This window comes from Scleropages formosus, chromosome 2 (assembly GCF_900964775.1).
Source record: "Scleropages formosus chromosome 2, fSclFor1.1, whole genome shotgun sequence".
Taxonomy (NCBI): Eukaryota; Metazoa; Chordata; class Actinopteri; order Osteoglossiformes; family Osteoglossidae; genus Scleropages; species Scleropages formosus.
In genome coordinates, this window is record NC_041807.1 from 21446391 (window position 1) to 21518479 (window position 72089).

Sequence of the window (72089 nt, forward strand, 5' to 3'; positions counted from 1 at the left end):
ACCTGGAATGTTCGAGAATCCAGAGGCCATGCAATCGAGGCATGTACAACTGGCCCCAGAGAAAAAACAATGCCAGTTCTGGGAGGGTCTCTGCCTGTACTGTGGGAGATCACATCACTTCCGCGCTTGGTGTCTGGCTCGACCCGCACCTGAACCACCCCATCAGGACCAGAGCGTGCGTGACCTTCTCCAGCCCACATCCCAGCTGACTTTACCCATCTCTTTGTCATGGCAGGGTATCAGGTATCCGCACAGGCATTTGTGGATTCAGGGGCTGCAAGCAGTTTTATGGATATTACCTTTGTGAGGGCGCAGGGTATACCTCTACGAGGTTGCAACCCTGCTCTAAGAGTTAGCACACTAGACGTGCAGTCGTTAGGGACAAGTGTTGTGGAATCCAGAATGGAACCTTTTCAGTTCCAAGTAGGGGTCTGTCACACAGAAAACATCTCTTTTTACCTCATAAAATCCCCTGACAAACCCATTATCCTGGGGTACACCTGGCTGGTCATGCATAACCCAGTTTTTTCCTGGAGCACGTGTGAACTAGTGTCATGGGGCTTGCAATGTGCCATACACTGTTCAGCTCTCCCATGTCGTGCCACCTCCATTGAAAGCCCAGAGACAAACACAACCTTTAGAGATGCCAGATGTGTACCATGATCTTATGGAGGTGTTTAGCAAGACAAGAGCATCTGCCTTACCCCCACACTGATCCTGGGATTGTGCAATAGACTTTTCAGGAACCTCACCCCCTAGGGGCCAAGTGTACCCTTTGTCCTTGCCTGAACAGTAAGCCATGGAGGATTATATTTTAGAGGCCTTGGCCTCCAGAATCATCCGGCTGTCAACCTCCCCAGCCCCCGCCAGGTTATTTTTTTATTGGTAAGAAGGATGGTGTTTACTTTCCTGTGTAGATTGTCGGGGCTTCAATGACATCACGATCAAGTACTCTCACTCATTGCCCCTCATCACTGCTGCATTGGAGCAGGTGCATGGTGCCGCAATGTTTACTAAATTGGATCTGCGCAGGGCCTATAACTTGGTCTGGATTTGTGAGGGAGATGAGTGGAAAACAGCAGGGAGCTTTGGGAAAGGTTCACCACTGCTTCAATCCTGCGACATCCTAATCCTACGTTGCCCTTCGTGGCGAAGGTGGATGCCTCAGAGATAGGAGTAAGGGCTGTGCTCTCCCAGTGTCAGGGCACCCCACTGAAACTCTACCCTTGCACCTATTTTTCCCACAAAGTATAACTGGGAGAGTGCAACTGTGATATTGGGAACTGGGAATTGTTGGCTATCAAGTTAGCTATGGAGGAATGAAGACATTGGCTGGAGGAGGCCGCTCACCCATTCCTAGTCCTGACTGACCACCGCAACCTGGAATATCTGAAAAAAGCCCATTGGCTCAATCCCATGAATGCGCAGTGGGCATTGTTCTTCACTTGCTTTCGGTTCATGGTTTCATACCAACCTGGATCCAAGAACACTAAAGCAGATGCATAATCTAGGCTGCAGGACCAAGAACTGAGGCGGGCGCCACTGAACCCATTCTCCCCCACACCTGTTTTGTTGTGCCAGTGCAATAAAACTTTTTAAAGAACCTCCGGCAAGCACAGGAGGATGAACCAGGGCCTGCAGACTGGCCCGAAATGCAAGACTACGTCCCGACCCAGTTGCGAACTTCCTTGCACCATTGCCGTGGTCCCACGTGGCCCTAGACTTTCTCATAGATCTCCTCCCATCCGAAGGTTGTACCATTATTCTGGTTGTCATTGACCGCTTTTCCAAAGCTTGTCCACTGATTCCCATAGTCTAATTGCCTTCATCCCTGGAAACCGCTGAACTCTTATTCCAATGCATGTTCTGGCTCTACAGCCTGCTCGAGGACATTGTCTCTGATCGAGAGCCTCAGTTCACCTCTCGCGTATGGAGGACATTCTGGGAGATATTGGGGCGTCCGTAAGCCCTGACTTCCGGGTACCATCCACAGGCTAACGGACAGGTAGAGCGCCTGAGCCAAGACCTGGGATGCTTTTTGCGCAGTTATTATGGTCAAGCGCAGAACAAATGGTCACGATTTCTACCTTGGGTCAAGTACGCACATAACTCCTTCACCCCCTCCTCTACAGAGTTGTCCCTGTTTCAATGTCGTCTCGGTTACCATCCACCACTTTCTCTTTGGCACCCGGGCCCCAATGAAGTACCTGCAGTGGACGCCTGCTACCAGTAGAGCAGAGAGGTCTGGTGATCGGTACAAGACCATCTATGCCATGAAGGGTAACACAATGAACACCAGGCGGACAGACAACGCAGCACCGTGCTTTTTTAACCAGGACAGCGGGTTTGGTTGTCCACCAGTGACATCAAGATGAAATTGCTCTCCAGGAACCTCAGCCCCAGGTTCATCAAACCCTTCAAGATTGCACGATGGATCACCAAGGTAACTTCCTGTCTACATCTACCTCCCCAGTTATGCATTATGTTTCCCTGCTCAAGCCCTCTCTCTCCACACTCCGGCCAGGACTACACCTCGGCCTCTGCTGGATGTGGAGGGCACTCTGCCCTACTCAGTTCGATGTCTCCTGGACTCCAAGTTCTGGCTAGGTGGCATCTACTGCCTGGTGGACTGGGAGGAGTATGGGCCAGAAGAATGCAGCTGGGTCCCTGTGTGTGATGTTCCAGATCCTTCCCTTATCTCAGACTTCCACAGGGACCATCCAGACCAGCCGGCACCTTATCCCAGAAGGCGTCCCTCATCTCAGGCTTGCAGGGAGGGGGGGTACTGTCACGACCACACCAGAACACCACAAGAAGCACTGTAATTAGAGCAACCGGGTATAAGGAGCACCATTCCACCACTCCCCAGCTGCAGAGGCTGTATGAGAAAACTGTCCCCTCTGGGTTCTCAACCTGTTTCCGCAACCCTCATCTTGTTTTCCTGCCTCGCCTCCCAAGCCCTAAATCTTTGCTCCCAAGTCTCGACTCCCTTGTTTTTGACTACCACTTTGGACTATGACCACAATCTAGAACATACCTCAGAATGATGTATACCCCTTGGTCCATTGACCCACACCTGTCCCTGAACATGTCTTTCACCTTGCCCTTTGGACGAATGAATGAGCGATTCCGCACTTGGGTCCTGCCTCCTGTGTCCTGCCCTGAGGTTTGTGACAAAAATATTAGCATACAGTAATAACAGAGACTAAAACATAATGTACAGACAGGAAGAAATATTTGTGTAATATTTTTAAATAGCTTCATTTAATACTGTTTCCAAGCAATTACATTTGATAAACAATTATTGTGCTTCCTGCATGGGTAATTGTTGGCTTAAAGAAAAAAAAAACTGTTGTCTGCTTGAGTTACTTATTTAAGTGGCCATGAAATATAAATGCAAAGCCCAGGATTCCATTAGTATCATTTTGCATGAATGGAACTAAAGCAGAAAAACACAAAAATGTTGTCTGCAATGTACGTAATGAATAAAGTTTTTAATAAAAAAACATCCAGGTTATAATACATAACTGATGCAAACGATTTCGACTCATCATTAAAAGCAACTGGGAAATGAAAAAAATCTGCCGTTAGATTCTTAGAGCAATCAAATCAAGGTACAAGTAAAGAAAAAGAAAAGAAGAGTTTATACGGAACACTAAATACAACTAATCCATTGCTTGAACATAGTACCTGTGCTTTTTTTGTGTTTTTCAAAGAAACATGAAGGCCTTCGGAGCGTTAATTGCTGCTCCTGGCTAATGAAGCAGTTTGCTTGCTTTGGGCGTGACGCTCTACCCCCATTTGCACACTAATTACCCTGTTAGTGGTCTCATTAACTAAACTATACAGCTGTGTGTTATGAAGAACATTGAAATCATTTGAACATATATTATTTGTGGAACACTGCAGGCTGAACAAAACACAGCACGACAACTATAATTTTGCAGGTGTGTGAAAACAGCAAAGATGGTCATCAACAGGGCCTTGGGTTCGAACTAAGCTGTTATTTCTGTTGGACTTCTTGCAGGAACAATCTAAATCATATAAGTCTTTGAATAGCTTTGCAGCACTTGCATTCAGGTTCTCTTCTTCATGTATTGACAAACAGAAAAAATTATAGTTAACATTTATTTATGAACAATATTTCAGCACAAATCCCCAGCAAGACCCACGGAGAGGAATATGTTTCACCACTTTTATACTTTTGACACCATGCTTTTGTACCCTTTCAATGACATGTGAAGATCACTCAGACAGTGTAAAAACTGTAACAGCATTTGTCCACAGCCAGAATCATGCCTTAAACCTTTGTTTTTTACCCTTTTTACCCTTTACTATCCATTTCTTTGCTCTACAGGAGGGACCGTGCCAAAACTCTCTTAAGACAAACAAAAAGCCATTCTGCTATATTCAAAAAAATATTTTATATATAATAGATATGTAAATGTATTATATATATTTATTATATATATATATATATATGTACACATACATTTTTCTTTTTATTGAACTCTCCACAGCAACAGCAAGGTGTTACACCCATGACTACTCTACTACGGGTTCCAGAATTTATACCATAGTACCATCATACCAGTGTACCATTGTATCAGTGTACCTGTGTTGAATGTGCACAGTCACCTGTGAAGGCGGCCCCTTTCCCACAGTCATTAGCCCAGGAAGCAAGAGCCAAGGCAGGGCCATATTACAGAACCTTCCAGAATGCCTGAAATGTGGAAGTCAAATCCCTGCAGTGCAACTGTGTTCATGATAAAGTTACTGACAGAATGTGTGTGAGGACATATAACTGCTATACCTCTAAAAGTTTTTAAATTACTCTAGATTAGCATAAGTGTGAACAGTCCCAACACTTCCTCACTAAAAACAGTGCAGAGTTCAAGTATCACACACTTACATCTTTTCCGTGTATTTAAAGCACAACATCCAACATCGACCTGTCTGGGATATTATTGATAATGTTGGAAGCAGATTGTACATTGAAAATGAAAACTCCTTTGGCTTGTTCCTCTTTGGACAAGGTGACTTCTTCCATCTTTGTCCAAAGAGGAACGAGAAGGAGGATGCGAGTATTACCATGAAGAAAGGTATTGCTCTGGTGGCAGCGTGGTACTGTACATCCTGTGAACAACTTGAAATGCAATGGCTACAACCGATTGTCCTAAGCAGAGTTGTGGCAAGCTAGCACCTACCTGGCAACACAGGGCGCAAGGCCGAAAGAGACATGCCTTGGACAGGACTCCAGTCCACCACATGGCACCCCAAGCAGGGCTCAAAGCTTAGACCCTCCACACAGCAGGGACAGGCCAAACCCACTGTACCACCGCACCCCCACTTTGTGAAGAACTTGTTTTTATTTATTTTTTCATTTTAGAAGATTTCCTGGCTATGTGTGTGTGTGTGTGCGTGTGTGCGTGTGTGTGCGTGTATGTGTGTTTGTGTGTGTCCGTCCTCCAGGTTTGACTGATCATGTTCAACTGCCCAGAATCCTTCAAGCTTCAGTTGACCGAACTGTGTCAGTCATGAGGGGTCAAAGCAGAAGGCAATCATCTTTGAAACGGTTATTTAAGTGCATTTAAACGTGTTACTAAATGTTATAATATTATGCATAAACACAGACACAGATTTGACCCTGCCACCTTGTCACCAAGATGCTACCTGCTGCTCCCTAGTGGTGATGTGTAACATGTGCACTGTGCATCAGCACATGAGCTGACCTCCAACAGGCTTTTAATTGCCCTTCATTGAACACTTTTCTCTCTTCTAGCTGTGTAATGAAACGTGTATATTGTTCTGTGCACTGTGTTAAATTTGCTGTTTTCCGTTTCAATTGTTCTATTTTATTTTCTGAAAGGAAGTGAAAATAGGCTTCTCGTGCTGGAATCACACTATTTCTCTTTATGTTTTCTTATGCTGCTGTGTCTCTTCTTGCTCTGCTTGGATATAGCGCCCCTGGTGGTCACTGCTGACACAGCGGTGCGCCTTCCCTTTTAACACAATTTTGCATTTGTAAAATTAAAGGTGAATTTTTAGTCAGAGCTCCAGAAATTCACACTATTGAACTGTACAAAGACAACAGGGGGCACAGCAGCTACAGCAGCCGCTTTGACTGGAACAAAGAGCTTTGAATCCCACCCCTTGCTGTGGTTCCACAGAAACACAGCTGGATTCGAACCCCTCTCTAGACACAAAGCCCACCTGACTCACCAGTGCTACCTGATGCGCCACATGTTATCATTAGTTAAAACGTCACTTTGTGAAAGACAAACTGTCAATACTATCTGACAAGTCCCAAGGAAAAGTTTTCACCAGCAGACGGCAGTATAACCTACAGTTCATTCCATATGCGCGCAGAAACGTGACTCATTCCTCCACTGAACAGCAGATTTCAGCTGTGTGTTTATCTCTCTCAAGAGCCAAAATCATGTACTGCATGTTCATCCTTAATGAATGAATATGTGATAAATTACTCTTCTAGGTTATTAAGAATGCTCATTAGCTGATGTTGGGCCTAAACACATTAAGATGGAATTCAGATTATGGAGTTAGATTTTTATGCCTGTGTGCTACTGGAGCTCCACCAGGAGCTGAGCACATGCAGGGACCCTAACTGTGTCCCTTTCTCAGCACATTGAGACACAAAATACCTGAATGTCATCAAGTTCCCTGAAACATGTGTCTTTGGACTATGGGAGGAAACCAGAGCACCTAGCGGAAACCCATGCAAACTCCCCACAGACTGAGCCAGATTCGAACCAACATTCAAACGACAGCTGAATAACTTTGAGGCACCAGCGCTACCCGCTGTGCTGCTCTGAGGAGATTTTAACGAACTTTGTGAACAGTGCTCTACTGATCTCGCACCTTTTACTTGATAAGAATCACTCTGTCTCTTCAATCCAGAAATTACTCTGTAATGTAATTTCTCAGTACTTTTGAAGTAAAGTGAATTTTCACAGAGGTTTTAACTGAAATGCATCTCATTAGAACACATGAAACAGTGTGACTGAGAAACACACCATTCATTCTACAAGTGCACATTTTTTCAAGCTGTGATGTGTGCTCTTACCAGTCACCGCTTACCTAAAGGACCCAAAGGGATGGCATGGGTAATGTGCTGTACTATACTTTACTATACTGTATTGTTCTGTACTTTACTGTACTGTACTGTACTCTATATACCACAGAGCACTTTGAGGACAGCTTGCTGTGGATACCAGGATCTTTAGAGTAGGAATCTACTCCACACGGGGCTCCACACCATACCCTTTGAAGGCATCAGCACTCGAGCCCTTGGAGGATGTCCTGCTGTGGCCTTGCATGACTCTGATTAAGAGGGACCAGCGAACGTACGTGCTAGGGGCCAGAGCTGAAGCCCAGCCGGACTCTAGTGAAGCCCAGAGTGATGTCCGGCTGTCCTCCCAAGATAAGAGGCGTGACCGGCACCTCGACCGCCTCTAACCGGCCCCCAGGCTACAGGGTGGCCAGACTGGGGGGGGCGTGCTCGACGTCTCAGGCCAGAACCACAGGGCAAAAGGTGGAGTTCACATGAAAGAGGGCCGGTAACGCGAGCAGATCTTTTCAATAATGCAGCACGCTGCGCCAGGCGCCCTTGGAGGGAGGGAGGTTCAAGCCCCGCCCTGTGGCCTGTGGAGAAGGAGAAGACACCCTGCAGAGCCCTTTAATGGAGATCAGCTGGAGGCCAGTGTTCGGTGTGTCCTCTGTGGACAGTGGGGGGGGGGGGGGGCTGTTGACGGGGGTTCTGCTGGCTTCCAGTATGTGGTAAAAATGAAAATACCTCAAGGTTGACCCACAATACCAAATACCATGACTCGCAAAGGTGTGGAAGACACTGAAAGGAGCCAATGGGACATTTTCACCATTTCTCTCAGTCCTTCATGCTACCCTTATAAAAACAGACATGAGCTACAGGTTTAAAACAGAAATGGTTCAAACGTCAGTGTAATCCAACCATTTTAAATGGCTGATCACCGTGTCACCTGTACCTACTAAGGATACATTATAGCGTCACACACTGACAGTTTACTCTGTTTCACTGTGCAGTTTACAGTGCAAATCCAAAGTCCACACACACTGACAAAGTAACTCTCTGTTATATGTGGTGAACTTAGAAACAACTTCTCTTCTTCTCTTTCTAGTTCACTTCTCAGTCCAGGAAGAAGTGCTGCTCATGTGCGAGTGAGCTCTGCCCAAATGCGGTAAACTTACCCTAAATTGCTCCAGTAAAATTACCCAGCTGTATAAATGGATAAATGATTGTAACCTGAGGGGGCGCGGTGGTGCAGTGGGTTGGACCACAGTCCTGCTCTCTGGTGGGTCTGGGGTTCGAGTCCCGCTTGGGGTGCCTTGCGACGGACTGGCGTCCCGTCCTGGGTGTGTCCCCTCCCCCTCCGGCCTTCCGCCCTGTATTGCCGGGTAGGCTCCGGTTCCCCCGCGACCCTGTATGGGACAAGCGGTTCTGAAAATGTGTGTGTGTGTGTGTGTGTGTGTGTGTGTGTGTGTGTGTGTGTGTGTGATTGTAACCTCAACACTGTAAGTTGCCTTGGAGAAAAGTGTCTGCTAAATGAATTAATGTAAAAACTGAAACATTTGTCTCTGCTTTAGTAAGTCAGACATGAAGGTGACGTCAGCCATGCAGTCGACCCCATTCAAGTGGCTTTCAGATAGTAATGTTTTACGTTTTACCACAAGAGCCTTGGGGACGAGATGGGACGAGATGGTAGACTTTGACAGGTGACACACTGGTGGTCTCAAAATCAGGCCCAGGGACAGAATGTCTGAGGATCTCTGCCAGTCACTCAGTAGGTCTTTGACCGCACTCATGGTCCGAGCCACTGCCTGTGAGACACTCAGCCTGTGACGTAGCTACATGGCAGCACCCGAATTCTCCATTAGTCAGTGAATGAAGGAAGAAGCACAAGACTGAGATCAGAATCACCAGTCCCTGTTTTAGTTGTGTCGAGTGCAGCTCCTCGCTCTCCTGGAAGGCTTTGCCGACAGGTCCATCCCCGGAGGGGTGGGGCGGGGCACTATGTGAACCTTGTGACCCGTGAGCAGCACGTCTCATTCCCCAGGTGTGCACAACTCGCTTCCCTCCCTCAGAGGACACCATAGCACCCGCAGGGACTTGAGGGGGCCGTTAGGAGCCTGATGCCCAGGACCCCAGCTCAACACAGAGGAGGTTCTACAGGAATGGAAAGAGTGAACACAGTGTAAACGTGTTACAGTGAAACTCTCGCTTGCGTGTCTCCCGCATGCTGTAAAGGTTATAAATACAAACCAGGCAATAAACAAAGGAGAGAAATAAAAATAGAATAATATGAGAGAAGAAAAATAATATGAGGAGAATAAACACAATGAACAGAAGGGTCTCAAACCTCCTCTTTCACATCAGCTTCTCTCCTGATCTCTGAACTGCTCCAAAAACTGTATTATCAGCTGAAAAAGGAACAGCCTTGCCAGTTTTGTGTGTGTGTGTGTGTGTGCCCTCGTGCGCACTGGTTAAAGTGATTAGTTTGCCGGCGAGACACACTTCTGTTGACTTTGGAGAAACACGTCTGCTAAAGGAACACAAGTACATTCAATGTGGTGTCGTGTGACTTGTGCTGCAGGGGGTCTTGACTTCAGCGAGGATCTACCTGATCTACCTCTGTTTGATGCAGACCAGCGCCTTAATCCTGCTGGCTTTGAGCTAAAGCTGCAAGCCCCCTGCCCCCAATACAAGGGTGTCTATTAATGGTGTGGGTCAAATGGGCCCCGAGGTGAAATCTGTCCGACCCGCTGATTGACCTGGCATGTGGAGCCTGTGGAGGGAATGTCTGTCACACACTGGCTGGCACACGCACGCACACGCACGCACACTCACGCACGCACGTGATCTGTTTTGCTGCAATGGGGTGAGGCTGAAACCTGAGTCAGGGGAGAAAGGCAGTATGCAAATGCAAGCTTGTGGCCAATCAGATTGAGAGGTTTGTCCCAATGAAGCTCGGAAATGAGTCCCTTCCTAATGATCGTTTTGCAAGAACATAAGATTTCCAGTTAAAACCACCAAGTGTGTAGTTTAAATACAAGACGACAGGAACTAAAGATGAGAAAATAAAGTTGTCTATAAAACAGCCCGACGGACATAAAGATGATCTCAGGAACCTACAGTAAGGACACGGTAAAGGACGTCAGGTGGGCTTAACTCTTTGACTCTTTCTCAAGACGCATCGAGAACAAATACAATGAAACACAAGAAAAGCTGTTTTTCCAAGTCCAAATTTTATATATCTATAAAAACATCAAAAACATTGCGTATCTATAAAAACATCACATGAGTTTTCCCTCTGATTCTAAAAGGGCACATAAAAAGTCTTTCATTCCTATATGAGGTTCAGCTCCTGGAAAGAAGAGAGAAGCAGGACATCACACACGAAAGTGGTAAAGGTGCAGGCAGCTTCCGACTGAAAAAAACAGTGTTTTCAAAAAAGGTCTCACTGGAAGAGTACAAAAAAAAAATATAAGTGCACTTAAAATATGAGAAGAATTCTTCCTTCCCCAAACATTTAACCTCTTCAAACACCACTGCAAGTTGCATCACATGTTTGTGTATCACATGTCTGTTTGTGTGTGTTTATTATACAGGTAATGAACACGCCCTAATAATGATGACTGGCGAACACTGCTACCAGCGGGCGAAGAAACAGAGTAAAAACTCGTATAATGTTTTCAGCGCAGCTGCTGAGAAGCAGAGGGAGGCGTTTCGCAGTGCTCCACTCACTGGGCCTCAACGTCACTCTCCCTCATCTCAGCGGTAAAATATCTACCTTTCACCATTTACCCCAGTACTATGTTTCAGTCAATATATTCATTTAATCTATTTTTCCAAAATAACAAATAGAATTTGTGTGCTATTTCATACTCACATACACTTCATATTTACCTCAGTATACTGTACATCTGTTGGTCCACATGCCAGAGAACGGTCTTTGAGCTACACGCTCCAGGCATGCTGTTTACATTTACACCGTTTACTCCATGTCCATTTGTTCATTCAGCTCACTCTTACAGTCATGTACAAATAAGCTCTTTAATGGCAACGCCCCTTACAACTGGGTCCTTCTTTGTGTGTCCTGTGTTCACATGGTCCACGAGATGTTGGCTGTGTGCTCTTTGGCTTTCATGCGCAGCACTGCGATGCTGGAGGAGCGGCGCTCAAACTCGGGTTTGCTCTCAAAAGCGTGTCCGTTGGCTGTGGGGCTCAAAAGGGGCTCCGCGAAGAAATTGTTCAGGGAGACGTGGCTGAACTGGTTCTGCTGGTTGGGGAAAGCCACATAGCCATGCTCGCCGTGGGGGGAGTGCGGGTATGAGGTCAAGCAGGGAGGCGAACCCCGAGCGATCATGCAAGGGGGGACGACCGAGCCGCTGGCTGCCGGGCCCGCCCACAGGTTGTTGGGAATCTGTGTGACACAAACAGGGAGACGTTGTTCAGTGACCCACTCAAGAGGAACAACGTGAACACGGCGCCGTTTCTCCGGCTAGCATCAACGGCAATCTTTTCAGAGGAACATCATCGCCGTGGCGACCAAAGTCTCTTTAATCACTTTTATTTGTGAGAGCAGAACGGAGAACAAAGTCGAGAGATCACGTGTGGTGGATAAAACTTTGAATCTTGTATGAGAAAAACTGCATGCAGTAAGGTTTGGGGCTTTATTGATGTTGACACATATTAAAAATATGTTAATGAAAGTATATTCATTTTCATCGATATTCAAATTTTTGTCTGCAAAAACGACACTGTTGACAAGTAAACCCCTTTTTACACACAATAAGTCTTTCATTATTATGACAGTAGAGCAGTCTGCCACGGTGTACAATGTACAGCGACACACACTTTGTTTTGACACTGCCGTACCGTGTCTTTCACTCCAGAAAGCAGGCCTGGCTGCTGAAGCGATAAAATCAGCAAACCTTGCATGGCTTTTCTGCTTTTCAACAGGTTGGGATTTTGTTCTTGGAGAAGAACAAATTTTAAAAAGTTGGTAGTGTAGTGCTTAGAGATGCTAACTTTGGATCCAAAGGTTGTGGGTTTGAGTCTTGCCTCCAGCTGTAGTACCCTTGAGCAAGGTACTTAAAAGGTAACTATATTGCTCCAGTACAATTACCCAGCGGTATAAATGGGTAAATAACTGTAAGTAGCTGAACATTGTTAAGTTGCTTTGGAGAAAAGTGTTACATAAAAGGCAGAAATCTTTAAAAATGTAAAAACTGCTGTTTATGAACTGGACTTCAAACCAAAATGAAGATTTCAACAGTACAGAGGAGTACGGTGACGCGGTAATCCATCTCCCTGTTATGAGGTAAAGAAGGTGAAGGGCGCTTATCCTACGGTTTTCCCACACGAGAAAAATTTGAGACAGGACCAAAAATATAAACAAATTATAGTTGTAAGATTCAGACAATCAAAGCTCCGCTTTATTGATTATGTTACTGTGAGAAACGAAAATGAATTCTTGCAAAGCTATATATGAGGTTCAATAGGTGTGCACATACTGTCGGTGCCACTTTTAACAACAAACTCTTCATAAGCAATAACTCGTTTGCTGTCTGACACCTGTAAAATACAGACATGATTTTTTTTTAAAATAACCTTGCTATTCTACATCGTCTCAGTCCTGATCTTCTACAAATGTGTAAAACATTTAAAAAGTTAAAAAGGTAAATCCATAAGTATGAATGTCTCACTTCCTGTACAACAAATATTGCAGGACACAGTGAGACAAAGTTTATGTAAATATGTCAATATTGGTTGATAAATTAATTTATTAATATTAACCTTGAAACAACTGTGTTTTTTTCTCAAAGGTATCAATTTTTATGCAGCAAGGAATTAAGCTTTTTTATTCGAGTTTGTACAGCCTTTACCTGTAAATGGTTTGAATTCCTGAAAGACAGTTATTTTTTGTATTGTAATTTACCATAATTTATTTACTGGATGTATTAAACCTCTTTAACAAAATATTAAAATATGATAAATGTTTCACAAATAATTTTTTGCTTTTCAAAGAAAAGTACAAGGATAACATACAAAATTAATCCCTTAATATATTTTTATAAATTTTAAAATATAGTTGAGAAATACTATTTGCAAGAGTAACATAGTGCTGTTGTATTTTATAAAATAAAAATGTCTTTCCAGCAACACGGCTGATTAACAGTGATTAAAAAACATTTTTCTAATAGAACATCATATTCTGAGAATTTTTTTTATAAAAAGATCATTTGTTATACTGGTCCAACATCAAGCACTTTCATTAGTAAAAGCGACAGCAAATACGAACTGTGATCATATTTTGTGCGATAATGTTTTCTTCAGTGCCTTTATAATTAAACTTTATTCTCTTATGAAACAAAATTTGCTTCAGTTTAAATTTGCAGACCCAATTTACATGATTAATTTCAGAGTAATGTCAAGGAATCGTAACAGTAAATGAGACCTTTTCAGTATCTTTCTCAACTCTCAAGTTGTCAGTTTGCCAATGAAAAGAATTAAACAATGTTACACATGTGGCACACAACACACTACTGTACTGACCTGTGAGTAATTGTCTGCTCTGGGCAACATTGACACATCGTAGGCGGCTGTCAAGTGATTCTTTGTCTGCTGGATCTGAGCGTATCTCTCCCTCTTTCTCCATTTGGCCCGTCGGTTTTGAAACCACACCTAAGGAGAGAGGGAAACTCTTGGAGATGACAAATGGAGTGTCAGTAGGAGACACCGTTTGACAACAAAGGTGCATTGTGTGAAGGAAAATGTTCATCACGCACACATTTCTGAGGCTCGGTTCTGGAAGACACCTACACTGTACTTGGATTTACCCTTTAAGGTTTAAAGAAAAGTCCTCAGAGGTTTGATTTCTTTCACCTCACAACTTCAGGGTGCTGCACATCTTTCTTTCCCAATTTTCATAATTCAGCGCTTTTAATCTTTGGCTTTATCTTATTTTAAATGGAAGCAAATTAACAGGCAGACAGTCCTTCTACCTGAAATTGTATATCTGATGGACACAGTCTGTCTACCTGTACTCTCGCCTCTGTAAGTTCCGTCCTCATCGCCAGCTGTTCCCTCACATACACATCTGGATAGTGAGTTTTTTGGAACACTTTCTCCAGCTCCTCCAGCTGTATGCTTGTAAAGGTCGTCCGGTGACGTCTCTTTTTGCTGCTGGACACGTTGCTGTCACCCTTTTCACCCATGTTGTCCAGCTCTGTCTTCTCCAGGCCTGTGGTCACTGGAGAAACTCTCAGACTGCAGCAATTCTCCATGGATCCCCCAACATCTGTGTGCAGAGGGTTTCCTTCAGAGTCTGACGGAGTAAAAGTATCCCCTCCTGTAGAAACAGAAATGGGGAAAAAGTTAAAGATGAACACAGTTATTATGTGTATATGTATTCTATATTCTAATAACTATTCTAGTTTTTTTATTCTTAGGACTGCCTGTTAATGTTTCTATATGCACCATATACTTCTTATAAAACTATATAGTATTTTATTGGCACAGCATAACTGGGAGGTAACAAGTAGAGTCCTGTGTGGGACGTTGTGTTTCCAGTACAAATCCCATTCTTGCAAAAGTCACCTTGTTGAAGAAAGTGACACAGTAAGAATACCATGCTCTGTAAATGGGCAAATTGTAAGGTTGCCTAGATAAAAGTGTCATGAAAAACGAAAAACTGTAAATATTAATGAACCAATGTAATCAATTACCTTAAATATTTTTTACATTAACGAATATTACTGTTAGGAAAAAATACTGGTAGTGATGCATAATGGAACATGTTTCATATTGCTGTTCTCTCCCTACACATAATAAAAGTAAAAACAGTAAGACAGGTGCTTATTAGACCTGGCTGCAGTGAAACATGGTAAAAAGTACTAGTCACCATTGTGTTCCTGACATGGTGTTCCTGGTGGTGATGGATCAAGCCTTGCATGGTGCTCAGTGTTCTGAAGAGTGAACGCCTGCACACACTTGGCCGAGCCCTTGCTGAAGTACTGCACGCCGTCCAGGTTCTCCATGACTGGGTCCGGAGTGCCACTGGAGCCCATGTAGTACTGCACACCCTTCAGAGCCGGGCTCTTTGCGGAGAACTTGTCCATCATGTATTCCATCACGGTGTGCAAAGCCTCGGCCTTGAGCATAAAGCCAAGCGTAGAAAGCTGTTCTACGGTCTGTGTTGTTCTTGGATGTGCGGTCCTGAAGAAAGCCCAGGCCTCCTCTTATACCCCTAAAGCAGCCTCCCCACTTATGCATACCAAGTGGTTCGAACCCCTCCCAGTTCCACAGTCTGAACTAAATCAGAGGGCCTAGACAGAACAAACATACAGACGCCCTCCTAAACTTCCATTGTAAAAGATGCAAATGTATGTCAAAATAAGCAATTATTTACGAAAGCTTTTTTTAATGGAAAGGGGGGCCAGAGTGTATTAATAACAATTAATCTCCGTTCCAGAATCATATTAAAAGTTTTATTACATCTTTTTTTTCACCGTTAAAACCAAATAACTTCGTTATGAGAAGAAAATCTATGCTGAATTAATTTCTCACATGTATCCAGGAGAAGCTTTAATGTCATTGACATGAGTTATGTGTAATATGATTACATATATACATAAGTAATACACACAAGTGTCTCTCCCACTCATAATATAGTATATATATTATATACATACACACACACACACACAAATATATGTATATATAACATAATATAGTGTATAATATAGTATAACATAACATTATACATATATATGTATAATATATATATATATATATATATATATATATATATATATATATATATATATACACACATAGATATACTATATGTTAGTAAACCACGTTTAATCGCCTTGCCTTGAACAGGATGCAGTAATTTATGGATGGATGTATTCAATATTAGTTAATTCACATTTTCATGCACCATCTGTTTAACATATTCATAATTTATAATTCAGCTTGCCTTAGAACGATCACGTTAAGCAGTAAACTGAACATATTTTAAACTGTAAAGTAGAAAATATAGCGTTGCTCGACAAATGCACACGGAAAAGTAAATGCATCGTAATTAATCGCTGACAGATTATTACTGACAAAACATTGTTGTAATTATTTAAAAATTAGGGAACACGGTCGAACTGCATGTTTCATATTTCCGTGTTATGAATATCAGCTGTGAATTCTGCAGGGAAGCTGCAAAGAAACTTTCATACTTTGAATCACAGCTCATTTGATTTTGATTTGTAATTTTGACATGTTCATAAAGGTTTTTCTATATTTATTATTATGGAGGAATACTGAATATTTGAAAATCAGTGCCCACTTCTGCGTGTAAAATTTAGCCCGAGCCCACCGGAACTCATACATTTACTACATTTATATTAAATAAAATTGCATTAAACACGGGTTCACTTTCAACGAACGCGTTTCTGGAGTTTCTTTTTTAAAAACGCGGACACCGGGTTAGCGCTGCTGCTGCTTTCGGACCCAAAGGTCGCAGGTTCCATTCCCACCTTAAGCTGTAGTACCCAGGTACTCACCTTAAAAATGCTCCAGTAAAATTACCCAGCTGTATAAACGGGTAAATAATTGTAAGAAGATTAAAACTATAAGTCGCTTTGGAGAAAAGCGTCAGCTAAATAAATAAATGTAAAACAGATCTGTGTGTCTATACTTTCTTTAAAAAAACAGGTCTATGTATATCTATGTTGGAAAAAAAACAGCTCTACATATGTCTATATCTTTTTAAAAACAGATCCATGTGTCTGTTTTTTAAAATGCATTATATATTTTTCTATCTTAAAAAAAAAAATCAGTGTCTTTTAAAAACTCATCTACGTTATCTATATTTTTTTTAAAAAAAACAGATGTTTTTTTTTTTTTAAAATCTGTGTCTATATTCTTCTTCTTCTAATAATAATAATAATAATAATAATAATAATAATAACAACAAGTAATAATATTATTATTCGGCTAATGTCTTTGTTCAAGGTGGCTTACAATGTTATAACCACTCTAACCATTCTGTTATAACTAGTATTTTAATAATAAAACACTGGATAAAGCAGAACTATTTCACAAAGCGCTCAAAAAAAGCCATAAATTCACCTGAGTATTGGTGTTGCTTCATGTCACTTCACATGTGGTCTTTCATTTGAGTGGAACACAGTCGACTACGACACTCATCATCCCGAGGCAGTGTGTATGTCCGTGCTTGTGTTACGTTGCTCTGCTGGATAGATGTGTGAATGACTGTAGGTACTGTACCGTAATGTATATAACACTATTAATATTAAGTGTTATATACATTAAAGTAAAACATTAGTTAATAACCACTGACCGTCACTTTGGACAAAAGCAAGATGGACCCAAATCATTTTTAGCTGACAAACCAGCAGTTACATGGGGCCCAACTGACACACCTGTAAATGTGACTTTGAGACATAAGAGAAAAATCACCGTTGACAGAGTGCAACACAGACAGTGTTTTGGCTTAAGTCTCCACCATATTTTGAGCTCGACCCTTTTTTACACCCAACACCGTCACCTGCGACGCAAGAGTGACACATTTCGCGGTGGTTTGCTGTCAGGTCACTAATAAAACCTTGCTTGGATGGTGCCATGTGAGGAAAAAGATAAATAAATATGAGTACTTGTGAGCGGTGAGAAGAAGCCCCATGCTGAGGAGAAAATGTGAAGTTTTTACTCTGCTATCTCTCTGATATCTGGGCTTCAGCCTCAGACTCTTGACTAAATGTCAGGTAGATTTTTTACCCAAAACTGGGTTCCTGCACATAGTATTATTAAATGCTTGTAGAATCTGAAAAAATGTAAAATAATATCTGAAAAGGTTTAGGCCCCAGAACTACACTGTAAATACAAGTGTATTTCTTAATACATTGCACAGGTTTAAATACTTTTTTGAAAGCCTGCAGCTTTAATTCATATCTTTCAAAAGCTATTGTTGTTTATCATTATCATCAATAGTGAAAAGTCTTTGTCCTGTGAAGTTCCAAATCCAGGTCCTTGACTCAGTTTAGATCAGTAGAATCCAAAAATTCAGTCATAAATCTCTGGAGGAATTTATTATTTCAAATCCGATTAAAAAGGTTATCTGTTTATATGTGTCATTTGCAGGAAAGGAGAAGGGCTGCAGGAACAAGACTTTATCAAGACCTCAACAGCCACTAGGATTATCAGTGTAACGTACATTTAACTCCATTCATGTTATTTTTTTGGAAATATTTCATGTATGTGCAGCAGTGTTTCTTAGTTTTGAATTGCATGTTGGCCTATTACAATTCCTGGAAAAATCTATATATTGTCATTTTATGAAATCCAGTCAAATCCACAGAAGCAATGTTTCAAAAATACAGCAGTGTGTTGTTTTTGTGTAGAGGTTCTGCGTCACTATTTTTCCATAGAATGATGAGACAAGGAACTGAAAACACACATAACAGTGCGCAGCTTTTAAAGGCTTCTGGTTCGAAATCGTACAGTTCGCTCACTTTCCTCATTCACTTACGTTTAGTGTTCTTCTCCAAGTGCTCTTTCCAACCAATGCATTTAATAATGTTATTTTCTTACTCCTTGGAATTTCAACGGTCTCTCTCTTGCCTGTGCTAAAAGAATATTCTTAACACAGTTGCTGCTGAAACGAAAAGGGATTTTTGCATTTATAAAAATGTTCCCTTTCTCTTGGAGGTGTCAAGGCTGCACTGCCTGTAATTTTTTCATTGTGGGTGGATTACTCTAACATTTAACTCATCTACAGCTGTTCATAGCCTTTACCGTCACTTTGACAACTCTTTATGATCTACAATCCATTCGGAATCTGCCCCGTTTATTTACTCGCTTGAAAGAGAGTGTGTAAGTCAGACAAAGATTTACTCACCAACATAAATTTAAATAGCTAAATCAATGCCAGCAAATCTCAAAACAATGCAGAACAAGTTAGGAATGAGGTACAAATTATGTTGAGTCTAATTACTTAAGATGTTTTAACCAGTATTTCACATGTTTGAGGAGAGAAATGGACTTTGTATTCCACTCATGATCTCGTCTGAAAGCAGAAATCACAACTGGACAAATAAAATCATCAGTGAAGCTCTTTTTACCTTAAAAACATGATTATTTATTGTTTTGTCTGTGATTGTGAATTGCAATGGAGAAGACTGACTAGAACCTTGTGTCAAAATTCGACCTTATTGCAGTGGGATTAGAACACTTACAGCAGGACGGTTTCTTCCAGCATTGTGATAATTCCATAAAATAACAAATGTGTTGAAATAAAGGAGAAACTTCTTGAACAAAGTGTCCATGGGAATTATTTCTGGCTTTTTTCCTTCTAACACATAAACAAATTACCACATTTTGCTGGCTCTTTTTGATTAATTTAAGATTTTACTCTGTAAACTGTAAGTAGAGTTTTAAAACAATTTTTTGCTGTTACACATTTGTAATGTGTTTTTCCATTCTTTGTAAAAAGTAATGACAGTTTAAACCTAAAAACAGCAATCTCAGTTACGTACCTTTATTTGAATTATCTACAGTGCTGAAATAGGGACTGAGCTGGAGCATTCATGCTAATCAATACACATATGGCCAATTGATCATGACCATCAGTCACGTCTCCTTATTACAAATTTTTCCTGTAAGCAAAGTTGTTCAGAAAGACTTGCACTCCCACAATTACAGATGATTTTAACAAATATTACATTAATTGCTGACAAGTTGTGGTAATAGACATTACTTTTTATAAAACTATAAAGTGTATAATAACAGAGCGTAACTGGAAGTGTCTCAAATTATTAATGTGAGTTACAGGGGCAGGATATTAGTCGCAAATAAACATGGCAACCATGAACAATTCATACAACAGCAAGCTGTGCCACAGGCTGACAGAAAAATGACAAAAGCAAAACAGTGGACACTGCAGGCACTTCTTCAAAAAAGATTCAAACTTCAAATGATCCCTCAAAGTAACATTCGGTTAGAGGGTTAAGACAAATGAGAAAACCACTAGAGTCCTGAAAACAGAAAAGTTAATAAGGTCCCATTACCTTTAATAAGATATGACCTCTTGTGTTTTTTCTACACTAACTATGGTTATGGTTTTTAATGAAGTCCCTGTCACACATCAGAGGTATCCTGTCTTTCCAACACAGACGCGAGCAGCAGAAGCTACTTGCCCGGTCTGGACCTCTTCTTGCCACTTCCCCAGCCAGCACTAAGTCGAACTGGGTTGTCCCGGAATGAGATGCGCTCGTTTTTGGGTGGGCAGGAGTTGAGCCCTCCTGAAGCAGGTGCCTCTTTCCCTGCCAATCAACAAAAGCAATGAATCAGGACCCCAACACAAGTGGGTCACCGCGGCGACAGCCCCCTGCTTCGAACCCAGCGAACAGGAGCCTCCTGCACTGCTCTCGAGCTCAGCCCTCCTCCAGGGTCACTGTTTGAAAAGCAGCTCTGATGTAGCTCTGGGGGTTAAGCGCAAATCTTTACAAACCCAGGGAACAAAGCGACATTTTTTCAGAACTTGATTGGATCCACATGTAGGGCTCAGCTCTCGCCAGGGCTCGGGGCCGAGAGCCACACACCTAGTGAAGAAGCAAGAGCGAAGGGAGGAGAGATGCACATTTCAGGTGACAAATAGCTCACAGCATCAGCAGGATCTTGGTGAATTCGTACATTCTGACAGCAATCAAAATCTTTATCTTGTGTGTTCTTGCTGTTCCTTTTGTCACTGTTAACTGAGCACTATGTTGCCATCCATCGCTGTGGTGATGTAATGTGATATTGCAGTGCTTCTGCCATGTCTGCGATTACTGTGGGAAACTGCCACTAATCCGTACACTGATTATCAAAAAAGCCATTTTCTGTGTTATTGTGTTACAAATCAAGAGTGATTTTGTGACCCAGTATTTCCTGCCTGATCTGCACATGGAGCTCTGTCAAACCTTTCCATGTTTTGTTCCATTCTTTATATGGTTCTGTCGTTTATAACATGACTGGATGTTTTTTAACCACTGAGATCCAGGCAAATTAATTAATCCTTTTGTCTTACATTAGTTTTGGACAATTATGCAAAAGTTGAGTTCGCGATAAACTGACTTGTATCCTCAGCCAATGTGCTAAAAACAGTTGCAGGAAATAGAGCGCTGCCGGTTGACTACAGAGAGTACCGAGTACTTTCACAGCAAGGGCCACTGAACCTCCTCAATGCAAGAAGAGCATGGTAAAACGCTGCTAAAAATGTTTAATTTACAATGCTTCAGTAGAGTGCTTCATTCTCAAATAGTTTTCTCTCCTTTGCCAACGTAAATTTTAACTCTGAAACAAAAACAATAATCTAAAAGTACAAGCAGTAAAATGTAGTAAACTGATAACAAACCGATGTCAGTAATGCCCCATGGATTAGATTTTTTTTTAAAGCTTTTTTTATTTTTTAAAGTTTTATTTGCCAAATTGAATATTTGAATATTGAATAATAGCTTTTTTTTCCATTATTTCTTGCATTTATACACACACCCTAATGTAATTTAACCCTGCGCTATTACACTGCTCTTCTTATCGTTAAAAACACTAGAAACCATTTTCCCCATAAGGCCACCCAAAAAATTTCACACAGAATTAGTGTTTTTCCTCATATAGTTCATTTCAATTATGATCAAAATTTAATTTGTCCTCATTAAATCAAACAATGTTTTCCTTCATTTCGACATGCTTCTCTGTGAATTGATGCCTTCTGTAGACATCTTTGTGGCATCTTTGTGAGCCACAATCCCAGGGTGCAGACAGAGGGACAGCTATTGCCTTTTCCTGCCAGGCAGAACCTCCTTGCCGTGTCCTTCGCATGACCCTTTCCTTGCTGCTAGAGTAGCAAAAATATATGGAGTTTCTTATATAATATATATATATATAGGGAATTATTCCCTTCACTGCAAACACAGCAAATTATGAACTTTTATTTAATTAGTCATTTTCTTCCAGCATATGCTGAAGACTCTTTACATATGATTTGTTATTATAGCACGGAACTAATACTGAAAGACAACTTGGCCCATTTTGATTCATAAGAAGTTATTTTATGGCATGTTGCGGTGTAGGCCTTAAACGCCACATTTGATTATCTGCCTCATCTACGGCTGCATTTAGTTCGGACCTCGGCATTAATGATCCAGACAGACCACAACGTGCACAAAACAAAATATGAATTTATGAGTAACATACAGTATATAATGATGCAAACTGAAATGTTACCACAGATTAATGCCCAACTATAGCTACTAACAAACTTATTTTAACTGAATAACATATAGCTGCTTATGTACAGTAGGCTTATTTTTCCATGTACTGAAGTGTTTATTAAAGAATAATTTTGAAGGCTCTTTCTGTAGGAAAACACACAAAGAAATGTTCTACTCTTTGTACTGAAGCAAACGCAAAGCGGTAGACAAGCAGTAGTCAATACAACACACAAGAAGGGAACAGTATTTTATTTTATGACGTCATTATTTTAAGGCACTTTTCTGTGAGCACAGTGAAAAAAACAGCACCTCTCAACACCCGTTACCCAGAAAAGTGACTCACTTGCAGGTCCTGCTGAGTGTCTTCGTGCAGGGCAGTGGTCTCGCCGAGGCACAGACAAAGTTGCGGTGCTGGACCCGGAGCTGCCCTCTTGGTGCGGCCCGTCCTTGTATCCGGAAGCAGCCTTGGAGCAGCAGGAGAGAGTAGACACAATGCAAGCTAAACACACCAGTTCTGTGCCAGGTTCATGCTGCAGCTCTAAGGAAGCAAACACTGAGTTCTGGTCACAAGACCAGCTGTGACTCGAGTCCACAGAACACTTAGAGCTTTTCAATCCACAGGTTCCAGACCTGTGAAGTGCCTGTTTCTGCTTTGCATGTCTTCAACAAACAGGCAATAGAAACATCACCAAGATTTCAAACTAAATCGAAGAATATTACTAAATGGGAGGGTTCTTGTAGAGATTAAAAATTATTCAATATAGCATACTCTTGTCTTACCGTAATTAAATGCAGTAGCATAAACAGACTGTAAGCATCACATAAATGAGAGGAAACAAAGACGTTTTTCAGTAGCGTCAGAGAGGCTGAATGTATGTATACAGTACAAGACCAAGTGAGAATAGGAGCCCAAAGTAAAGCACTTACCACCAGCTGAACTCTCTTGCCGTTGAGGACATCAGGGTCAATCTCTGGGAGGAAATGGTTACTAAAAAATGCCATACACTGAGTTATTAGTGTTTATTAACAGCTCTCATACCTCTCTGAACATGAGTGCTGCTGTGCTCCAGCACTCATGCGCACAGTGGCAAAAAAAAAGTCCAGCCTCACCAACATCACTTTCAACTGCATGAAATCAAAAGCTTTTTTTCACAATATTGTATCAAGTCAAACAATAAACGTTTCAAAATTAATGAGGGGTTAACAGAGTACTCTGTGTGTTTTACATCATTTCATAATGAAATCAGTTTTGATGTGAGGATAAATTATGTAACAATGGCATGTCTGCCAAGAATTTTAACGTGCAAAGCACATAAACTTTCAGATGTTCTTAAGCATCGGGAGAATGTAAAAGAGAGATTGCCATCACCGACAGAGCCCATGGTGACCATACATCCAAAGCTAACCGAGACCGCTACGGGACACTCCTTCGCACAACTATGATTCATGCACTCATAAAGCAGAGCCCAACAAAAACAATAGTTTATTCAAAGCTCTGGAGAATTCCAAAGAAACACTTTAACACACCTGTCAGTACATATTGTTAATAAAATCTATTGCCCCATCTCCAAAAAATATTTAGCAAAGTGTACTATTATGCACTAACTTGCCTCGCAAAAATTGCATTAATCTACTGGCAGCTTAGTGGTTACAGTCTCAGAATTCAAGCTCGTGCTGGAGTTCCCTTGAGCAAGGTACTTTCCCTCAGTTAATACGGTAATACCCTGCTGTACAGGGTAAAAATCTTAAGCATATCACCCTAATTTCATATGTTTCCTGGGATGATGAAGATTTAGATAAATAATAGCTAAGAATAATAATCAGGCTTGGCCATGAGAGAGTGTCTCTTTGTGCGCAGGTGTGGATTGGTACACCCATCTATACGCGACCCGCCCCCGCCCTCAGATTTACTGAGCTCACCTTTGTGAGGAAGCATCGGCTGCTTGTTTGTGAAGCCACTCGTTGGTCCAAGCTCTGCTCGCCCACCTTGGGTCCTCTGTGGCAGCTTGTGGAGGCTCTCGCTCTAAGGGCAAAGCCGAAGTGCACTCAGGTCAACCTTGGGATGGGTCCTACAGCCATTAAAATGTTTTCTCAGCAGTCCCTGCTCGTAAAATGATGAATTTATATACATACAAACACACACACACACACACACAGTCTTTGATGGGTACGATGGGATGGGATGTGCATAGGATGGTTGAAGATGATGGTTAAATAGTGACAAAACTATGCTCAGGATTTTTTAAATACATGCTTTCTTTGTTAATTTCTCTAACCCAGCAATATCATGCAAAACAAAGACTGTGTACTTGTACACTGCATATTTCATTACAGAAAGAGGTCAAATTTATTTAACTCTGTAAAACAATAAAAGGGAGAAGGGGCTACTGCTTACTTAGTTCAGTGCACTTTGAGTTAGCAGACTAATCTCTGAATGTGATTTATGACTTGCCTGGCCTACAATGCAAGTTCTCCCTTCCCACCATGTAACAGACACAAAAGGCAAGTGGTTTATGGACACATTCATATTTATCAGTAATTATTACAAGGCATTACTCCTACAACTGTAAACAGCTCATCTTCCATACGTTTGCCGGCTATGGACATATGTAAATGTGAAGGACACACGAAAAACTCTTGTCACTTTGTTCACTATTTAGTCTCACTGAGTGACTGATGGCATACAAATTAAATGTGCGACAGTAAAGAGACCCTCCTTGGCCCGTCTGCCTGCGTCCCCATCCTGATGGCACACCAGGAGTCATGCCTGTTAAGTGGGGCCCTTAAAAGGATTATTCAATTTGGGGTCACTATCAAGGCGCCCAGAGCCGTGTCACGATCTCAGAGAATGAGCCCATTGAAGAGGACGGCCAGCGACAGTGGGGGAGCCAGCGCCTCCAGCAATTAGGTCCACTCCCGGCGAGAGACCCTCCTCGGAGAAAACTCACCAAGGTCATGCGCAGTTTCATGCAAAAAAGCTGAAATCGGCAACAGAAATGAATACATTTCCACATTCATCATGTAGCATTTGAAGTGAGAAACTGTGGAATTTTGACCCAAGTGTCATACAAATTCATAACAACTTTGAATATGCATTTCGCGTATATTTGTCGCAACAAATTTATGACGTTTTTTGTCAAGTGTTTATAATTTTTTTAGACGCTATAAAACTGAACAGAAGCAATGAAAACAGTTGGATCACAGTTAAACACTTTCTTCAGAAAACGGACCTCACTGGCTCATTAGTTCCTGCTTTAAATGCTCTTAGAGGCATTTCCCTTGGGAGATCATCCAGCAGACGTGAAGGAGGAGGTCGGCTTTTATCAGAGAAGCCTGCCGTCCGGTCGGAGCGCTGGGTCAAGACCTCACCTCTTGCAAGCAAACCCGAGTGTGGTCATCTAGCGGTCAACATGCATGTGAAGGGAGCAGGCTTGGGCTACCTGATGTGCTTAAAGTGAATCCTTCTTTGCTTATCAGGGATATTATATAGAGTGATACTATAACCAATAATAATAATAATAATAATAATAATAGTAATAATGTACCTCTGCTCATTCTAGAATAAGCTCTGAGATGCATTGACAATAAATTTATTATATATGAAGAATCACGTACACATCTTAAAATGTCACCATACCTGCACAAACATGGCCATGAACAATGATAAGTATTGAAAATAAAGAGCAAAAATCAAAATCAATGAACGCAGTTCCCACAGAATCAAAATTTCCTTCACAGCAGAGCAAAGACTCACATCTGACATCTTTTTCTACTGGAGATCTGTGTTTCCGTAACGCATTACAGAACTCAAATGACCGTAACTAACGTAAAAACGATCGCATGTCAGCGGGAGACGATCACGTTACCGATGGAAAACACAGCTAATCTGCATTCTTTTATTCCTTTTCGTAACAGACTCCACACACAGCTAAGGAAGCATTAAAACAAATATCTGAGTCAGCTATTTTGGCAGGATATGCAGGCATCCCCTTTCCAAATAGCCTCTTGTGCTGCAATGCTGGTTCCTCTATAAATGTAAGTATATAAGGAGAGGAAATACACATAACTGCAGATGTGGGGGGGGTCACACAACTGAGCAGAGTTTTCACTGTCTCTTCAGATCGGGCTTCTCATTCCATGTGGGGTCTTCAACATGCAAGCGACACGTCGGCGGTCCTGCATGCAAGAGGCGTCCTTCTCTGGATAGGCACAGGCACACAGCTCGACCCACAAGCGCTGACCGCTCTGCTCTGACCCGTGGAAGACACCCTTTCAGATCCCCAGCACCTCGGGCCACGGCGCCCTCTCAGCCAAGGCTTACATTTCAGGCACCAAGGCAAACGTCTTCTGGAGATGATTAGGCCCAAGCCATGACAGATTTTTTCCAAGATATCCAGCTCACCGTGTTTATTTTATCCGGGCCCTTCTGTGGATGTACTGGACATGAGTGAGTTGGAAATGGCTATCAGTTTACATGCGTGGGGACTGGTAAGGAAGCCATGAAAGATGTAGTAAAGAGAGAAAATAGTTCCTTCTGCTGACCTCTGTTGTTAAGGAGGGTCAGAAATATCTGCCTCCAGCAGCCCAGCCACACAGCCATATAAACTTCTTCCCTCAACCTTCATGTCTATGAACCAGCCAAACACCCACACACATTTTTCCTCTCCACCTTCACATCTATGAAACAGCCACACACCCATATACACTTCTCCCCTCCACCTTCACTTAAATCCCTACCTCCCACCAAAACCATTCAAGTTGAGGGCATCTGAAACCTTTCAGTGGTCCTACAGTTCCACTTCCACGTACCTTAATTTGATTTCACACTTGATGTAGTCCACATAACAAGTATTTTACAAGGCTTTAAACATTATCATCCTGTTTACCCTTTGTTACTATACACAAATACTCACGTGTTCCGCTTGAAGACTCCATCCGTTTCATTCTTTGCGAAAGAGAACGCAACCTTTTCTGAAAAGTATTTTTGACGGGCAAACGAATTCCACATTCAACATTATGTCTGCCAAGGTCTGTTATGGGTGCTATCAAACTTTCTGTAAATCTTTAAATATCTTAGATCCCCCCCAAAAAAACGACTGCATAAGTTTTACTGACATTTCTTCAAACATAAGGATCTCTATACAGCATCCTTAATGTCCAGGTAAAACAAAACACTGATGAGAACATGCTTTTTCCTAAAATACTGTTCCCTGCAGGGAACACATCACGAATTACATCTTAGAAAATGAGTAGCATGAGGCATGTGATGCAAAGCCCTACCTTTAAAGTAGTCTGTTTTTTCTGGAGAGGCTTTCTTCGGTGTCTTGTTGGGGGTCAGTTTATTTTTGTTTCTCTTGAACAGTGCCAGACGGGCAGCTGGACCTGAAAAAAGAGGAAAGTGTACCCTCAAAGCATCAGAGGTGTTCATGCAGTTCAATAAAGATACAACACAGACTTGTCAATGGCATCCAGCTCGCTTTTTTGGAGATTTTAACCAGTATCAGTTCAAGCATCAAGGCTTCCATCATATGGTCAATGTCATTCTTGTTGTTTAATTTTGAATGTTTAAAAATCTTAACCTGGAACTTGAAGGGAGCATATGCAACCAGGGTTAAAAAAACACCTAACTAAGGGGCAGAACCACATCCATAGACATTCAAAGGCATTCAAATTTGTACTCAACAGACACAGTATTTCTCCTACTCTTTTAGACATGTTTCTGAAGACATTAAGAGCACTTAAGACATGCATGCATTGAAATTTTCTGGTCCTCTAGTGGTTTATTGAAACTGAAAACTTAAAACTTCTAAACAGTGAATAAAAATAGCTGCTTCCTACCACTGGTCCCATAGCCAAAAAATGCATTGTGGCAACCCAAACTTATGTTACATATATAGCGCAGAGCACTGCTCACTGTTATCGTCCATTAGGGCTAATTGAGGAGGAAGGTTTCACTGTTAACATGGAATAAGAACTTAAAAATATCCCTTCTTCCCTTATAAAACAAACTGTACAGTGAAAGCAGACATTCAATTAAAGCAGTGGCTTTATAGAAACTACAGTTATAATATTAGAATACGGAGATGACCACTTCGACTGATGGTAAGGCAACAAAACTGTAATGTTGCACTGGAGAAAATGTTAGTGGCCTACCCAACAGTTTCCTATTCCTCTCAGACCTCATTTTCTGTGCCCTTTTCAGCATCAGATGAGCTGTATGGCTGTCTGTGAATCCCCTGGGAAAAATGAGAGGCAAAGCAACACTGGAAATAATGACACATTTGAGTCTCTCTCTCTCTTTCTCTCTCACACACACACACACACAGAGAAAACAATGCAAATGTAACGCCTGTTGTTTCTGTGAACAATGACTATACCCACCCAGGCATAATCAGTTACATAAAGTGAAGAAAGTGATGACTTATCAACAAACAGGGTAAGATACACAGCTCACAACTGGAGTACACAGACACACACACACACACAGTGGCTGAAACTGCCTGTCCTAAGCGGGGTCATGGTGAACCGGAGCCTAACCTGGCAACACAAGGCACAAGGCTGAAGGGAGAGGGGACACACCCCGGATGGGACAACTAAAGTATTTATGACTAATCGTTTTTTAAAGCTGTAGAGTCAAAAGTACCTTATTAAAATGGAAAACTTACCAATCTTGCAATATTTTTTCCGCTTTTTCAGATAAAGTAGAGACTCCAGAATTAGAAGTTCTGGGCATAACAAAAAGAGAAAGTTGCACATATTTTTGTAAATGTGTATATAGTGGGAAAATCTAAAGGAAATGCATTCATACAAGGTGTGGGGAAAATGTTAAGGAGCACAGTGGTTCAGAGAAACAAATATACAATATACTGGACGTACATTGTATACAAAGTATACAATACAATATATACATATACAATATACACAGCACAGAGGTTCTCGGTTCTGGCTCTGTTGTGGTGGAACAACCTCACCCCTCACTCAGAACTGCTGAATCTCTGTCCACATTTAAAAAGAGTTTCAAAAACTCACCTCTTCCAGACTCATTTCACCCATGATCTCTTAAATTCATGTAAGGAATAAATGTTCATGAACTATAACTTCAAGATCATGCCTGGATCAACCCTTTATGCAGCTACTCCTGTATTGTAATGTGAATGTTTATATGTACCTCAACAAACAAGCAAAACATTACAAGGAAGGTGATCAGGAGTTGTGGATATTCGGATAAAGTTTTATGCAGCTACGCGCGTGATGAACATTGGTTCATATGGTGGAAACAAACTTACCGTACTTAAGAATTATGCATCTGCACATTTGTCTCTCTTTCTGCTAATGTAATGCACACATTGTATTTTCTATGAGATGTACGTCGCTTTAGAGAAAAGCATCTGCTAAATTACTAAATGTAAATCTAAATATACTATCTCTTAGAGCACCTTCCTGTTGATTCAAGAACTCCAGAAACACAAACAAATTCCATTCATTGGCTTTTTCCATATCTACACAATGGTTGTTTTGTAAAAATACTCTCGCATAACAGGGTCCTGCACAATGAAAAACAGCTGGAACATCTTATGGAAATATATACCTTTTTTATGTAATGGGCTTATTATTCAATAAAACGGTTGTTTTGCCCATTATGTGGTCATTTTACTTCCAAAATGTGCATTTTATTCTTGATAATGGCTTTTATGAAATGTTTTGGGATAGAGAGAGGCACTAGGTGCCTCAAACCTAACTGGTTTTGTTGCCAGAGATGTCAGTGTGTCTTTTTTGCAAATACCGTCCGTATCTGTCATTCCTGCATTTAGGTAAACGTGTGACTTTTCTAGGGGTGATGGTTAGCAGAAATTTTATTTCCAATGTATGATGTCACATAGTCAATTAAAGAGATTAAACTTGTTCCTGCAGTCTTATAATGTATTAGCAATGAAGCTGCTTATTCCCTACAGAAAATCACAGCTGACATGGTTATGACGCACAAAACAAATTTTAAAAAAGTAAATATCCTTAAAGGGGGCTGTGGCGGCGCGGTGGGTTGGACCAGTTCCTGCTCTCTAGTGGGTCTGGGGTTCGAGTCCTGCTTGGGGTGCCTTGCGACAGACTGGCATCCCGTCCTGGGTGTGTCCCCTCCCCCTCCGGCCTTACGCCCTCAGTTGCCGGGTTGGGCTCCGGTTCCCCCTGACCCCATATGGGACAAGCGGTTCAGAAAGTGTGTGTGTCTGTGTGTGTGTGTAAATAGCCTTAAGATCTTCTCATTGCTGCTATGGGGGGGGGGGGGAACATGTGTGATCACTGGTAAAAGAATTTTGTCCCCATATACCTGACGCATCTAAAAAACACGTATGACTTAGCAGCACACATTTGTGATTAATTATCTGAAGTACATCAGTCTGATGGATGGCGACTTGATTACTTCTGTCAAGGCTGTTAAGAACAGAGCTGTCCAGCGCCACGTGTAAGACCCTTCTCCTTGGGTGTTTATGATTCAGACCCCACACTAACATATTTTAGGTAAATGTTTTATTATTCGATGGGGGGTGCAGTGGCGCAGTGGGTTGGACCGGGTCCTGCTCTCCAGTGGGTCTGGGGTTCGAGTCCCGCTTGGGGTGGCTTGCGACGGACTGGCGTCCCGTCCTGGGTGTGTCCCCTCCCCCTTCGGCCTTACGCCATGTGTTGCCGGGTTGGGCTCCGGTTCCCCGCGACCCCGTATGGGACAAGCGGTTCTGAAAGTGTGTGTGTGTTTTATTATTCGGTTTTATTATTGTCACATTTAATGTTTAGCTGTTTTCTGTGTTCACTGTAACCTCAAGTAGATTGAGAGTCTATGGGTGATATAGATAAAAAGATAAAAAAAATGATAGGATAAAGATAAAGAATGAATAAATGAAATAAATGAAATGGAAGCATTAAAAGAAAAACTAGGAATAATAAACTTTACATTTATTCATTTAGCTGACACTTTTCTCCAAAGTGACTTACAATGTTAAGGTTACAATTATTACGAGTTTACAGTTATTTACCCATTTATACAGCTGGGTAATTCTACTGGAGCAATTGAGGGTAAGTACTTTGTTCAAAGGTGTGGATCAAACCTGCTGCCTTTAGATCCAAAGTCAGTAGTCCTAACCAATACATTACCAGTTCCTATGATTTGACATCCTCACAATGGGGTGATTTCACAGAATGATTTACCCAATTATGTCCGGCTTCTGACCATACCCCAAACACAAGCACCTGGCAGCAATCAGCCAGGCAGAGTATAAAGGGTGCCATACCATCACTTCCAAGTAGTGGAATATCATTGAGACAACTGTCCCCACTGCGTTTCCATCCAGTCACTTCACCTTGTTTGTTCCTTGCTCCGTGTTCCTGCCTCGTTTCCCAGCCCTGGCTCCTCATCCCCACGTCTTGCCTCCCTCATCTATGCTTCACTTTGTACTTCGACTTGGGATCTTACCCCAGAACGATGTTCATGCCTCAGTTCTTCAACCTCCCCCCAGCCCCAGACCAAGACTCATGCCTTGCCCTTCAGACAACTACTAAAAGATCCCGCACTTGGGTACTACCTCCTGTGTCCTGCCCTTGTGGGTGTCATACATTATGGAATGACTGTAATTCAAACTAGTAAATGATGGAATCCACATATAAGTCCTGCTTTCACAATCTCTCTTTCATTGTACCTGCTTGATCCGCCGTAACTTCTGATTGAGGTGCTTGAAGACCAGCATGGCATCTTCTCAGCTTCTGAACTTGGCCAAGCTTGCCTGGGCATCTCAAGCGGCACAGAGGCTCCTCCCTTCACTGTTGTGTACTTATTCACCAGTGACTGCAATGTGCAACAACCAAACAACAAAAGCTTATCTCCATCAAGTACAAGTGGTCCTTGACTTACAGTGATTTTTCTTGGTGTAAGCTAATTTTATTGTAAGTCGCAAATGCCCTAGACTGAGCAATTAAAAGCAGTACATTGCGTGTAATGTGCATGGTATGGTACACTGAATCAACCAGGGAAAAAATAATTTTTCCCAACTCACAGGCTATGAATACAAACCAAAGCTCAGTGATTTAATAGTTCTAGGTAACAATTAGAAGACCTCCAAGTTACTTGATTAAAATTCAAAGGGAATCTACTACATTCCGGGGTGCTGTTTCACCACTCATGAACTCTGTGGAAAACACTGCTCTGAGAAGGATAAATTTTTGCAGTAACCATTACTTCATTTAAGGTCCTCTGTTCAATTACTTCCAGAGATCTCACTATTAGTGGATTTGTGTAGGTTAATCGTTTTTTTTGGCATTTTTCATGTTAAACAAAGTCTGTTTCCAGCTGTGCTGCATCAATTTTGTGGCTACTGTGATGTAAAGCTCTGAGCGGTGTCCAAGATTAAGAGGGATAACCGAAATAAAACAATAAAAAAACCTTGAAAAATGACATCAGGAGGTGCAGAGGAAGTTTGGAGTTTCTTAAAATTCTGTTTTCCAAGGTAATAAATTTAAGAATTAATCATGGCGGTCAGAGCCTTACATCCTCAAGGGACAAAAAGCAATAATTTGTCATGCCATTACCTTTGTCTGAAGCAGCTGGTGGGAGAAAGGCAGCGTTGTGCTCTCGAGATGTTTTGGATCCAGGTTTACCCAGCCCTCCTCTAAGGCAGCCTTCATGAAACCAATCCAAGCCAAAACAACAGGGTTGGGCCATAAGAAATTGTGACAAGAGCTTGTTGTCAAACCTCCTGTAATAGTGCTTTTTAATAAGTTCCTATTGTATCAGAAAACACGTATTTGCCTCACCTTCAAAGCTAAGTGAAGAGATTTGAGGATGAAAAATGAACCAAACTCTTTCCTGAGCATTGGAATTTACACTAAAGGACTTCTTGATATGCATTTCTTAGAAACACTTTGTTGTCAAGGTGAAAAATGTTATTATTCTTTATTGAGCTGGTGCCTTTGTTGAAGGTGTCTTACACTGTAAGATAATGAACTTTACAATGATTTACCTATTTATACAGCAGCATATTCTTACTGTACCAATTCATGGTAAGCACCTTTGCTCTAGGGTACTATAACAGGAATGGGATTCAAACAGCAAGAAAACAAGACAATCAACTGGACCACACTACTCTTACCACTACACTATCTGTTGCTGCCTTGACTTACATTTTCTCAAATTTTGTTTCTCCTCACACAGTGTAATAACCAATTGAAAAGTAAAAACAAAGTTAAAAGTGAATTAATAAGTCCTTCAGTTTAATACCTAAAAGATTAAAATAAATTTGTAACTTATCACTCTAGACCGACAGAATGTACTGCCTAAAAATAAATATCATATTACCTGAAAATTTAAAAGGAAAAAATATTTAATGGGAAATATGCAATAAATACAGACCAAAATAGTGAGTATAGTTTTAATGGATGAGTTTAAACACTTTCAGACAGTAAAACTAACAGAACTGGGGGTTTAAAGCTGCTGTAGGTAATCAGTTGAAGTAATTCCACATTTAAGGGCACAGGACATGGATGAACCCAGCCCACCTCATCAAGTGTAAATTCATCCACGTCCACCTCATCAAAGTCCTCCTCGGGCTCGTTGATTTGGGCCAAGGCCAGCGCCACCGAGAGCCTTTTCCTCAACACATAACCCTTCCAAACAGCCTAAAGGTGGAACAGGTGGAAGTAAAAAACAGTGACAGATCAAACGCAAAGTTGAGTCTTGCATAATATCCAAAAAACTCAAACTTCAGAGCTCCCCGTGTCATACATCTTTGTGGCCCAATGATTCAGATTTACATTTACATATTACATCTATTACACTGATTCATTCTACAGAGCCTTGAGATCTCATTAAACATTGAGCAAGGACAGAAAAGATTTTTCAGGAGAATTAATATGCCCAGCAGAATGCTTTGAAAAGGGAACACAAGTTGGTCACGTCTTCCAGTAGTAATATATGAGGTACACCAGCTGTGAATTAAATGCAATGAGCAAATCACAGAAATCAGTCAGACATATTACTTAATTAAAAATAAATAGTGCAATATCAAACATGTATTATTTACAATTGATTTTGTGTGCCTCCCAACGGCTGATAGTTGTGAAACATTTGTTTAAAGTAACATTTATATTTGCTATGTGTGTGTTTGTGTTTTTACAGCTTTGTCATAAGTAATTACAATATATTTTTATAGACATGTTTTTTATGTTTTATTTATTTTTGTTTAAGCACATGTTTATTGTAGCACATCCCATAAGGTTTATGTGATGACAGGGTTAGACATGGGTTTTGGCTTCATGTGGAGTGTCAACTACACAGCAATGTCTCTCACACACACACACACACACACACACACACACACACACACACACACACTATGGGCAATTTAAAGTCACCAATTCAGCTAAACCACATCTTTGGACTGTGGGGAAAATCTGCACTTTGTTAAGTGTACAGTAAGTAATGGCTATGAAAGAGGTGAACAAATGTAAGTACAGGGCCATACAGTATTAGAGTAATTAATGAAGAGAAACGGCATTGTTATGCTATGTTATGATAACTAATGTTTACTACAGTGGTAGGGGGGCGCGGTGGTGCAGTGGGTTGGACCACAGTCCTGCTCTCCGGTGGGTCTGGGGTTCGGGTCCCGCTTGGGGTGCCTTGCGACGGACTGGCGTCCCGTCCTGGGTGTGTCCCCTCCCCCTCCGGCCTTACGCCCTGTGTTACCGGGTAGGCTCCGGTTCCCCCGCGACCCCATATGGGACAAGCGGTTCTGAAAATGTGTGTGTGTGTGTGTGTGTGTTTACTACAGCTACAGTAACTGTGTCCATTTTGAGAGGTTTTTGGTGATGTTTCAGTATAAATGGGTATCAATTTTGGGGCTCAGGAACACCTAAAAATATTTGGAATTTAAACTAATGGTAATTATGCCTTCAAGTTTGTCACCTTACAAAGAGGTTTTCAGTAATTAATCACCTTCCTAATTCTACAAAAGTACTGTCGTCTTACCTGAATAACAGTGGCTGCCCATTCCTGATCCACAGTGGCTCTGGTTGCACACATGGCCTCAGTGCAAACACAGTCCCGTCTTGAGACATGTCCCTCTGGAGGAATAGTCTTACAACATCTGTACCTTCGCCAGTAACTCTGAATAATCACAGCAGCCATTCTGCAAAAAAAAAAGCACAATGGGAGGACATTGCATTAATTTCTTCTTTGACTCAACACTGCAATCTGTGAATTCCAGTGCAATTTGTGAAAACGAGTACTGTTTGAGGTTCAGCTTCAGATCTGGCTGGGGGACCTTCCCGGCTGGTTTGAGAGTTTTGCCTCTGCTCTCTGTGTGGTACTGGGAAGCACTGACATGAAAGCTGTCGACATTGTCTAGACTGTCACTTTCTCTCTTTTCCCCCATGGTATTGGCCGAATATTGCAGATCCTCCTGTGATGACTTGTCCTGACATTCATTTTTTGAAGTTTCTTGAACTTGGTTCAACTGGACCAGATTATTGTGTGTCAGGGAAAGAACTTCTGCGCCTTGGACATTTTCTTTGACCAGGCGGCTAGAAGGGATATCTTCCTGATGGCAGTGGTGATTTGATTCCATGACCAGGGTATCGTGCACTTCTCCTTCTGCCTTGTCTGTCAAGCTGAAGTCACCGTATTCGTGGGCATAGTGATGCTCAATTGCCAAGAGCAGAAGTTCGTTGCTGTGACGAATGATGGTTGACGGAACATCCGCAGGTGAGCAGGAACTGAAAAAAATGAAAATGTATCACTAGTACCTGCAAATATATACCTTAAGGAAGTACTTTTCAAAAGTTTTCGAAAGGATGCTATAGTGTAGAGGTTGATACAGTAGCTTATAAATGTGAATTGATGTGATTCAGAACAGCATCAAACAACATGTCAGCCAAACAGATTGAGAAAACCTGAACACGTCAGAATCCACAGTAATAACTTGCTGATTTATACTTCATATTTGTAGAAATTATCGTTATTTTTAATAGAAAAATACACTACTTCCAAGTGCATGTTTTTGGTGCTAACAATTTGGCTTTTTACTTTGGTTTTAGTAACCGTACTGACAATAATGACAGTATGCACTTACTGGAACAAAAGCAGTTTGTTTGCACAGAGTTCATTTAAGGTGAAGAAAATTACATCACAGCTCTACATCTCATAATAACCCTTTCACTGGGGGGTAAAAAACTGGCACAGAACCAGCTGAATTACACTTTATTTGATTAGTGACGGCTGGTTCCGCTTCCCTCTGCCGCCATGTCTGCTGTCACTCAGGTCACACCATATGCCCTAGGTAGCTCGGGCCTTGGGCAGCTGCCTGCTGCTCACAAAGACCCTGCTATGCAACTCAGCACAGAAGGAAACACGCGAGCGCGTGCGCGCGCACACACACACACACACACACACACACACACACACACACACACACAGTTAATATCTCTCCAACACCAGCTCTTCCCCATTTACCTGCTGGTCTGCTGGATTACCATTCTAAAACTGCCACGACACCATCCGGTAAGAACGGTGCTATTTATACTGCAATTAATTAAGTGATTTTGTGTGATTAAATTGACAGTTCAATTTTTTCAGGAATACGGGTGATCCTCGACTTCTCATGTTCTTTTCTGATGAGCCTGTCATAAGTCGACTTTGCTGTCAAAAATCCCCTTATACTCTTTACAGACACTGTAAAGACACAACAGCACAAATGTTGCTTTGTATACTAGGGCTTTGTTATATTTTTATATTTTTCCATTAACTTCACATATTTTCATACAAAAATGATATTAGTATCGAATAATACTATATATATACACACAATAATTATAAAATGAAATACAGTACAGGTAATTATTTATGAACACTGTAAGTTTTTACATTTACATTTATTAAGAGATGCTTTTTCCAAAATGACGATTTCCATTAACTTCACATATTTTCATACAAAAATGATATTAGTATCGAATAATACTATATATATACACACAATAATTATAAAATGAAATACACACACACACACACACACACATTTTCAGAGCCGCTTGTCCCATACGGGGTCACGGGGAACCGGAGCCTAACCCGGCAACTCAGGGCGTAAGGCCAGAGGGGGAGGGGACACACCCAGGACGGGACGCCAGTCCGTCGCAAGGCACCCCAAGCGGGACTCGAACCCCAGACCCACCGGAGAGCAGGACTGTGGTCCAACCCACTGCGCCACCGCACCCCCTGTAAAATGAAATACAGTACAGGTAATTATTTATGAACACTGTAAGTTTTTACATTTACATTTATTCATTTAAGAGATGCTTTTTCCAAAATGACGACTTTTAAATTATACAATATTCATAAAACAATCATAAAAACTCATTTTTCCACTTGCTGCCATTTTAAATAAAAAGAAACTAGAAGAGAATCACCAACCAAAACTTTAGTAAACAAAGCACAAGACACCCAAACACTGAGACCCAAACAATAAGCAATATGGTGCACCGTGGCGGCATGGTCAGCTGATGTTATCGCACAGCAGATGGAGCGGTCGTGATAGGGCGTTACGACCAAATGTCGGGACTCAAAAAAACACATAATAAGGTAAATTGGATGGCTGCTCTAAATCTGGATTGTTGCAAGTCACATGTCATAAACTGAGGACCACCTGTAGAGTAAACTTCTACTGAAAATATCTAGAAACATTAAACCTTTGGCCAACATACTTTTAGTACAAAAAATAAGAACTGCAAATCAGGCCAGTTCAAAATGAACATAATTGGACAAAGGAAACAATTAATTTCAAAATGTTGGCAAATATTTAAATATATGAAATGTATGAAAATGGGGTTTTTAATATTTTTAAAAATTTTCTGCCTCTTGAAAAGAAAGAGGTTTGAAAAGTGATAAGACAGAACACTGTGCCCAGAGTGACGCGATTCAGATTCTCCATGGTAGCCCCCTGGTCCAGGAACCTGGTTCCAGATCAGTTACATTTCAACAGTGTCGAGATAGATTAGGGCAGACGGTTCACCTGTGCAAACCATAGCTGACATGAAGTCAGGTCAAAGGTCAAATGGGACTGGTGCTCTCTGTTGGGTCCCAAAAGAACCTCTGTCTGCAATAGAAACTGAAATTTTAATCCTCCAGCCATAAAGAACTTCTGTATGAACTGCTCTGGAGAAACCACTGCTTGTCACATTCTGTCATATAATTTCAGCAGGCCCTTCAAAAACGTGAACATGTTGAAATGCTGACCAAAGTCCCGACCGACACTTAAAAGTCACTGGCATCCAACTGAAGGTGCTGCTGGTTGTAGATACTGCATCATGTTCGCAGAAGCTATAGTAATTTGTATACATCATTTCTGATAGTATTGAATTGAAAAGACCGTTAGCACAAGGAGAAGAAAATTACAATTAGTTTATTAATCAATGATTGATTTAATTTGTAAGGCTAAGTTAAAAACTAATTAAAACATTATATAAGTTTAGACATTATTGGAGGTACTAATTTACTTATTCTGGTATTATTAAATTTTCCTACAAATGTCATGGCTGTCAGTACTCAAGAAAATCTGATGAAAATTCATTCACCTGCCCCTTTGTTAACAACACTTTGTTCTCCTGTAGCTGTGTTAGCATGCCAGTCACCCTGTGCTAACTTCCACTGTGTCTGCTGGACTACAGAGCAGCTGGGCCCTGTGTGTTTGGAGCCCTGGGTTTCCTTCTCTGGTGCACCAGACCCAATACCTTAACCCTGGGGCTTGGCAGCAGGCGATACTAACCAGAGCTCACTCATGTGCTTCCTGTTGGTTCTCTCCACCTGCACAAACTGGGCTTGACAGAAGGCCAGGAAACTACTGGGCCATGGGTCGCCACCTCCATCTGTGCCACGAGCTGGGGGTGGGCCAATGCTCTCGCCATCAATCTTCCATAAGCCGGGTACCATCTCCAGCAAAGCAGACCTGCAAGAGTAGACGAGATTGAGTATGTCTGATGCCCCTCTACTTGTGGCCGCTTGGTCGTCTTTCACACAAGGGGTCAAAAATCAACAGCTTGAAGGTTTCCAGTATAAGCCCCATGTTGGTGGAATCATGTGCCCCTCAGAACTGCTGAATCCCTCTCAACATTTAAGAATGGTCTCAAAACACATCTCTTTGTGACACTTTTCTCCTGATCTCATATCTGCTGCTCCATAAACTTGCTCTACATAATCTTTTTAAAAAAGTACTCATTTTATACTTGACATGGAATATACTTGACCCATTTCTTTGTGCAGCTGTTTGTGTCATGTATTTTGGAAAGGACGGTGAATAATTTACTGCACTTCCAGAATCGCGTTGTCTACATCTGTATCTCTGTCTCTGAGTTGTACACCCCTTCGGAGAAAAGTGCCTTCCAAATGAATACATGTACATGTAAAATGTAAACACTTGCAGCTTTCCTTGCTTGTCCTCGTCAAGTTCCCAACGGCTGTTCCCCCACATCATTGGGTTCCTAACCCTGCAACACTTTCTGTGGCACTAAGATTTGATTAAAAACTACAATTTTTTTAAAAAAAAACTTTATTTTGGTGTTTATGTAAAATGCGCGGTAAATCAGCCTTTCTGGATTTCAGTATCTTCTTTGTAATGGAATCAGCCTTCAAGAACACGTTCCTGTGAATAGTGAAGCATCACATTCATTTGTGAAATGTACAAAATGTTAAGAAAGTGGTCCATTCTTAAGCTTGACCACAGACATCTTACATTAAATATTTTCTACTGGCAAAGCAAGCAGAAACGTGGTTGCTTAGTGGCCAGTTTTGCACATACTGCATTTTCCCCGAGCGTTAGCAAAGTCATTATGTACCAGCTGATCCTGAGACACAGATTTATCTGCAGTCAAAATGTATCAAGAAATACGATCAGCCTCTTCTCACTGGCAGCTCCAGCATGTTTGGTGGAACTGTTTACCGTAAGCACATGAAACCACTTACAACACGTAAACTGTGCACCAAGTTTGACATTTAGGGTCCCGGATTGTCAACAAAATCACTTTCAGGGCAGAAAAAAGTCTCGATTTGAATCTGATGTTCTCATGACACAAGTTTGTGACGACACAGCACTCACGCTATAGACTGAAGGGGCACCGGAGTCAAGAGCTAAATGTGAAATGCCAGTCAAGTGTTATTTAATATTAAACGACTGAACTTAAGCAGCCCTCAGCAACCTGTGTACAGGACTGGCCTTCGTAGCGAGGTACACCGAGGCTTCCCGTGTCCAAAAAACCTGCTGAGGACAAAAACCAGTTAATTAAGTTAATTTCTCACATCCCTCTTTGGACAAAAACATATTTATTTCACATGTGTTATTTATCTTGAGGGGGGTGTGATGGAGCAGCAGGTTTGGCCGGGTCCTGGGTCTGGGGTTCAAGTCCTGCTTGGGGTGCGCCTTGCAACGGGTTGGCGTCCCGTCCTGGGTGTGTCCCCACCCCCTCCGGCCTTGCACCCTGTGCTAGGCTCCGGTTCACCGCAGCCCTGCTCGGGACAAACGGTTGTGGACATTGTGTGTGTATTAACCTTGATCTCTGCCATCAAAAAGAACTGTTAATTTTTTTGCAATGTCTAAAACCACTTGTCATGGTGAACTGGAGCCTAACCCAGTAGCACAGGGTGCAAGCCTGAAGTGGAAGGGGACACACCCAGGACGGGACATCAATCCATCACAAGGCAAGATTTTTCTGCAAATAAATCAGATGTCTCAGATAAGCTGACAGGTATTAGTTCAAGATGTCTGAAAAAAGAGTGAGGGAAAAAGATAAATTTAACTCATATTAAATTCAATTTAAAGTTTTACATACTGTAACATGCAGTAAAATATATTGTAGAATTTACAGTAGTTCTGGAATAGTACTGTGTAGGTTATGAAAGAGTCATTCTCACCGATACAAAATGTTTAACCGAAGCTCACATACCATATTATCTGAAAATTAGCAAATGCCATTATAATAAAACACATTTAAGGTGATCTCCTCACTGTAAGTAGCTACAGGCAAGCGAGATCATGGTGCAATACACTGTATCAGACCTTTGCTCTAGAGCAAATATGAAGAAAGTTAAAAGATACAGTTAGACTATCTGACTAAGTCATAGTGGAAGTGTTATTAGCCGTACACCCTCCAGCTGTGTTCCAGCCTACTTCAGAAGAGCTGAGACCATATTTCATTTCGCGAACACCCCGTTGTAAGTTCGATAAAGAAGTCCAAGTGAAATGCACTGCATAGTAGATGTGTCCTGTAGAACAACTCTTCTCAGTGTTCTTTAGTGCCTCAGTAATTTAGCGCTTGTTATCGCTGGCTGCACATGAAAGTGAATGGAGGGATAATTCCACTGTTGGCACAAGGTGGGTTACCAAGAGTTCATTTGACACCCCCCCCCGTCTGAGTCACTGGTGCAACCACAGACGTTCACACGTGAAAGAAAAACTTAAACTTTTGTTTTGTGAGCAGCCTAAAAAATCTTACTGTACTACTAATTTAGCACAGAGCTGCAGCAACCAGTGCGAAATGTTCATTAAAGGGCCATACAATTACATAATGTCTTACATAGGAATCCCAGGTTCTGCTGTAATAATAAACTTGGAGTACGAGAAAATACCTCTAATTCCTTTAAAATGGCCCATGTGTCAGGAAGACTTGCACAGGGTGTGCGTGCAAGACACAGGAAAGCCTACACAAAATATAAACCACATTTTGCTTCTTGAATTAACTTTTTGCACTGTGTCACTTATTAAAAATGTGTTGTGCAGATGCCACATCATTATGTTTATACTATTACAAAAGTGGCAGTAGGTGGCATAGTGGTTGGAGTCACCACTTCTGTACTCAAAGGTCAAGGCTCAAGTCCCACCTACTGCGCAATACCCCAAAGTGTAGTAACCTAAGCTGCTCCAGTGAAAAACTTACGCAGCAGCATAAATGGGTAAATCACTGTAAGCCTCTTAATACTGTAAGTTACTTTTCAGTGTCAGACAAAACATATAGAATTCCTTTTAACTCATCATTCCTTTTAACTGGTAGAGGACTGCAGAATTTTACACTGATAACACTTCCTGTTTTGTTTTTCCAAAACAGGGAATCGAGGCTTCATTCAAAATTTGCCCACTAGATATCTACTATAAACTGGATGTCACAGAAAAAAAGATGAAAAAGTGAATTAGTGTGGAACATTACACACAAAATTTGGAAATGAAAGTTTTACAGTCTATTTGCTCAATGTGTGTGAGTTGTATCTAAATTTGTTTCAGATCCACCAGTGACGGGACCTTTATTTAGGTAAATCAATGTCGTGTGATTATCAATCATTAGAAATATGTTCAACAATGATCAATAATTTAAGGTAGTGAACAAGGAAATTAATCTACAAGTAGCATCCACTTGAAAATGTTTTTAGGGTTACTAACACTTAGTCCTGGGTTTTTACCAGTGATGGTATTTAGCAATCCTCCTATGGCAAGTAAGACACAGACACCCTCCTAATGCAGAGTGCTGAACGGGAAACTACATATTACAATGGAATGTTTATTCTGCCTTCCACACTTTTTCTACCTTCTCAGTCTTCTGCACCATATTGCTCTGATATTCTATGTCAAGTATGAAATTACATTCGTTGGTCATCTTCCTTGTCAACTTCTGATCAGTGATATTCCAACAGAATTTATGGAATATATGTTTTTTTTAATTTATTACAATTAAACATTAAAGGTGGGAAAAAAACTTTTTTTGTTTAATTATAACTGTGCCTGTGATCACTGTTCTCATTTTAAAATCAATTTTAGTGCTTCTATTGCTTAATATTAATGTTGTTATTTTATTACCTCCAGGTAGTTTCCTTCTGAAAAGGATTCCCAGTCAAATAAATCTCTTGGAGACACAGACATCCATTCAGGCTTTTCTGGACATTCAAAAGATCTGAAATAAAGCAACAACATGAGGAACCTGTGCTCATTGTCTGCCCCCAATGTAACTGCAATGCTTTCTGATGTAATATTTTCAAGTTAGCAAAAGTCAAAAATATAAATGTAATCGACGGACAAAATGTATTTAATACAGTAAATGTTTCAAAATGCATTTAACATGTAAAGGTGTTTCGTGTGATTAGTCTTATGCCCGTTTTGCCTTCACCATTGTGACTCTACCATACACTGATAATATTAATTACATCTGAAACATCGTTTCCAGTAGATGCTGGTTGTGATCATGTGGCCACTAACGAAGATAAGTAAATAAAGGTACCTGAAAGGCAGTTGTGACTGATGTCCAGGCTCTGCAAAGACACACAGTCGGAGAGTGAGGGCAGCTCGGTGAGGCTAAGGAGCGAAAGGAGCGAAAGCAGAGTTAGAGAGCAAGAAGCTGCTGCGCACTAAACTAGGCGAGCGGTCCGATGACATACCTGTTCTGAGACACAGAGATACGGCGAAGCATAGGAAGCCAACTGACAGACAAAGCGTCAAGGGACGTGATGCAGTTGTCATCTAAATAGAGCTCCTTCATCAGGACGTGGCTGTTTAAACACGGCGTCTGCATTGCACACAAGATCACACAGCATCGTAAAACTGCACGACTGCAGCTTTTTTCCTGTAAACAACCTATAACGTAACACCGTCATCTCAGTTTAGTCAGTTGTTCCTTTACGTTCTTAAAACAGTAGCCTGATTACTGTTGAAAAACCTTTCATCATCTAACTGACTGAGACCAATATATTACAGCAGGTAACTGAAGAATAAAATGTGCAGAAAAGCACAAGTGTACAATGAAAACTCAAACATAAGTGTGTTTTTGAATACAGTTTATATGTGCCTCTTTTTATATAAGTGCCAAAAGCACACACAGACAAATGTGAAATGCAGCTTGAAAAATACGAGTAATAATGCACAACATGACCTCCGTCAGATTGTTCCCGTGGAGCTTCAGGGTGCTGAGAAGAGCACAGCTGTCTATATCCTCCAGGCTTGTAAGGTGGTTGTTGGAGCAGTCCAGGTGCAACAGCGTGTAAACTTCTCCTAGTCCCCTGGTGCTGATTAATTGATTGTGATCAATCAGTAATTTCTGAAGTCGCTTGAAAGACTTTAAACCACCTGTGAAGCAATAACACACTGAAGTGGTAAGGTAAGAGAAAGACAGCAACACAAGCACAGAAGTACAAAAACAAACAAACTTTCTTTTTTAAGAAAGACTTAAGTTTAAATTACGTTCTAAAACTTCATTTTGTATATATATCCAGGTACAAAAGAGACAGACAAAACACACACAAAATCAGTCAACAGAGTGCAGAGTGATCAATCTCTTTATCCCCTTGCAACCACTCTGAGACTAAAGATGGGCTCCTATCGCCCTCCAGTGGACACTGTTACACTTCCTGGAGCACACACGCACGCAACACGCACGTGCGCTGCCTGAAACCGCTTGTCCCGAGCAGGGTTGCGGTGAACCGGAGCCTTGTCCAGCAAAAACAAGGCGCAAGGCTGGAGGGACACATCCAGAACGGGACGTTAGTCCATTGCAAGGCACCCCAAACTGGACTCGAACCTCAGACTAGCTAGAGAGCGGGCACAGGTAAAACCCGCTGCGCCACCACACCCCCCTTCCTAGAACAGTACTCACCAATTCGAGAGATTCTGTTATGGGACAGTTCAAGTACATCCAGGTTCACGGCACTCTCAAGACCATGAATGGATGTGAGCTGATTCCCACTCAAGAGCAGAACTCGAAGGTTCTCCAGATTCTCACAATTCACAAACTTGATGGCATTTTCCTTGATGAAAAGAGCCATTTTACAAATGATTTCCAGACAAGTGGACAAGGTAAAAAAACAATACTGCGTTACAGTATTAAAAAATGCCTTTACCTGTACGTCAATATACTTGAGGTCCTTGCACCTGCTAATACCTTCTAAAGCCTCAAGTCCACATCTTCTAAGTGTCAGTGCTTGGAGTTTAGTGCACTCAGACAAGGTAGACAGACTGCAGCCTGGCAAATCTTCAAGAGTTACAGTGGTGACCTGCAACAAAGGTCAAATAATTTAACTGTATCTTTGAAAATCTCTAACTTGGATGTGGGTGACAACACAGGGTACAGGCATGTACAGCTGGAGTGGGATATGAACAAGCGTAAGGCGATGGTCCTAAACGCTGCACTGCTGGGTCCTGCCAGTTTGCCACCCTGAACAGTGGCAGTAAAATATCCAGTTGCACTGGACACTCCTTCACATTGATATGCTGAAGTTTGTGTTGCCGAAGACAGCGGGGCGCCCTTTACTATGTACTGAGGCTCCATGTGACGTTTGTACTCGGTGACGTACCTGCGTCAGAGAAGTCTGGGCTCCGGGACCAAGAATGGTGTCCACACTGAGTGGAGGCAGACGGCTCACCGGGCCTCGTCTCACCACCTTCCTGTCTGCTGGAGCCTTCCTCTTGTTCCACGTGGCCAGTCGGGACCAGGGAGTGCAAGTCTTCATCCATCCCAGCCTCTTCTGCTCCGTGCCATCAGGCAGATGGGAGCGTTCCCAAGTAGATGAGTGCACGCTGCCAGCGGCCGTGGGCTCTCCAGAACCAGCCGGCTTGGCACACCAGCTGGTGACACCACACCTGCTCTCTGTGCCATCTGTTACCCCTCTGCTTTCTGGAGCTAAACACTCCATCGCAGGACTGATGCTGAACGATGCTCTGACACTATGCGGAGAACAACTCTGCTGAGACTCGCGTGGTCCTTCTTGATCTTTTAGACCCAACAACAAGGAATCGCTTTTACCTAAGTGCTTCACACCTGCTTGGTTCCTCTCATTCAAAAATGTATTGTGAAAATGTTTAATTTCTCTGTAACACTGTGGCCCACCTTCTTCCCAAGAATCGAGTGCCACTAGCTCCTCCACAGGGAACTGATCTCCTGCTTCCTGTGTCTCACCAGTGCTCCTCCGCAGCACTTGCTGAATTCTTCTGAGTGCGTCTTCTTTTATGTTATTTTGTTTCCTTCCACCCTCTGCTACACACCTGCTCTCCATTCTTGGATTGGCCTCTAGTTCATCCCGTTCTCGTTGTCCCTTCTCATCCATTCTCTGCACATCTTTGTTCAGCTGAACCTGCTCCTGTTTGAGCATCCAGATCTTTTCTACTTTCTCTGGTTCCTTCAGACCCCTGCTGAGCTTCTCCTGCTTGGTACTGTATTCCTTCTCCTGTATGGTTCTCCTCTCCTCACTGACCTGCTCTTCCACCAAATTTCTCCTTAGATTACCCACTCTCTCATAATGCTCCTTCTCCTGTCTGACTCTCCTCTCCTCCTCCTCTGCTCCGATTTTCTGTTCCTCCATCTTTCTTCTCATCTTTTCCCTCACCTCACTGATTTTGTTCTCCTCCTCCTTCACTTTAATATTGTGATCCTCCATCCCTCGCCAGAGCTTCCCATCATTCTCCTGTCTAATTCTCTCCTCTCTGATTTTATGATCATTCATCTTTATCCTCATCTTCCCACTCTCCTGTCTAATTCTCCTCTCCTCCTCCTCTCTGATGTTCTGTTCCTCGATCTTTCTTCTCATCTCCTCCCTCACCTGTCTGATTTTGTTCTCTTCCTCCACTTTGATATTATGATCCTCCATCCCTCTCCTGAGCTTCTCCTCATTCTCCTGTCTAACTGTCTCCTCCTCCTCTCTGATCTTATGATCCTCCACCTTTCTCTGTACCTTCTCATTCTCCTCTCTAATTTTTCTCTCCTCCTTTCCTCTGATGTTATGATCCTCCATCTCTCTGTTGAGCTCCTCATTCTCCTGTCTGATTCTCCTGTCCTCTACTTCCTTTCTGATCATCTCTTCCTCCATCGCTCTTCTGAGCTTCTCCTTATTGTCCTGTCTAATTCTTTCCTCCCCCTCTCTGATCTTCTGATCCGCCATCTTTCTTCTCATCTTCTCCTTCACCTGACTGATTTTGTTCTCCTCCTCCTCCACTGTTGTTTTCTTATCCACCATTACTCTTCTGAGCTTCTCCTCATTCACCTGTCTAATTCTCTTCTCCTCTTCTGTGATCTTATGATCCTCCATCTTTCTCCGTAACTTCTCAGTCTCCCATCCAATTCTACTCTCCACCTCCTCCTCTCTGATCTTCTGCTCCGCCTTTCTCTTTACCTTTTCATTCTCCTGTCTAATTCTCCTCTCCTCCTCCTCTACGATGTTCTGATCCTCCATGTCTCTGCTGAGCTCCTCCTCATTCCTCTGTCTGATTCTCCTATCCTCTACCTCCTTCCTGATCATCTCTTCGTCCATCTCTCTCCTGAGCTTTTCCTCATTCTCCTGTGTAATTCTCTCTTCCTCCTCTCTGACCTTCTGATCCTCCATCTTTCTTTTAATCTTCTCCTTCACCTGACTGATACTGTTCTCCTCCTCCTCCACTTTGGTTTTCTTATCCTCCATGTCTCTCCTGAGCTTCTCTTCATTCACCTGTCTAATTCTCTTCTCCTCTTCTGTGATCTCATGATCCTCCATCTTTCTTCGTACCTTCTCCTTCTCCTGTGTGATTCTACTCTCCATCTCCTCCTCTCTGACCTTCTGCTCCTCCATCTCTCTGCTGAGGTCCTCCTCATTCTTCTGTCTGATTCTCCTATCCTCCACCTCCTTCCTGATCATCTCTTTGTCCATCTCTCTCTTGAGCTTTTCCTCATTCTCCTGTGTAATTCTACTCTCCATCTCCTCCTCTCTGACCTTCTGCTCCTCCATCTCTCTGCTGAGGTCCTCCTCATTCTTCTGTCTGATTCTCCTATCCTCCACCTCCTTCCTGATCATCTCTTTGTCCATCTCTCTCTTGAGCTTTTCCTCATTCTCCTGTGTAATTCTACTCTCCATCTCCTCCTCTCTGACCTTCTGCTCCTCCATCTCTCTGCTGAGGTCCTCCTCATTCTTCTGTCTGATTCTCCTATCCTCCACCTCCTTCCTGATCATCTCTTTGTCCATCTCTCTCTTGAGCTTTTCCTCATTCTCCTGTGTAATTCTCTCTTCCCCCTCTCTGATCTTCTGATCCTCCATCTTTCTTCTCATCTTCTCCTTCACCTGACTGATATTGTTCTCCTCCTCTTCCACTGTGGTTTTCTTATCCTCCATATCTCTTCTGAGCTTCTCTTCATTCACCCGTCTAATTCTCTTCTCCTCTTCTGTGATCTCATGATCCTCCATCTTTCTTCGTACCTTCTCATTCTCCTGTGTGATTATACTCTCCACCTTCTCCTCTCTGACCTTCTGCTCCTCTGCCTTTCTCTTTATCATCTCATTCTCCTGTCTAATTCTCCTCTCCTCCTTCTCCTCTCTGATATTCTGATCCTCCATCTCTCTGCTGAGCTCCTCCCTATTTTCCTGTCTGATTCTCCCCTCCCCCTCTTCCTTTCTCATCATCTGTTCCTCCATGTCTCTACTGAGCTTCTCCTCCCTTTCAATCTTCTCTCTTCCTAGGCATAGCTGCTGTCTCTTCATTCTCTCTTCTCTCTTTTGGTTGAGTAGCACCTGGGTCCGTTTGCGCACCAGGAATGCCCGGATGCTTGCCTGGACCACAGTAGCTGCTCTGTACCACATCTGATCAATCCTCTGCTGCTCCCGGGCTTGGGCTACTTCAAATGCTTGTCTCTCCTCCTCCATGGATTTCTGGAGTTCTGCAATTAGTTTCTCGAATAGGAATAAATGGCACAGCAAATAACTATATGATCTTAAAATTTCAAATGTAATATTTCACTGTCTACAGAAAATTTTGACCATGTCATTCTTTACCTCCTGCTGGCATAATTCAAACTGTAATAAGTCTTCTCCATTCCTCTGTTGCATCTGCAACCCAAAGACAATGGAAGATGAATCCATGAAGTTAAACTCATTTTTACAATAACAGTAATTTCCTAGAGTATTTTTAAATGTCTCTTACTATGCTGTTCTCTTCTATACTCTTCAACTCTTTCTGAAAATTCCTATGTCTGCTTCTCCTCTTCTCCTCCTCTTCTCTTTCCGCTTTCTGAAATTGTTCTGTCAGTTTTCTGTACTCCTCGTGCCTCTTTTTGCCCTCTTCCTTTAGCTTCTTCTCTAGATTCTCCAGTTCAAGGTGGAACAACTTCTCAGTTTCCATATAAGTGCTGTCTAGCTGACGATAGCAAAAGTAGAGAGACAAAGTACATGCAAAGTGGGGTCACTCACAACGAAAATGTGAACTGGTGGGGTATGAACACAGGCACACTTTTGCTCACATAAAAGACTTCATTTCTGCAATAAGAAATGGTGATTTGACCAGTCTATAACAGCCCCGCATGGAATGGGATGTTTCACAGAACTAATTGAACTTTGTAAGCAGGGGGAATCCTGCATTACAACGTACAGACCAAGATTTTTAAGCTATGAAAGCATGGTGAACTTTGTAAGCAGGGGGAATCCTGCATTACAACGTACAGACCAAGATTTTTAAGCTATGAAAGCATACTTCAGTAACCATCAGTGCAAACCTTCATCTGTTAACTTTCCTTCAGAAACATCAACAGGACATGTCATACAGCGGTGGGGGTGTAACTCCTCTTCCTCTATTTGAGACATAATCTGAAGGGAAGTAAATAACACTCATAAACAACAGTATCAGCCACTGCATGTTTTTGCATGTGCTATTATATGAACTCAAGTGAAACTTTCAAATCACACAAAACTTACTCGTTCTTTGAGCTGGACGGGGTCTTCATGGAGTTCTGAAGCTATCCCCTGCAAAATGTCTTTATAATGTTCTGAACCCCTGGTGTTCACCGAGTCTGGGGTGGGGGGGGGATGTTACATTTTGAGTAATACATAACACTCCAGGGGGAAGAGTCAGCCAAGTGGCAGTTTACTCTACTAGTTAACCCACTTATCCATGTAACAGCATGTGTACTTACTATGTTTTTCTAGGTCTTCAAGAATCACTTCTTCAATAGCACTCAGTCTTTTCCTGTTCAGCTCCAGACATATGAGAAGTGACTCCGGAATGGTATCGGGAACCTGTGAAACAGGGCCTGCATCACTGTCCTCTACACGTGCCACCAAACTGGGGAAAAGACCAGTGCTCATGTGCCTGTTTACCGGGTCTCTGCTGTCATCCACGCCATCAGAGACGTCTTCATCTCCAGAAGACACAAACTCCAGGTCTAAGGGGTCCAATTGGCTCAGTTCTTCAGCTATCATCCTTTCAATCATCTCACTGTCTGCCATGCTTTGAGACAAAAAAAGAGTAGCAAAGTGCAGCTGAGAACAGAAACACGCAGCCAAAAAATTTAAGTAGCTCAGCCAAGAAGTGGGGGTCTCCAAACACCAACACGGCACGGTAAAACACAGTGACACAGAGTACTGCTCTCCACAACTCTTGTTTCTAACCTACCTGGACAATTGTTGTTCTTCTGGAACAGAGAAAGCTTGGCAGAGCTGAGACTCCGCCGCCGGTTCCTGCAGCAGAGTAGTATTATTTCCTGTACTACTAACTTAGACTACAGCGCTGTAAACGGGTAAATCATCGTAAGAAACTCATTGCACAAACGTTACAGCGTAAGGCGCTCCACGGTTTACACCTTCATTACCAATACGGTTATTCACTTGTGTAATCGTGCAGCCGAAGGTACGGTGGGGTGGGGGGAAATCAGGCGTCGCGCGCTATCACCATGGAAACAACGGTGAGAGTTGCGGACGGAAAGTCTCAGCGGACAAACGTAGCGCGCAGCGAACACCCGCCCGATGGTCGCGCACGGTGTTTCCGGCGCTTTTTTTGCCGTTCGGAAAAGATCCATCGAGATTGAAATGTCGGGTGAAGGGAAAAGACTCGTAATTCGCTGCCCCCCCGGTTCTGTGACAACAGCTCGGTAGTCAGTTCCGTTGCGGTAATGCAAAACACATTTCGGCACAGCACCTTACCGCTTTTTCGAGCTTCTAGTTTGCTGGAGGGATTTACACCGTTAGGGAATAAACTTTTTCAGGCATTTTTGGATAGCAGGGGTGGGTATTCATACAGTATCAATATGTACCTTAATCAAGGGTGGTACTGCAGCAGGAATGGATTCAAACCCAAAACCTGATGAACGAAGGAACAGTCCTAACAGCCACATTTCGTACTGGATAAAGCAGAAGTACAAGCGAACAACTCACCACCAATCGTCATCATCATCATCATCATCATCATCACCATGAGCTGATCCCTTTGTCCAACGTGACTTACAGTGCTAAGATAACTTTACCATTATTCAGCCATTGATGAAACAGAGTATTCCTATTATATCGGGAATGGAACTGACACCGGCAATGTTCATGTTAAAGCCTATGACCCCAACCACTGCGCCACCTGCTGCCCTTACAGGCCACTGTAATCATTCTGAAAGCAGGTGGTCAATGAGAAAGAGTCAGTCTTAGTGTATGTGGTCACCTGGCAGTTGTGTTTTCTACACCAGGCTTTGGTATTCAAGGGAAGAACCCTAACGTCTCCAATGCCTATTGCCCCGAACCCAGGCTGCACTGATCTGTCTATTGAGACTCAAACAGAGGACTGTAGGCTCACAGTTGTCAGGCAGCATCTGATTTGTTTTCATTTGTTACCAAGATACGGTAATGAAAACCATTATTTCACTCAGCTCTTGTGTAAGACTTAAAGAGCAGAAAGATGAAGATGAAGCTGGGGGAAATCGGACACATCTTGAAGTTCTTTATAATGATTTTCAACTCAGTTTATGTGGTAAGACTTTGGTGTCTTGAACTGTGTCAGATGGGGCATTTTCAGGGGATTATGGGTGGTAAAATGGAGGGAGCACAACAGTTTGGGAGCAGCCGGTAGTATACTGTTTAGAGATGTTGCCTTCAGATCCAAAAGCCACAGGTTCCATTTTCACCTACTGCTGTAGTGCCCATGAGCAAAGTACTTACCCTGAATTCCTCCAGTAAAATTACCCTGCTGTATAAATACATAAATAATTGTGGGTAGGTTGCTGTGGAGAAGTGTTGCTGAATAAGTAAACGTAGTTTTTCCTCATTTGTTGCCAACAAGAGAGCAATACAAACATACACACACACACACACATTTTCAGAACTGCTTGTCCCATACGGGGTTACAGGGAACCGGAGCCAACCCGGTAACACAGGGCGTAAGGCTGGAGGGGGAGGGGACACACCCAGGACGGGACGCCAGTCCGTCGCAAGGCACCCCAAGCAGGACTTGAACCCCAGACCCACCGGAGAGCAGGACTGTGGTCCAACCCACTGCGCCACCGCACCCCTATACAATACAAACATTGAATTGTCTTTTCTATTTACTATTTATTGCTTAAGTGCTGAAGAAAATACTTAATGGAGTCATGAAAATTGTCCCCAGATTCAATAACATAAAGAGTTTACATGTTTTTCAGTTTCATGCAAAGAAATTGTTTTCAATTCCCTGATTTAGATACTTGGATTTGCTATTTTGGGATGTGGAATCTGGATTTTATTTGACAAAAGCAGCTTCATTATAACCATCAGCAGCAGTAAGTAGCTTCATTTACATGTCCTTTGTTTCTGGAGACAGGAAAAGCTTTGTCATTTTGACATCCTGATCAATTGTCTTAATACTAATCCTAAACACGCATACTACTTGTATAGGGGTTCTTTTTTGTTTTCATTGTCATAGTTATAAACATAGTATCATATCTGATTATTCTTTATTACTTGAGCCATCATCATATTAAACCAAGATACATTTGTAACCTATTACTGTTGCATATGTGTACGAAATATATTTTTACCTCTGTAGAGGAGACCATTCGAATCGTTGCCAGTGGCCTCTGTGTGATCGGCCTGCTGGTTATTGCTATCTGTGTCCTCGGATATGTTGGAGTGGCTAAAGAAATCAGGTGCTTCATCATCATGGTAAGTACAGCAGTACAGAGCAAGGGACATGTATAAGAATCTAATGTACAAGTAGAGGCTACAGTGAAGAAAACGCATCAATTTAAAGAAAAAGGTGTCAAAGAAAGTAAACTGGAAACCAAAATGTACACAAAAGGTTTATGTGCACTTTACTGTGACGATTCAATGCAGTGTCCATATTTATTTTATTTTCTCCAGCTACTACTGATTTTGCATGTGTAAATTCATAGTAAAGTATTCTATTAGAATGACATTATTACTGGATTTTTGATTACATGTCATTACGCTGTATGCTGTTCCATTTCTTTGTAATCAAATGTGTTATTCCATATTTCTTAGCATGTAATCTTTCTGTTGCCCATATTCTTTGGCGTGATTTTTGTGACATCTGTACTCATGATGAGCACAGATATGGTAAGTCATTTTTATTTGTTTACTGTATTTTAAACAACTTGCTGTTGCAGATAAAATAGTCCATTTCTACAACATAGTAGGCATTTATATTTTGTGTTTTTCATTTGTTTGTATTTAAAAGCTATTGCCCATATATTGCCCATACTTCAGTTTGTAGTTTTTGTGGAATTATCTTCATAATATACATAAATGTGTATTCAAGAAATCACATTTAACTTTTTCATTGTATGTTAATGAAAGATTATTGTACTGTATTATCTGTTTATTTATTTACGGTATTATATGTTTAAATTGTTTACTTTTCTGTTCTTATACTTAAGTGTTCATGTTTTATATTGTTGTTTAAAAAACTGAGGGAATACTACTATAATGTAGTTATATTGCACAGCAGTACAATGACAATTAAGTCTTCAATTAAATTAATTCAGTTCAATTCAAGATAGAGAATGAAATGTTAGAGTAGGTTTTAAAGGTGTTACAAGAACTGATTTTAACATTTTAACAATTTTTCATTCAAAAAACACGTACAGATTACTGAAGCACTGATAGATGAAGTTGACAAAATAATCAGTGTTTACGGGAACAAAACAGCGAATGGAATAATGGCGATGAAATGGATGCTTCTCGATGCTGTGCAGCACTATGTACGTGAGAAATGCTCCTCACTAGTGGTTTCTCTGTGGCCTACAATGATCATGCTCAAGAGCAGGCTGCACATCTCTGACCAAGTGACCGTCTCTGACTTTGCTGCTCCTCAGAGATCATGCTGCGGACGGCTGAACTACACGCAGTGGGAGACAAATGTCTTCGTATTGTCGCTCGCTGAGAGCAATGTGTATCCCTGCTCCTGTTTTAACACAACGGTTTGTCCATTCCTCAAGAGCAGCAGGACGAACAGGTTTGGAGTGGGGCGTGCCATCCATCCCATGGTACGAAAACACTTCTTCCCAAGTGCCTCTATTGCAATTCCTGTTGAAAATCTTTGTTGCTATTTCATTATCTTTGACAAAAACTTCATGAACCTGCGAACTGAACAATTCTTTGAACAGGGCTGTCAGAAAAGTATAGAAGACTGGCTGTGGGAAACCGAGCTCACTATATTATGCATGGATATTGGACTGGCTTCAGTTGAGGTATTGGACAAAATGCATTGGGCAAAACTGTTATTACTTCCTCACTTGTTGTGATATTTGGTCTTTTTATTGGTTCACGTGTGCTGAGATATATACTGGAAGAGGCATTAAATAATAAAAGACAGCAGTCATGATCACATTAAACTTTGATATTTAATTTTCACTCACGAGTGCTGTCTTTTATTTTCCCTCATTTATTTTACATCCCATGGCTTTCTTTTTATAAAAACATGTATGAAATTATGTAAAAATTTTAAAAATATACAATTATATATACAGTACCATATTTACACTTACAAGTACATATGTATACTACTGTAGTTTATACATATAGTCTAGTGTATACTGATATACTGATACTATGCCTATCAGACTACATATTTATTTAATGTGATTTGTCCTTTTGCAGGTTATCCAGTTAATTCTTGTTGCTCTTTTCTGTCTAAATATTGGGAGGAAAGGAAAACAAGTGCATACTGAACAAGCACTCATTTTTCTGGAGGCCTCAGCTGAAAGGAACACTGTTTAAGGCACACTGCCTTTGGCATCACCTGAGGGCCACATGCTAAACGTCCACAAATGACCTATTGTTGTAGTGACATTTTTGCACAAAATCCTGCATTGTCATTTTTTTGTTAGCTTTCTTTGTTTGTACTTCTATCAGCATTTTTAGCCAGAAAAATTGATGACTCTTTTGACTAGTTTACAACTGGGCCATTTGAACCTCTACAACTAAAGCCAAGATTCAGTGCTGAAGAAATAGCTGAATTTGAGAAGAGCCGAAAGACTTGACTTGTTCAGGTGCTTACTGGCTCATTCAGAAAAGAAGTTAGTTTATCATGTGAATTTAGAAAGAAGCATTAATATTTTCATACCTGTTCAGTCTCAGGTTGGAAAGTCAGCAAGTGCTTCTTTGCAAGTGTTTAGACCAACAAAAACAATGCAACACCCTGCTGAGCAAGAGGAGCAGGACAAAGACCTCCTGCACTACTCTCTTATGTGTGTGCATGTGTGCGTGCATGCGTGTGTGTGTGCAATGTTGTCATGGACAAAAAGCTCATCCTCCCTGATGAATCCAGGATACTCATGAAGCAAATTAAAAGCAGCAGCAGAAAGAAGGTCATTCACAGATTGTTTGCTTCGAGTTACTGTACTTTTTCACTCTTAGAACAGGGGCACTTGTGTGGAGCTGCCTTTTCAAGGAAGGGAGGAAGCCCAGTTCTCCCAAGTCCAGAAGCAGTTATTGAGGTGCTCCATAGCTGCAAATGGACCCCATCAGCACACCTTGTCTGCTCTTATTAGCAGGCCAGGCACTCTGCTCCTTTGTCAGGGGGAAAAAGGTCTTCAGCCCCTTTGTCCCGTTTGCCTAAAGCCAGACGGGGACCAGATAGACAGTGAGGACCTGCAGATTAGCACAGAGGTTACAGCTCAATAGCAGCTCCGGCCCAAATTGCGCTCAAGTTTGAATAGTGTCTTTTCAGTACAGTCAAGGGTTTTCTGTTACCACTCTGTAGCAACTGTCTGACAAAACAGCCTTGGGGGAGCGGGGCGATGGGCCCCATGGGAGCCCCGCTGGGTGTCGCACTGTCCCACACTGCGGGCCTTCTGCTCCTCAGACAGCGCGTGACGACATCAGTGGCCCGAACATATGGGTGCAAAAGTGAAAATATAAGTCTCCGTGCTGGTCGTTCTGCTCTCCACCCGCGACTTTTTACAAAAAGCCATGCTGTCGATTTCCATGACATTTCATCAACATCGTCAGGGGGAATTCGGAAAGGATTCCGGTGTTTCCATGTGGAAACCCAAAACATGTTTTTCCCCAGGCTGCCTATGAACAGAGTCATGTTAGGAGTGAGGCCAGCGACTGGACCCAGGAGGATGCTGTGGTCGTATCCTTCACTGAAACACTTGTGTCTTTGTCCATGAGTGTAGAAAAAACCATTAAAGCAGTACAAATGTACAAACTGAAGAATTTTTTTACTTAATTTTGTAATCTTTCAGGTAATTGCAATGTTTTGGACTGGATATGTTAGAAAAAGACATTAAGCCTAAGTGGCTGTAAACTGGAAGAACTGAAGGGTTAGTGCCATTTACATGATATTTCTTAATATTTGCAAGATCTGCTCAGACAAGCTAAAATGATAAGGTCTCACCCAAGGCTCTGGGAAATCTGGTTTCTGTTATGAATTTATATCCATTCAGAAAAAAAAAATCTCCATGTGGGAAACTGCTTGTAACATCTGAGCTGCTCTTTTAGAACGAGAGTGTCTGCTCCTAAGCCGTTTACACTTACAAGTACAAAAATTTTTTCATTACTTCTTGACTTCATTATAACGTTTTCTCAAATCAAGAAAAACTCGCAGTTGCTGTTCTTTCTTTCAGTTGTGATTGGCTTCAAAAGTCTTGTAGATTTAAGATCATTCTTTGTAAACAACTTGTGCATGAGGAAGTACTTTGTGGTATCTCCCATACGCACTTTGTTCACTGCGATGAACGAAAACTTCATTAAAACAAATCACATAACAGTGATCCAGTGTTTTATAGCTTTTTTGTAACTCAGACAGCTTTGAAGGATGCAACGGTTCTTCCAAAATTGTTTTTTCTACGTCACTGGAAAGTAACATTATTACAACGTATCATTATTATTATTGTTACTGTTGTTGTTGTTAAGCCAACGGTGAAATTAATCCCCTTTGTGAAGAGCCAATAAGCCTAAAAAGGATTCAAGGCTGATGATCACAGTTGTAAAACATGTTCTGCTGAAATCAAGTGCCTCCAGAAGATGAACCTGAGAGAAGAATGACCTGAAACTAGTGACAGCGTAGCAAAGTAGACCAAACACACTAGAACAGAAAAACAGAGAAAAATGAGCTTCTCCTGGAGACTTTATCTGTAGATTGCATTCGCTGGTGATTCAGCTGAGTGAGAGCACCGTGGACACGCCACCGGGGACACATGCTACAAGGACGTCACATTGGTGCTTTGCTGTCTATTGAAATCACAGACAGATTTTAGAGAAAAAAAAAAAAAAATTGCCTTTACTTTGCTGCCCACCCCATTCTCATCACACTGGAAATCACAAGATGATCACCTGACAAAGTGGCATCTTTATCCGCCTTTTAATATCACGGGGGAAGAGCCCTCAAGTATAATTTGCTACACTCAGACCTTGACGTGGTTTTCACAGTAAGGGAGGGTGCAGAAGTGATTTACCATAGCCTCCTTTCACACATTTTTGGATTGCAAATACACAACTACACACACTATGAGCTAGGTTCAAACCTGCAGCCCAACGTGCAGTGAAGCACCACTGGGCCATTTATTTTCATTATTTTAAAATCTCACTGTCACACACACATTATCTGAAACCGCTTGTCCCATGCGGGGTCGCAGGGAGCCGGAGCCTAACCCGGCAACACAGGGCATAAGGCTGGAGAGGAAAGGGGACATAACCAAGATGGAACACCAGTCCATCACAAGGCACCCCAAGTGGGACTTGAACCCCAGACCCACTAGAGAGCCAAACCTGGTCAAACCCACTGTGCTACCACATCCCCCTATTTTAAAGTATGACTGATTTATTATTATTAATGGATTTTTCTCTCCCTATCAAATATTTATAAGTGACTGTGTTCCTGTTTTGAACAATGACTTGAGATTATCGTCATGTCATTGTTTTCTAGTGGAACTTGTGAGTATCCTGTGGCATCAAGTTACCTGCAGCAGCCCCATCCCTTTAAGTATTTAGCAGGATCACCTGGGTGTGAACCACTTGGGACTAGACAGTTCACAACTTCAGTGTAGTGTGTGCCAAAAGAAAGAGAAATTTGACTATGTACTGTACCGGGGTTTTTTATATATTATATGTAAAATGCTTATGCTTTACCGAAACCAACAGTACAGCACCAGATGTAAAAATTGTAATTAAATTTTAATTTCAGTCTTTAAATCCCCAGTAGTTATAGAGTTACACAGTGACACAATTGTGCTACTTTCAGCTCCTGGTTGGGAGCCTCAGTAGCAGTGTGTTGGACGACGTGACAGCCTTACACAATTGCCCAAGACACCCGAGGCGGTAGACGAGAGACGATCAATAATTTTGTCTCGTCACATTCTTCTGTTTGGCTGAAGCAGCAACGACAAAGCTCTGCAGTTTGGTGACATACAGATATACCTGTAGTTCCTGTTTAGCAAACTTAAGTGTTAGTTTTATCAGCAGGATCTCTTTACATTTATTTATTTAGCAGATGCTTTCCTACGAAGCAACTTTCACTAGATACTATGTAGTGTTATCAGCCCACACACCATATTCACCAAGGTGACTTACACTGCAAGATACACCACTTACAATAGGTCACTCATCCATACATCAGTGGAACACACTCTCTGTCACTCACACACTATGGGGGAACCTGAACAGCATGTCTTTGGACTGTGGGAGGAAACCAGATCACCCAGAAAAAACCCCACGCAGACACAGGGGGAACATGCAAACTCCACACAGGCTGAGGGGGGATCGAATCTATGTCCTCACACACCACCCAGGTGCTGTGAGACAGCAGCGGTACTTGCTGTGCCACTGTGCTGCCCAGCTTTAGGGTATGTCTGTATGTCAGGGCAATTACCACAAAGACACCCATGTTCAAAACCTGTACAACATGTAAGGGAAACCTGTGATCATCCAAATGCACAGTCCATGTAAGTAGCTGCAACACAGAATTGATGTTGATGCATTCTAGCATGCTGACTGTAAAATTTAAGTAATACCATATTCTGAATACAGCTATACCCTGGGATACTGCCACTGGGGTATGAGAATTGTATTAACAAGGAGTTACTTCAATTCATGAGACATTTCTTAGCATTTATGAACATCAAATTTGGATTTTATGTCTCTTGACAGCTGAGCGGAAACCAGAGCAAATATGAGATCTTCTTCTCAGTGATAGCTTGCGTCGTGCTGCACTCAGCTCTCACCCCCCATCAGCCCTTGTTTGCTACTTTCACCTGTTATAATCTCAGTGATCATGTCCCTGTTTCGACTGTCCAAACCAATTCTACTTGTCCACTGAGTTTCTTTTTTCAGAATTTTTCAGGAACAGATTTCCTTCATAATGTGGACAACAAGCTATATTATATCTGAAAGAGTCTCATTCTTTATTGAAATGCTGCTGCGAGAATTGTCATTAGAACTAGGAAATATGACCATATAACACCGGCACTTAAATCATTGCATTGGCTCCGCATTTAGAGTTGATTATAAAATCTTACTTTTGACCTGTAATGCAGTACATGGTGTTGCTTCAGCTTACCTTTGTGAGATTAATGATTTTTATAGCCCAGGACGATATCTTCGTTCATTGGATGCAGGTTACCTTAAAGTACCTGTGATCAGTAAGACCTCAGTAGTAGGTATCGTCTTTACGTATATAGAACACCTAAACTGTGGAATAGTCTACCAGTTACTGTCAGAAATGCCCTGTCTGTCTCTGTCTTCAAATCCAGACTAAAGACTTACATGTTTACTCAGACATTCCACCTTGAAATGTAATTTCACTTGCCTGTGTTTGTTTTTACCACCCTTATACCAATGCACATTAAATTGACTTGTTTAAGTTACAAATTACTAACTATTTCTTCTTATTGAGCATTGTCTCTCTACATAAGACTTGAGGAGGCCGGCCGGTGGTCACAGACACATCCCATGATTGCTGAAGATGATGACCAACTGCCATGATGGATGAGACGTACCATGCTGAGCTGGGGATTCAAGATATTATACAGCAACAATATCAGTATTACTTGTAAACTGGCTTAGGATTGTTACTAAATCTAGAATGCCCAGGAGGGGTGGACAGCCACTGGTCCTTGCACCCCCATGTCATGGTTGTTTCCGGAAGGAAGCGGGGGACCCAAGTGCAGAGCGGGATTCGTGGTTATTCAGGGAAATCCGAGAGCGGAGGTCAAAGGACAGGCAATCGGTCTTTGAGGCGCGGACATTGTTACAAGGAGAATCCAAAAGGCAAGGTCGGTACACAGGCAAGAGATTGAGGATCATAGGAAGGTACGGAAACGTAGGAGCAAGGGACGGGATTGGGGAAGGCGTCAGGGAACAGGAGGGAGTGGAGCAAGAGGCTAGGAGATCGCTAACAACAAGGCTAAACAAGGTTCTGCATCAGCTGGTGGTCTGATGCAGCCTTTTATGCCCCAGTCTGCGCCGCACCCCACGTATTCCGCATCGGCTCGAGGGTGTGGGCGTGACACCCCAGAGGTTTTTTTTCTCCCTCGATTTTCAGTTGGGAGTTTTTGTTCCTTTCCTCCGTGGTCAGTAGGCATACTTATAGCTCTATAAAAGCATTATATTATGATAGACAGTAGTCAGCTATCTTCTTTGTTTCTTTGTCTGATGTATTTGTTTTTCTTGCCTTATGCCTGGGTTAAAGTGCTCTGTGTCACTACGTAAGAAGAGCACTCTATAAAAATAAATTGAATTAACGTATTCAGTGAAATAGTATGACTGTGATTCGTGTGCAGAGGAGCATGGGAATGCCCAAATTCAGCCCATAGAGCATGCTGTCTGGCTTCACATGATGATGTGAATATACTCAGTGCCCTGGGGCCCTGATGCTGAACCCATACCACAAAGCCATTACATGACGCACTGCAGGGACAGGCTGCTCAAGGACAGGAACAGTGCAGCCCACTGGCATAGGCCCCGTCCACACGTTAGACAACCTCCTCTTGCTGCTACTCCCATGAGCATGGTACTTACCCTCAATTACTCCGGTAAAAATTACCCAAGAGTGTCAAACAGTAAAAACTTGTAAATCACTTTGGAGACAGCAGAAGGTGAGCCCAGTTTGAAATGTTGAACCATTCATCATGGAGTGTTGCTTTCTCCCAGGAGACTAAGAGAGGCCAAAATTAAACATTAATGACTTAGGACATCTGCCACATTATGTCAGTCAAGGAGGTTCTGAAGCATCCGGACTCCTATTGTGCACAGGTACACGATGTGAGCCCCAGCAGGTGCCAGGTGCACCGAGCATAGTGGGCAATGGCCCCCGAAGGCTCTTTCACACTCATTCAGTGTAGCCTCAACATGGATCACTCCTACTTAGCGCAGCTATTCTGCTTTACATGCCATTTTTAACACTGTCAAACATGACCCAGCCAGCACTTCCATCCAACCTTCTTCATATCTGTGCCTTTTGTAGAGCTGGATTTCTCACTGGAACATCTGAAAGGTGCAACAGCAGGGACTCTGTAAGTTCTTGGACAGTCAGCATTTGGGTTATAAGCCCATGTCCTTAATCGCTCCTCAGCCATCTGCTCCAGCGATTCGCTTGATTCAGTAGCTTTCATCACACAGTGTCTCTGTTGCGTTGGGGGGACAAAGAAGTGAGCAGCGTTGAGCTGTGTGTTTCCCTCGATCTGCAGCAGCATGTGGTATCAGAGCTGGAGACACAGGTTTATGTATAAACAACCATCACACAGCCGTGAGTGACATGGGAGGTGGGAGCAGTGGTAGTCTCAGGTCCCTCCAGTGAGCTGCGCAGGTGGGAGTGGCCCATCCAGTAACTCAGCCACACTCTTGTAGGGAAAGAGGTGTCCATCACATCTCTTTCTGGACCTGTTTCTTCTCTTCCTCAAGCAGGGTTTTTTTTTTTACTTCATCAAAGTTCATTAGCCCCTTTTTGTTCTCAGTTCCAGGCAAAACAACTTAAAATGAGAGGACTACAAAAGTGGTACAAATCACTCATTAAGGGAGGAATGTACTTGCAAAAGGTACAAATATCCATATGATGTACACACAAACACCTGAGCTAATAAATGCAGACAGTAGTAAAGGGAAATTGTGAAAATGCAACGAAAGTATAAAAGAAGGCTGGAAGAGTAGTAAACATATCACATGCTGCATCACACAGTCTCTACTGCTTTGGGGGGGTGTACCCCACTCAGCGGAGGGTGCCTTTAGCTTTTAAATAATGAATGGGAAAAATAATGAATGGGAGCTCAGATGTTCTGTCATACTGTGCAATATACACTAACTGTACACTGTACACGTAGGAAAACCTGCGGTACACTAACTATTTGTCATGCTGGGTTCAGGTGCAGTACCCTTTTATTTACAAGGGAAATTCCGCGAGTGTTGTCAAGACAGGCGGAGGTCAGGCGATTGGCATACATCGTGCCGAAAGGAAAATCCAAAGATCAAAAGCTGGGGACGGTGTGTAGGTCAGGAAGCCAAGGGAGTCGATCACTGGGGAATAGGAACAGGAACAAGGGTTAGAAGGGCAACAAGTAGCTCGAATCACAAGGCGCGAGGCTCTCATTGCGATTTCTCAGGACGAGGTTCCGTGTTCAGCTTTGGTCGAGTTGCCTCCTTTATACTTGCGGTTTAATTGCCCGCAGGTGCGGAGATGGGTCGTACAGCTGCAGGCGTGACACTATTACAGAAATATACATGTTCTATTAGTTAAAGTAACTATGAGTTATTAAGTGCATGGAGAGTATGTACAGGTATTGGTGCTTAATGAAGTAAACTACCATAAGCTTCCAGGTTAACCTCACAGATTATGTAACTGTGGGACTGTCTCCACACACACACACACACACACACTTTCTGAACCACTTGTCCCATAAGGGGTCGCGGGGAACCGGAGCCTAACCCGGCAACTCAGGGCGTAGGGCTGGAGGGGGAGGGGACACACCAAGGACGGGACGCTAGTCCATCGCAAGGCACCCCAAGCAGGACTCGAACCCCAGACCCACTGGAGAGCAGGTGCCGGGTCCAACCCCCTGCGCCACCGCGCCCCCGTCTCCATACATTGCAGGTCTAATAAAATGCAAACATTTCTGCCCAAGTGACGAAACGCTGCAGTGTTTCCGACAAGACGAGGTGGATGGACAGCAAACTGGAACGCTCACCTCAAACTCCAGGAAATAAAAATGACCTCAGGTCAAGCTGCTTTTACTGAGCTGAGCTGTACATTAACTATTGCAGAAATACTGGAGCGAAATGAAGAGCATCTGAAGTGGTGCTGCAAGGGGAATGGATGCAGCACGCGAGGTTCAGCCTGTGACCAGGTGCTGGATTTATTAATAGCATTTTTATAGAGAATGAAGTACACAAGCAGAGGAGTTTTCATCAGCACCCAAACTCCTCCAGACACACTGCCGTCCACCAACAGTCCGTTTAAGCATCACGCCCGCACCTGATACTCATAGGGTACTAATGAGGTGCTGCAGGTAGACCTAATCCAGTTGGCCACAGACATAAATATTAAATGTGCCTTAGAAACATATTATCATTTACTTTTGGTATAAAGCTACCTGCACTGACAGCTGCAGTGCGGTTGGATAAAGTTCTGGGAGGTTGGGTCAGGGTCCGATCCACCACAGCGGGATGCTGAAGTTTTGTAAGAGAAGGCAGAGTCGCAGCCAGTGTCAAAGAGTACAGTGAAAAGTGCTGGAAATTACATGATTACCAGGGGAGTGTGTACAGCAAACCCATGACTCCCTCTTACTGACCGCCTGTATTTGAAATAATCCCTGTGGCATTAAGGGGGAGTAGGTGGAATAGTGATTATAGTGGTTATGGTTGCATTTTTCCAGTAGGAATGTTGCCAGCTTGTTGCCAGTTTCACTTCTGTTCTGTATTTACTTTGGACTGATACAGTAAAAATAATCTGCTGTATATGTATTTATTATAAACATGATTATTAATATCAGAAATGGCAACGGTGTCAGATAAATAAAGGTTAATAATAATGACCAAAAAACAAGAGGTGATAAGAAACACAACCTCGTGGAATAAACCTGTCAATATATTTTATATTGTTTGCAATATTGTATTTATTTGTGATTATGCATACATAGACATACTATATATCTGTACCATTCAGCTTACCTCTCTATAGCTGTATATAGCTACAGAGTGAGAGAGAGGTACAATGAATGGTAAAGTGTGCTGTGCTCAGTGTGACACGGTTCGAGGCGGGCGGTTCTTCCTCCTACGCGCATCCCCGTCGCCCCGTAGTCATCGCTGCACATGATGCTGCGCGCTCGCGCGCCACCGCTCGCACTCTTCTTGCCGCCCCGTGACACGCTCAGCGCCGCGTTCGGACCGCGTCGCTGCGTAACAGAGTCTCCGCCGCACGAACCGCGTCTCCTCCGCAGGTAAAGCCGCGTCTTCGGGCCCGGTTCGACGGAACCCGGCCGATCCGATCGCTCAAGCACAGGGGCGCCCCTGAGCGGGGGATCGACCCTTTCATTCTGGTCCCGCGTGTAGCTTCAACCCGTATCGTGTGGGAGTGTGTTCTTCCTTTCCTGCTTGTTTCTCTCTGTACGTATCGATCCGTGTGCACGCGACGCTGTTCACATCAGCATCAAACGGCGCGGCGGCCCTTCGCCGGTTCCGCTGTACCCCCCCGACACACACACACGCACGCACGCACGCACGCACGCACACACACACACACACACACACACAATTATCAGACGCTTTTCCCCAAAACGAACGTACATGTCAGAGAACAATGAGTGCATCACCACAGAAGGAGGATTTGGATGCAGACGCGTCATTCTTGAGTACGGTGCATCTGATTTGTCACGTACCATGCCATGGTATCGTGTACATCACACGAGCAGCTGCATAAAAGGATTATCCATTATTCAAAAATTGTTACTGGAAAATTATTAGGCATAAACATTTACACACTCAGACACGTGCGCACTATGGGAAACAACACGTACACGGAACAGAACCGTGGATGTTTGTCCCTGCAGCGAAATTTGACACATTATACATGGAAATGTTCGCGTTTGTGCTCCTTTTTTGCAGCTGGGGGGCATCATACCCTCCTGTTGGAAGCCCGCTGTAGTGCCACCCAGCGGCCCCTTCCCTCCCGTGTGCCACTGTCTGGGGGTGTCATCCTGGGGGGCAGGGTAGATACCATGTGCCCCGATACTGTAAAGGGCTCCGTCCCAGTGTCTGAGCCGAGGCTACACTGAAGGATCTTGGAATAACAAAAGGTTTAGGAATGAAGGTCCAGAGTAGCGGTTCGGACTCGGTGCCTCACTTGCGTCATTCCGACATCCGGAGCGCTGTGGTTTTCCTTCGGTCTTGTCTGCAACGTGACATAATTTCATATGCAAAAGAACTTCTAAAACAAACAAACAAACAAACACACACACACACACACTTTCCGATCCGCTTGTCCCAGACAGGGTCGCAGGGAACCGGAGCCTACCCAGCAATTCAGGGCGGAAGGCTGGAGGGGGGAGGGGACACACCCAGGACAGGACTCCAGTCCGCCACAAGGCACCCCAAGCGGGACTTGAACCCCAGGCCCACCGGAGAGCACCACCGCACCCCCCTCACTTCTAAAACATTTACAAAATAAATTTGAAAGATTAAAAAAGGTTCTGAGGCGCCTTTAATTTGCAGTTTCGCATGTGCTATTATTATTACATTACTAGTAGCAGTTGTAGTAGTAGTTGTATTAACATTGTATTTATTCATTTTCTCCTTCAGGCTTCATGACTTACATGTTAAGGATTCGGCACGTCACAATGACACTGTCGCCTGTCGCATGCAAAACAAGATCAGGTTCTTTTTCATTAATATGCATTGTGGGTGCTTTAGAAAGTTTATGTACATTCATGACATACATTAAGGAATGCTTTCATTTTATGTGTGAAGACCGAGGCAGGGGTACAGACCTTGTATGCCACTGTTTCCATTGATCCGGACAACAGCAATTTGTGTGTGTGTGTGTGTGTGTGTGTGTGTGTGTGTGCGTTTTGGTGTACTGTGCTGTACACTGTATGCTACTTGTCACAGCTGCCTTGTGAGTAGGCACAGGGTGAAGTACAGCTCCACTGATTAATTATGTAAATGAAAACAGAACGTGGGGGATATGCGATTCTGAAGCCATGTATGCTTACCAGTGAAGGTTTACCTGTACTAGTGTTCTTAAGAGTTGAGGGTCTTTTCTTACAATATTACAGATTCTAAAATGTTTTCCTCCTTCCTCTAAAATGAGCAGCCTAAGACTGAAAACTGCATACCTAAATTATGTAAGATTTAAATCTGGGAAACATTAAGATGGTGAGTATGGGTCCTTGGGGACCGGAGATGGAGAATACACACACACATTTTCTGAACCGCTTGTCCCATATGGGGTCACTGGGAACCAGAGCCTAACCCAGCAACTCAGGGCGTAAGGCTGGAGGGGGAGAGGACACACCAAGGACAGGACACCAGTCCATCATATGGCACCGCACGCAGGACTCGAACCCCAGACCCACCAGAGAGCAGGACTCGGTCCAACCCACTGCGCCACTGCACCACCGCACCCCCATCATGGAGAATAATTAACTTTAATTGCAGCATCTGACTCTCACTGAGTTTTTCTTTTAACATACTCTGAAATATACTGCAATTTACAAGAGGTTACATGACAACTATTTCCATGAACAGGTGATCACCAGTATCCTATTTTTCATTGTTAAACTTGTTTGCATTTGCTGTGTTTCATTCTCTGTCCAAGCTGCATATCTCTGCATGGAATATGCAGAATGGAGCCAAATGCATAATGCTGAGCAGCTTTTTAAAGGTAGATGGTATAAATGTGTTTTTTTTCACAAACTGATGAGCATAGTTCCTTTTCAGACTTGCACAAAGGAGCTTTGAACACCTCCATGCATGGAAGTTACTGTTTTGAGATTTTCTGTGTCACAGAGATTTTTGGCAACGTCTGGTCGTCTCCATGCTTGATGCTTTTCATTATACCTTTCAGGATTTTGTGAACTGGAGTGAAAGAGTCATCTAAGATCATTAATATTCCCTGCTTTAGAAAGATGAGTTGAGCAAATGGTAACAGTTATTTTGAACATTACAGAAAGTCTGAGTATTGTTTCCTTTTGTCTCCTATTTTACAGTTATTTTATGATAATGAAGAAATAAACAGTTGATCTGAGCTCTCTTCTCTGGACTGTACAAGTGTTGTGTCAGCATCTCATCTTCATTGTGGAACTGGGAGTCTCTTGAAAACCGAAGGACGTTTCCACCCATTGACATTGTTGAGTTATCAAATGCCGAAAAACAGCAAGGCTGTCAAGAGAGAGCTTGACGATGATGTCACTGAGTCTGTCAAAGATCTGCTTTCCAACGAAGACACCTGCGATGAGTCGTTCAAGAAGAGCTCATTGATTGTTGTCGATGTCCAGGAGGACAAGGATGGGGATCTTGAAGAGGGCTCTGATACAGAGGAGGAGAGGCCTGCATGGAACAGCAAGCTGCAGTACATCTTGGCCCAGGTGGGCTTCTCTGTAGGCCTGGGCAACGTGTGGAGGTTCCCCTATCTCTGCCAGAAGAACGGTGGGGGTACGTGAATCTGTTCCCACACATCCAAGTGTTGTGTGCCGGCTCTCTCACCTTCGATTTACTGATAGTAACAATACGAGTAGGAGGTATGGCTTGAGGGCAAGCCTGCTGTATGATCTTGTATTAGAACAGAAGAATAATTAGAACAGAACTGAATATTAGAACAGAGCTGACTGTCAAATACTTTTTCATTTACACATTTGAAACCCTGCGTGCAGAAGCAGCAAAGTGTTTTGAAAAGAAACAAAGTTTTCAAATGGATACGATAAGTTTTCATTTTAGAGAATGATTTTTCACAGGGACCAAGTTAAGGTATCAGCGTGTTGAGAGAAAGACAGATTTGAGTTCACCATTACTACCAGACTTTTAGCTGAGGAGGCAGGCAAAATGAGTGTGTTGTCTCTCAGCGGAGACAGATCAGCTGTGAGGTGAAGGATTTGTGTTTTAGAGAGGTTGAGTTTTAGGTGGTGATCAGAATGTCAAAGATGTCAGGTGGTAATGAATGAGGAAATGTCTGTAGCTTTGGGGGAATTTTCTTCATTTTCATATTTTCTGAAATTTCTTTGTGTAGCAGAACAAATTCACTAAGGCAGCAGATGATGGTAAGACACACCAGACAGATAAGGAGTGTGGCAGGGCTTTGATTCAACTGCTTTTTATTTCATAAGATCAGTTGTTTCTGCAAATGAAGTTCATTTTCACTTCATTTAATTCATTTACATCATGAATGACAACTGAGCTATTTGCCTGTTCATTATCTGGAGAATCGTGACTGTCCTTCTGCCCCAGGCGCATACCTGGTGCCCTACCTGATCTTGCTTGTGGTGATTGGGATCCCGCTCTTTTTTCTGGAGCTCGCTGTGGGCCAGCGAATCCGCCGAGGGAGCATTGGGGTGTGGAATTACATCAGCCCCCGCCTGGGTGGAATTGGCTTCGCCAGTTGCATGGTGCGTGAAGTGGAACCTGAGGCTGTCTTCCAGACTTGCTACCTCCTTCACCAGCAAATTGTATTATTGCTTTCACTGTGGTATTTGCATGTCTTGACAAAAACTTGCTCATCATCTTGCATTTCCTAAGCAATGTGTTTCACTAACAAAGAAAATTCGGATAAGATGTAGATGTCATTTGAAGTTGGGAGGAGAACTAGTCCTGAAGAAACCATAAAGACCTCCAAGAAGTGGATTACTTGCATTTTCTGTAGGCTGCAGCTGTGATGCACTGAGTGTCCGCTCTGTGTTTGCAGGTCTGTTTCTTTGTTGCCCTGTATTACAATGTCATCATTGGCTGGAGCCTCTTCTACTTCTCGCAGTCCTTCCAGCAGCCTCTTCCGTGGCATGAATGCCCGCTTGTAAAGAACAAAACACACACATGTAAGAGCCCGTCTAACACGATGCAGGGCCGGCCTTAGGCCAATCAAACCTTCAGGACCAAATGGGCCCCTGCATTGGAGGCCTTGCACTGGGGTGGTCGCCTCCAGCTTTAAAGAATAAGGAGAACTTGGGGTACTGCAGTAATCCAGGGTCAGACATGCTCCAAGACAGAATCAAAAGCCTTGCGATATTGTCTATAAAAGCAAAAAACTTTGACAAAACTTTAAAGATTATGCAGAATAGAAAGCAAGAAGCGTGTAGTTTCAAAATATAAGGCATTAAATTTACATATTGTTTCAATACAGCATGTTAAAATGTACAATGTACAATCCATACATTCCTGACACATCATTTGAAATGTTCTTAAGTCCAGGAGACCCCACCAAAATGGTCAAAATTAGACTCCCCAATTGCTAAGGCCGGCCCTGACAACACAATAAATATTCCCCCAAAAAGCTGTGCATTGTCGAAATGTACCTGAAGCTGAAATATCTATTTTTTTAACAAATAAAATTCTTTTGACTCTCACCCACAATGTGCAGATGTAGAGCCAGAGTGTGAAAAGAGCTCTGCGACCACCTATTACTGGTACAGAGAGGCTCTAAACATTTCCAGCTCAATCCATGAGAGTGGAGGCCTCAACTGGAAAATGACCGCGTGCCTGCTGGCAGCATGGACCATGGTCTGCCTGGCTATGATCAAGGGCATCCAGTCGTCAGGGAAGGTGGGGATCTCACTGACACTTCTCTATCTCAGCCACTGTGTCACAGCTGAGGCCTGGAGAGGTAGGGATTGGACCCAAGTGTGGGTGCGTTCGTAGGGACAGGAAAAACAGAGGTCGTGAACAGGCGTGAGTCTTCGAGGCGTGGACGTTGTTTCCAGGGTGAAGCAAAACTCAGTAACCAGGAGATCAAGCAAGGGTCAGAAACCAGGAGAGTCAAAACACAAAACAGGGAACTGGTTACAGGGAGAAGAACATTGAATGTCACAAAGCCACGTAGAGAGGTGTTTGCAAGATTCCGCACCCTGTACCAGGACAGCTCCGCCTTTATACCTGGATGGACTGATTGGTACCAGGTGTTGCCATTGTGCTCGCAGGTGTGGGTGGCAGAACCCCCCACTAACGGATGCCCCCTGGGCCGGGGCTCTGGGTGATCCAGAAGGTCTCAGTAGAAGACTGAGATCAGATCGGGGTCCAAGATGTCCATTGCTGATACCCAACAGCACTCTTCCAGGCCATACCCCTCCCAGTCCAACAGGTACTGCATGTGGCCCTGGCAGCGACAGGAGTCCAGTAGCTCCTGAACCGCATACGCCGGAGGCCCCTCCACCTGCATTGATGGTGGAGGATCCGAGCTCCGAGGGGTCTGGAGGGACGACACTGTGTAGGGCTTGAGGAGGGAGACATGGAATGAAAGACGTACCCTTAGAGTTGGTGGCAGGCGCAAGCAGTAAGTGACCAGGTTGATCCAACGAACAATCCTGTACGGGCCAATGTATCAGGGACTCAATTTCTGAGAGGGGAGTCGTAATTTCAAGTCCCTGGTAGACAACCAGACGGGGCAGCAGTGCCGGTCAACCTGGTGCTATGCAGACGGGCAGACACCCCTCGCCATGTGTCTGCACTGGTCTGGTACCAGGCCTCGACAGCAGGGACATCTGTGCTTTCTGTGTGCCAGAGAAACAGGGGAGGCTGGTATCCTAAGACACACTGGAACGGGGTGAGGCCGGTGGAGGAATGAGGGAGAGAATTATGAGCATATTTCGCCCAGGGTAAAAACCGAGCCCATTGCTGTTGTCTCTGTTCACAGTAGCTATGTAGAAACCTACCCAGTTCCCAGTGTAGTCGTTCTACCTGTCCGATAGCCTGCGGGTGGTAACCTGATGTCAGATTTAGCGACACTCCCAGTTTGTGCCAGAAAGCTGTGGGCCTCTATCTGACACTATGTCCTCTGGGAGGCCGTAGATACAGAAGAAATGTTGAAACAGGGCTTCCATCGTCTCTAAGGCCAATGGGAGTCATGGTAGAATAACCAATAAAGAGGTCTTTGAGAATCGATCCAGGATAGTGAGAATAACGATGTTACCTTGGGACACGGGAAGCTCCACCATGAAGTTGACGGAGATGTGAGACCAGGGCTGTGCCGGGACAGGTAGGGGTTCCAGCAGTCCAGCGGGCTTCTGGTTTGGGGTCTGGGTTTGTGCACATGTTTCATAGGCCTCAACATACTCCTGCACATCCTCCCAGATGGATGGCCACCAATATCGCCCTTGGAGTAGGGAGAGGGTCCGTCGGTGGCCCGGATGCCCTGCTGTTGGGGAGTTGTAAGAGAGACGGTCGGAGACTGACTGGAACATAGTCCTTACCTTCCGGCTTTTCTGCTGGCCCAGGGTCCCCTTCTTGGGCTGCCTGGAGCTCTTGTTGCCATTGACATGTGATCGGGGCCACCACCATTCATTCTGGTAAGATTGGTTCAGGCAACTTTGAGCCTGGGTCTTTGTCATACACTCGGGAGAGGGCATTAGCCTTGGTGTTCTTGGAACCTGTCCTGTATGAC

General features: G+C 42.7%; 3 protein-coding genes across 4 annotated transcripts in view; 1 reads left to right on the plus strand and 2 right to left on the minus strand.

Moving 5' to 3' along the window:
• Positions 1-11156: 11156 nt before the first annotated feature.
• On the minus strand, positions 11157-15189 carry LOC108931446 (ALX homeobox protein 1-like). The gene is made up of 4 exons (XM_029260053.1): positions 15050-15189; positions 14098-14470; positions 13613-13741; positions 11157-11477 (listed from the first exon to the last, which is right to left on the minus strand). The coding sequence occupies exons 1-4, from the start codon at positions 15187-15189 to the stop codon at positions 11157-11159; spliced, it is 963 nt and encodes a 320-aa protein (XP_029115886.1).
• A 4011-nt stretch (positions 15190-19200) lies between these two features.
• lrriq1 (leucine-rich repeats and IQ motif containing 1) lies at positions 19201-50949 on the minus strand. 2 transcript variants are annotated; one of them, XM_018747489.2, is made up of 27 exons: positions 50718-50949; positions 50423-50552; positions 50239-50341; positions 50021-50115; positions 49822-49912; positions 49254-49462; positions 49106-49159; positions 45668-49003; positions 45215-45367; positions 44971-45121; positions 44251-44444; positions 43760-43887; positions 43603-43676; positions 43185-43278; positions 39114-39293; positions 35587-36072; positions 35327-35486; positions 33859-33978; positions 32893-32982; positions 32007-32152; positions 28989-29048; positions 28477-28559; positions 27604-27705; positions 24244-24346; positions 23251-23311; positions 22667-22787; positions 19201-20394 (listed from the first exon to the last, which is right to left on the minus strand). In XM_018747489.2, exons 2-27 carry the CDS (start codon positions 50549-50551, stop codon positions 20261-20263), a joined length of 6657 nt encoding a protein of 2218 aa, XP_018603005.2. In that variant the 5' UTR covers position 50552; positions 50718-50949; the 3' UTR covers positions 19201-20260. The 2 variants fall into 2 exon arrangements, with proteins under 2 accessions (XP_018603005.2, XP_018603006.2); XM_018747490.2 differs by lacking the exons at positions 50021-50115; positions 50239-50341; positions 50423-50552; positions 50718-50949 and having other exon boundaries at positions 49254-49466; positions 49822-49899.
• A 13788-nt stretch (positions 50950-64737) lies between these two features.
• slc6a15 (solute carrier family 6 member 15) overlaps positions 64738-72089 on the plus strand; it is an 18053-nt gene continuing 10701 nt past the window's right edge. The window contains exons 1-5 of the mRNA XM_018747068.2: positions 64738-64950; positions 67717-68161; positions 68951-69108; positions 69405-69531; positions 70074-70255. Of these exons, the coding sequence (XP_018602584.1) occupies positions 67870-68161; positions 68951-69108; positions 69405-69531; positions 70074-70255 (759 nt within the window). The 5' untranslated portion in view covers positions 64738-64950; positions 67717-67869. The remainder of the gene's footprint in view (positions 64951-67716; positions 68162-68950; positions 69109-69404; positions 69532-70073; positions 70256-72089) is intronic.

Coding starts and splice junctions, on each gene's coding strand:
- LOC108931446 (XM_029260053.1), bottom strand. CDS start 15,189: ATGGAATACATGATGGACAAGTTCTCCGCAAAGAGCCCGGCTCTGAAG. Junction 14,471..15,049: donor TTCAGCAAGGGCTCGGCCAA/GTGTGTGCAGGC, acceptor ATTAGAATATAG/AATACATATACACATAATAA. Junction 13,742..14,097: donor TTACAGAGGCGAGAGTACAG/GTAGACAGACTG, acceptor CTCTCTCCTTAG/GTGTGGTTTCAAAACCGACG.
- lrriq1 (XM_018747489.2), bottom strand. CDS start 50,551: ATGGCAGACAGTGAGATGATTGAAAGGATGATAGCTGAAGAACTGAGC. Junction 49,463..49,821: donor AGGAAAGTTAACAGATGAAG/GTTTGCACTGAT, acceptor ATCGTCAGCTAG/ACAGCACTTATATGGAAACT. Junction 49,160..49,253: donor GTATAGAAGAGAACAGCATA/GTAAGAGACATT, acceptor TTTGGGTTGCAG/ATGCAACAGAGGAATGGAGA.